The sequence below is a fragment of the Falco punctatus genome (genome assembly GCF_963210335.1).
Source record: "Falco punctatus genome assembly, chromosome: 7".
Classification (NCBI taxonomy): domain Eukaryota; kingdom Metazoa; phylum Chordata; class Aves; order Falconiformes; family Falconidae; genus Falco; species Falco punctatus.
This window is the reverse complement of record NC_137587.1, coordinates 709-72,797: the sequence shown is the minus strand read 5'-3', so window position 1 is coordinate 72,797 and position 72,089 is coordinate 709. Positions and strand designations below refer to the sequence as shown.

The 72,089-nt window shown below is 44.3% G+C and overlaps 1 protein-coding gene across 1 annotated transcript; it reads right to left on the bottom strand.

Annotated features, from left to right (window-relative positions):
- Positions 1-17,730: 17,730 nt before the first annotated feature.
- LOC308066889 (heat shock factor protein 5-like) lies at positions 17,731-48,126 on the bottom strand. Its single transcript, XM_080394816.1, has 6 exons — positions 47,922-48,126; positions 44,790-45,164; positions 41,466-41,563; positions 28,225-28,743; positions 23,412-23,571; positions 17,731-19,151 (listed from the first exon to the last, which is right to left on the bottom strand). The coding sequence occupies exons 1-6, from the start codon at positions 48,040-48,042 to the stop codon at positions 19,084-19,086; spliced, it is 1,341 nt and encodes a 446-aa protein (XP_080250942.1). The 5' UTR covers positions 48,043-48,126; the 3' UTR covers positions 17,731-19,083.
- Positions 48,127-72,089: the final 23,963 nt, after the last annotated feature.

The following is a 72,089-nucleotide window of genomic DNA, read 5'->3' as shown; positions in this document are numbered from 1 at the left end:
GCTGTGCCCATGAGCTTGCCAGCTGAGTGCTAGGTGGTAGCAAGGAGAGCACCAGAGAAAAGCACAGACCCATTGACCCAGCACCACCGTTCTCATCTTCTTCTTGCATGTGAGGCCTGTTAGCCATTGTACTTGTATTTATTCTAACACGGGACATCAGTCAACAGTCACAACACCAGTGGATTACCAGCACTTCTGTCATATGCTTCACGTATAGTGTTAAAGGATAAATTTACACAGACTTGGGTACCACTGGGTTTGCTTTAATCGCCCCTCAGAGCTGGGCCACTGCCCCAGCGAGTGGCAGAGAGCAAAGGGATACAGCACACTTATCAAATCATTAGCCAATGCCCGAGGCTTTTAGAAGTTTCCTTTGGTCTTGTCCATTCTGCAAATCCATCACCTGACCCTGTCCCAGCTGATTCATCTATTTGCTTCCAGTCTCTGCCTCGGTTCCAAGCTCCTCCTCGGATCGTGATCTTCTTTCTGCCTGCTTTAACTCACACACTCCTTCAAGCACACTTAGTCTTTGAGCAATTCCTATTCACATATACTGATTTTTTTTTCTTGAAACATCTGCGTTTCTGCGAGCACCTGTGTGCACAAGTTGATCATCTGTTGTTTCTCTGTTCTCCCAGTGATAACTGGACTGGGTGTTAAACCAGCCTTGGATTAGGGCTATACTGGGGATGAGGCCTGGTTCTGCCACTTAGCTGCTTTAGCACTTTAAATTTCTGAATTCAAAACACATTTTCTTTAACAAGCAATACCAGAACAATGGAGAACAATTAACAATGGTTTGGTCACTGCTGTGACGAAATAATGACAATTATTATTTCTGGTGTAGGTTGCTGTATGTCATATTTATGAAACTAGGATTTGCCGGAAGAAAAATGTTCTATTTCACACCCACAGATGAGCTCCCTGAGATGAGCATCCACGTTTTAACAAGCCTTTACATCAAAGGCTGTAAACGAGCGTCAGTCTGCACAACCAGCTGGGAATCTTGTGTTGTTCCAGGCACATGTTTTTGTCCCATTCAATACCTTGTCTGTGTGATTTGCCTTTTGTCTGTCCTGTGCTTTCCTGCTAAATATTTATAGGCTTCAGTCTTCTGATACTGCTCCAGCTCCCGCATCTAATGCTCCTTATCTCTATCCGCTCCATCAAGGTGTTGCTGAAACAAAGAAGTCCAAGAGTAGCAGGGAGTTGCCTCCCCTTCAGGAGGAAGGGAGGAAAAACAACTTGCCAGATGAAGTGCTGGTCCATTTCACCTGTGCAAACAGGAAAGGAGTGAAGAAACAATGAGAATGTAGGTGAGATGCAAAGACACAGGATTTCCAGATAATATTACTGTATTCTGGTGTGTGTCGTGTCCATGTCTCCCCCCCCCCCCGCCTTTCCCTTTTTTTTTTTTTAATTCAAATCACTATTCTGTTAACTCTTTTGTTTTTAGATCAAGCTTTAACATTCAGATCTGTAACAGCGTGGTTCCAATACGCCCTTGTTTTTGTACCCCATGGACAAAAATGCACTACCATTCTACAGCCACACACTTTTCCCATCTGAGAGGCAAACAAAGCATCATGGCTATTGGAAAAGAGTAGCATAAAGGTAAAAGAGCCTAGGTGATATCAATTTAAGCTAGCTACATTTAGGTTAAAAGAAAACTTCAGGCTAGGAAGAAAAAAAATATTTCACACGTGCATAATAGAATGAGCTTAACTGGAGAACTCTTTAGGGGGACCACTGAACTGAAAACCATTTAAGGAGTGGTCACAACACTTGCTAAAGGGCTCTTTTCCAGAAAAAAAAAAAAGTTGTTGAGCAAGTTTTTCATCCAATGAGTTTAAAATTCAATGGAAATAAGTATTCAATCAGAGTGAACATTAGTCACTGGGCATGCCTTTTTATTTTCATTACGTCATCGCAACAATACATGCAATAGTTATAATTTTTGTGCATTTGCAAACCTGTTTTGATGCTGTTGAGGACACAGTTAACATTCTACATTGGGGTGCAAATTTAGTGATGCTGGGTTTGCGTTTCTTTTGGACACTGTATTCTTCCAGAAGACATTAATTCTTCTCTTCTGTCTCCAGCAATGTGCTGCTGACAGAGTACAGTAACCGACTCAAAAACACCAGAAGTTTTCCCTCAGCTTGTGTCTTGGATGGATTGTTTTGAATCAGTAAGGAGGAGTTCTACTGTACTACCTGTAAGTAGATGTCCTAGGTTTTCTAGCACAGATCTATACAGTTCGTTAAATATTTCTTTTTATATATATATATATATTTCTTATAAAACTTAAACAAGAAGAACGATTTTTAGGGTGTTTGCTGTATAACTATAGTAATGGTCTTTTTCTAGGGGAGACTCGCTATTTGGTCAGCTCAACCAGTCCTTATTTCAGTCAGTTCCAGCCAGCTCAGCGGTCCTTATGCTCACCAAACACAACAAGCAGTAGCAGGACTGCAGGGCTGGAACAGGGGAAGTGCGAGACTTTCCCTTCAACTGTTGTATCGGACAACTAGTTTGCTGTTGCTGCAGCTCAGACACTTTTCCCCTGGGTTGCGGGACACTCACCCACACACAGTAGTATACTATTGTTACCGATTTGTTAATAAGTTAAGATTGATTGACTTTATTTGATTGATTATTTGATTTTATAGAATTATTTTATAGAATAGAAATATAGAAGGATAAAAATATATTTTGAGGAAACTTATAACTGCTCAGTAAAAGCTGCTATGAGACCCTCTGTACATCCCGTACCAAGGCCAGAAGAATGGGCTGGAATTATTGTTGAAACTTCAGTAATAATTTAGGGTTTGAAAGGTTTCTTTGTATCTGACCAGTCTTCTGTATGTAGAAAGTGTATTGAGATGTCAGAATATGAGATTAATGGAAACTGGGGAGAGTTGACTGGAACAGCTTGTGGTTACCTGCCAAGAAACCGTGAACTTTAGTAGCAGGTAATTCCGGCAGGGGGAGATCGCGAGCACCGACTCACATACCACCTACCCAAATCGTACCCCAGACCCATTTCTAGACCTTTCTAAGCTTTACTGCGCAGAATCGGATATAGGAGGAGAGTATGTTAATGATTTACTGGAAATATTATGATTATGTATGAATACTTAATGAATATGTATGAATAAGTTCTATATATGGTGTCTGATTTTGAGACCTGGCGTGCGTTGATCGTGAGAGGACTCGCTCACGCACCCGGCCGTCAATAAAGAAGTGTCTGCTTATCTACATCACATTGGTGTCGATAAGTTCTTCATTCCGAGATTTCGCTAACAGTTTTGGCGACCCAGATGGGACCTCGCTGAAGGAGACCGGAGGAGTCGGGGACCTGATCGGTTCCAGCCGGCACTGAGGATTTCTCGGGGACACCCACCGATCCCCGATCCGTAAGGCTCTTCGCGACATTCCCTGGATTTTTGGTAAGACACTTCTTTTTTTTAATTGTAGTAAGTGGGTCGGAGTCCCACTAAAGTAAGTGAGTAAGTGCACTAGAGGAAGTGGGTAGGAGTCCCACTATAATAAGTGTATGGTAAGGAGTGGGTTGGAGACCCACCAGTGAGTTTGAGTCTCACTGAGTAAGTCTGCCTGTCAGACGCGGCGAAAGCTGCGCAGGGTTGGACTAAAAGGATCCTTGTGGAAGTGGAAGCCTAGGCGTCTGCCCGTAAGACATAAGCGAAAGCTATTGCAGGGTTGGACAAAAGTGGAAACAAGAGAAACTATATGTTATAGTGTTCTCTAAGGTAGTGCCTCTAACAAGAAGTTAGAAGAAGTTTTTGGGGGTTTTTGTTGGTTTTGTGAGTTTGTGTATTAAGAAGAAAATTAAGAGCTATAATATTGTGTTATATGTTTGTTTAAAGTAGCTGTGGGAAAGTGTGAGTGTGGCTGTAAGGGTGAGATGTGTAATTGAGAACGAAAGCGAGTGTGGAGTGTGGATCCGCGGATCGGAGTGACAGAGTTGAATAATTGTGTATTGTATGGTGAGAGATAATATTATGGCATCTAAGTTAACTCGGTTGTTTAAAAGTAAAAGCATGGGTAATCTTGCTGTAAATGACAAAATCCCGAAAAATTCTTTGTTGGGATGTTTATTGGCACATTGAGGAATACAAGGATTGTATTCAGGATGATCTGCAAAAGAGCCAGGTGATTGAGTATTGTAATAATTTGAGTATTGTAATAATTGGTGACCTTTGTATATATTGGATGATCAGGAAAAGTGGCCCACGAATGGGACACTGAATTATAACATTATTCTGCAGTTAATGCTGTATTGTAAAAGAGAAGGGAAATGGAATAAAATGCCAAATGTGGATTTGTTTTTTTTTACTTAAGACAAAGAAAGGATTGGCAGGATGAATGTAAGCTAACTATTAGAGATAATTTGGTAATGGCTATAACTTCTGATAATAAGAAAGTGGAAAAAAATGTTGTTCAAATTGTGAGGTTGGGAGTGGATACAGGAGCGACATTTTTTTTATTAAATACCTGTAAAGGAAAAATTGGAACAAAACCAGGCCATTCCTGCAACCCCTGGATTTGAAATTTGGAAATAAGATAATTACACATGAATTTTTGTGTGTACCAGAATGTCTGATACCCTTCTTAGGAAGAGACTTGTTATCCAAATTAAATGCACAGATTGTTTTTGACAAAGGAGAACTTTTCTTGAAAATACCTGAGTCAAAAACGGGAGAAATCCTGATGATACAAGAAAAAGTAAAGGAACAAGAAATTCCACCGGAGGTGGATTTGGCAGTGATCCCTACTGTATGGGAAACAAATATTCCTGGTAAATGGAAACTAGCAGAACCTGTTAAAATAGATTTGAAGGAAGGCGCAGGAACAGTGAGAATTAAACAATATCCAATCAAACCGGAAGTTAGACAGTAATTGAAGAAATGGAGTGATAAATTTTTGGAGTATAAAATTTTGGAAGAACGTGAATCTGAGTATAATACTCCCATTTTACCAGTCAGAAAACCTTCGGGTGAATATAGACTGGTACAAGACTTGAGAGCAGTATATCAAATAGTTAAGGGTATTTATCCTGTAGTAGCAAACCCTTATACACTGTTAACAGCATTGAGGGAGACTTATCAGTGGTTTACAGTGCTTGATTTAAAAGGTGCTTTCTTTTGTATACCTTTGGAAAAGGAAAGCAGAAAACTGTTTGCTTTTGAATGGGAAAATCCTCAAACTGGGCGAAAGATGCAGCTGACATGGGCTAGATTACCCCAAGGATTTAAAAACAGTCCAGCTATTTTTGGAAATCAGTTAGCAAAGGAATTTGAAATCCGGAAACAGGACAAATCAAGACCTGGGCATTTACTTTTACAATATGTGGATGATATATTGATTGCTACAGAAGAAAGATTTATTTGTATACAGGTGACTATTGACCTTTTGAATTTCCTGGGACTAAATGGGTACAAGGTATCCAGGAAGAAAGCCCAGATAGCCTGCCAGACTGTGATATATCTGGGCTTTGAGATTTCAAAAGGACAACGACAATTAGGAAAAGATCGCACAGAAGCTATTTGTGGTATACCTGAGCCGAGAAATATTCATGAGCTCAGAGCGTTTTTGGGAATGACTCGGTGTTGTCGCCTTTGGATCATGAACTATGGGCTAATACCTAAACCGCTGTATGAGGCCCAGAAGAACTCTCTCTTTATATGGGGCCCACAACAACAAAAGGCTTTTGTAGAATTGAAACGTGCCTTAATGTCTGCACCTGCCTTGGGACTGCCGGATCTAACCAAAGATTTCCAGCTGTTTGTTCATGAAAGGCAACACCTTGCACTGGGCTTGTTAACCCAGAGGACAGGAAGCTGGAAACGACCAGTCAGATATTTCTCTAAACAACTGGACACAGTGAGTAAAGGGTGGCCAAACTGCCTTCGAGCAGTGACAGCAACAGTGATGCTCATACAAGAAGCTCGGAAGTTAACTTTGGGAAGAACAATAACAGTCTATGTCCCACACATGGTGATAACTGTCCTAGAACAGAAGGGGGGACATTGGCTGTCTCCCAGCTGAATGATGAAATACCAGGTGGTATTGACTGAATAAGATGATGTGATTCTAAAGACAACTAACCTGGTAAATCCTGCAGTGTTTTTAAGTTCCATACAGGAAGAAGGACGACTGGAACATGATTGCTTGGCCACCATCAAGTATGTTTATTCCAGTCGTGAAGATCTGAAGGATGTGACATTGGAGCGACCAGACTGGGAATTGTATACTGATGGAAGCAGCTTTATGGAACAAGAAGTCCGATACGCCGGATATGCGGTAACAACAGAGACTACAGTTATAGAAGCAGGAGCATCGGCGAGTACCACATCAGCCCAAAAGGCAGAACTCATCGCTTTAATTCGAGCCTTAGAACTAAGCAAAGACAAGAGAGTAAATATCTGGACTGATTCAAAATATGCCTTTGGGGTAGTGCATGTCCATGGAGCTTTGTGGAAAGAGAGGGGGTTATTGTCCTCTCAGGGATCAAACATTAAACATCAAACAGAAATTTTACGATTATTGCAAGCAGTTCAAAAGCCAGATCAAGTAGCAATCATGCACTGTAAGGCACACCAGATTGGGAATACAAAAATAATAGCTGGGAATAATTTAGCTGATAGAACAGAAAAAAAGAAAAAAAAAAAGAAAAAAAGGTAGCAAAGAAACAAGCATTGCAAATGGCAATAATTCCTTCTAAAACAGTAACCCTTCCTAGGGAAAAACTGAGATATTCAGAGGAAGATGACAAATCGGGTCAGTTATTAAGTGCTAAGAAAAACTTAGCTGGATGGTGGATAACTCCTAATGGACAAGTAGTAATTCCACCTCTTGTGATGAGAGAGATAATTCAAACAAGACATCAAGAATGTCACTGGGGAGCAGAAGCCTTAGTAACATCTTTACGAAAACAAATAATATCAGTTAAGATGTTGGGAATAGCTAAAATGGTAACTCAAAGTGTGAAGTATGTTTGAAAAATAATCCAGTGATTAAGAAAAAGGTTCAAATGGGTAGACTGAAATCTGGTACAGAACCTGGAGATTATTGGCAAGTAGATTTTTCAGAGCTACCTAGACAAAATGGGTACCGGTACATCCTGGTAGGGGTTGATACTTTTACAGGATGGCCAGAAGCCCTTCCCTGTCGCACCACACAAGCAAAAAGAGGTTGTGAAGTGGTTATTACAAGAAATAATTCCGAGATTTGGAGTTCCTATTGGAATTTCCTCTGACAGAGGTCCACACTTTGTTGCTGAAGTAGTCCAAAGTGTTAGCAAAGCATTGGGTATTAATTGGGATTTGCATGCGTCTTGGAGACCACAATTTAGTGGAAAAGTGGAGAGGATGAATCAAACTTTGAAACGACAAATAAGTAAAATTTGTCAAGAAACCAGTCTAAAGTGGCCTCAGGAACTTCCATTGGCATCATTACGAATCAGGGTACAGCCAAAGAGTGGAACCTCAGTCAGTCCTTATGAATTATTATATGGAAAACCATATGAGTCTCCAGAACCAAATCTAAACATACATGTAAAAGGAAAACAAGATGTGTATTACTATTTGCTTTCTCTAAGGAAAACTTTGGCTGCGATTTGGAGTGTAGTAATTTGGAATAGACCTTTACCCCTGGAAAATTCAGTGCATGATTTCTAGCCGGGAGACTATGTCTATGTGAAGACCTGGGCCTCCGAACCTTTGCAGGAGCGCTGGAGAGGACCTTTCCAGATACTGCTAACCACTTTTACAGCTATCAAGATAGCAGAATCAGATGCTTGGATACATTATACTCGAGTGAAGAAAGCATCTACTCCATGGAAGATTGTCAATCGTGACTCAAAGACTTAAAAATTGACTTTGAAACATGTCTAATTTTTATATTGGATTTTATTTTGGTCGGTAGTGTTGGTGGGATCATGGGCCGGCTTGGTGGACAGGAACAAAAGACAAATAGAAACAGAACAAGTAATTGACATTCCCAAACAAACGGCTGAGGAAAATTTGATGGTAGGATTGATTAAAGAATTTGCCAATTTACAAAATGTCACGCAGATCACTGCTTGTTTGCCAATACCGAGGGCAGTAGGTGAATCTATTCCATGGGGAATTTTAACTATGAATCTGACTAATCTGGAACATAAAAATGAAACCACCTATTGTGAACAAAGGCCAGTGGCTCGATGGTATGAACAAGTAAAGGTTATTAGAAAACAGTGGAAGTTGCCAGGTAAAGAAACAGATTGTAAAAAAAAAAAAAAAAAAACAACCAAACTATTGAATTATGATTTTATAACAGGATCCCGACCTAGTGCCATAGCTTGAGTTCTTCTTCCTGGGGGTCCAAATCTCCAGGTAGGAAGGTGTTCTTATGATGAACAACTTAAAACCAATGTGAGCAGAAGTATCATGGAATGGAAGTGTAACAAAACTGGCCAAGGTACCCAATTAGTAGAACAATGGGACTCTATGTGGTCTATGTCCATATTTTCTCATTTTCAGTATATGGCAAGAACTTCTTGGTGTTTTACCTGGGATGGAAAAGTTTTTTCAGTATTACCCTGGGTCAACGATAGGTCAACTTCATCGGGAGAGAAGGAAAATAAAGCAGTGCCATGGTGGAAATGTGAAAAAGTGTATGATTGCAGTAATGCAGACTTAGTAATCCAAAGAATTCCTCTGTAGGCCACTGTTTTAAAATATGGTTGTTTTTGTCGAGGTCTTAAGAACACTCTCAATTTAACCAGCACTTTTATAGTTAGGAAAGGAACTTCGTTTAGTTGTAGTAAAACTACTATTTGAAGTCCAGGATATTTAGTTCGGGCATTAAGAGATGGAACCTGGACCACTCATCTACCATTAGATGGTAAGGTGAAACAAATTACTTTAGGCATGCCAACATTGTGTCTGATTTGGAAGAAATCACCATTTAGAGGATCCCTAGAGAATATAGAACTGAAACGAATAAAGAGATCTGAGACAAATGATGATATTTGGAATGAACCATTTATAGGAGTGAAAACTGGTTGGGCACTTGAATCACTTTTAAATCCTACAGCTTCATACAGAAACAGAGCATGGCTCTATCAGTTAACTGGTTGAGTGGAAAAATTAGCAAACATTACTAAAAAGGGGTTTAAGGAATTGAACATACAATTACAGGCGACCTCTAGAATGACTTTACAAAACAGAATGGCATTAGATATGCTCCTACTTAAAGAACATGGAGTATGTGGATATCTCAAGGATAAACTGGACCACTGTTGTATCCACATTCCAAATGTCACTCAGGATGTGGAACATGATCTAGACCTATTAGGAAAAATTGAAAAAGAAACTGAAACAATTCAAAAGGATATGTCAGAAGATTGGCTTGGAAAAATTTTTAACAAATTAGGATGGAACTTGAGTGTTGACGGCGAGGGAAGTCAAGTGGGCAAACTCAATGTGAGTGATAAAGCAAGCTTCGATTTATTACGGTGCGATGATGTCTCATATACAGTTCCAGTTAATTATGCCTACTAGTCATCTGCTGATTGGCTAAGCTCTAAAGGGTTACATTTTCATACGTCCTCCTACTTGCGGTTTCTGCGGTTAGCTAGCTACATATTTTTTTTCTCTCTTGTCTACGCGAATTCCTCAAAGTTATTTACAGCATTAGGCACAAGGTCAGTGTGTTTTTCTCAGCTTCCTTATCAGCATGCCTCAGCACAGCTGCAAGGCCTGCTTCAGCTAACTTACGCTAACTTTGTTTCACAAAGATCTTTAAGGGAGTCATGGCCGTGATCACACAGCCATTCTGCAACACTTGAGCTCTTGGATACAATCCATAATCAAAACTTTGTTTTTGTTACTGATTGTCTTTTTGATGATCATGCTAGTATATGCATGTTTGAAGAAGCAGTTTACCAGTAGGATTGCAGTCAATCGTATGATTATGAGAGAAGTACCTACTAGTCCACCAAGGTATAGCCCACCACCAAAATATGTTGAAACAAATGATATGTAAATACTGTGAAAGTATTGAAATAATGATTTTCAACACTTTCAAAGGGGGGAAATGTTATCGATTTGTTAATAAGTTAAGATTGATTGACTTTATTTGATTGATTATTTGATTTTATAGAATTATTTTATAGAATAGAAATATAGAAGGATAAAAATATATTTTGAGGAAACTTATAACTGCTCAGTAAAAGCTGCTATGAGACCCTCTGTACATCCCGTACCAAGGCCAGAAGAATGGGCTGGAATTATTGTTGAAACTTCGGTAATAATTTAGGGTTTGAAAGGTTTCTTTGTATCTGACCAGTCTTCTGTATGTAGAAAGTGTATTGAGATGTCAGAATATGAGATTAATGGAAATTGGGAAGAGTTGACTGGAACAGCTTGTGGTTACCTGCCAAGAAACCGTGAACTTTAGTAGCAGGTAATTCTGGCAGGAGGAGATTGCGACCACCGACTCACATACCACCTACCCAAATCGTACCCCAGACCCATTTCTAGACCTTTCTAAGCTTTACTGCGCAGAATCGGATATAGGAGGAGAGTATGTTAATGATTTACTGGAAAATATTAGGATTATGCATGAATACTTAATGAATATGTATGAATAAGTTCTATATATGGTGTCTGATTTTGAGACCTGGCGTGCGTTGATCGTGAGAGGACTCGCTCATGCACCCGGCCGTCAATAAAGAAGCGTCTGCTTATCTACATCACATTGGTGTCGATAAGTTCTTCATTCTGAGATTTCGGTAACACTATGACTCCACCACTTGCTTCGAGAACGACTTCATAGTCGCTAGCTAGCCAAAACCCGGCTTACGCAGCATTTTGGCTGCGGACAAGTGCAAAGGCAGCGGTTCCGCATCTCGCCCCAGAAAGCGGGCAGCACAGCTCCTGTGGTGCGCTCCGCACGGCTACCGGGGCAAAGTGAGAAGCACCAGCACGAGAAGAAGCACCAGCCGCCCGTTCGAGCTGCGGCGGGCGGGGGCTGGGCTGCCGTTCCGCGCCGGGCCGGGGCTCGGTGCCGCCGCGGGCTCCCCTCAGCCTGCCGGCCCCGGGGCTCTGCGGGGGCCGCCCGTGGGGTGCGGGCTGTGCCCACAGCGGCTGCCTGGGGGGGCTCGGTCCCGAGGCGAAGCTGCTGGCCGAGAGCAGCTGCCGCTCGGTGTCACAGCCCCCCGGCCCGCCGCTGACTCCGCCCTGCAAGGCGCTGCACTCGCTTACAGACGCGCTGCCGAGAGCAACCGAGCTGCCCCTCCGACCGGCTGGCACAGCGGAAAGCAAATCCTCGCCGGAGGGTACCCGCTGCCGGGGGGCGGGGGGCGGGTGGGGGGAGGGAGGGAGGCAGGAGGAGGAAAGACCCCGCTCCCTTGTCCCACCTTTCGCCCCTGCCGCGTACTCTGCACCCCTTCACTCCGGTAACGGCTGACTTTCCCGTCACGGGGAGCGGCTGTCAACACAAGAGCTCGTGATGGCTTAGTGGTGCAAGGGGAAACCTAGTGGGAGCTTCTCCTAAGCCACATATTTACACCGCTCGTTTTTCCCTACTCAAAAAGGGCAGTCTTGCAAAGTCTCTTCTCTTTTGTAAAAAAATAATTTAAAGGTGCTGTTACTAACAGCTGCTTCCAAATGCAAACAGAGCAAATGCACCCGTTTCCCACAGCGAAACAGAGCGCACCATACGCAAAGGACTGAAATGCTTGAGGCACGTGGGTGCTTTTGCATACGGAGGCAATGAGTATGAGTGCCCGGGCTGCGAGTGGGCAAAGGGCAGAGCGCAGGGAACCCCGCAGCCGCAGCGGGCACTCCCGGGGTCCGGTGGTGTAAACTGGGCTGAGACCCGGCCCAGGGCTCGCCCGGCCAGTGCTCAGCACAGGGCTGGTGGGGACCTGCTGCCACCTGGCGACCAAAAGTGGGTACTGTACCCGCCCGGGACCTAGACGCCTGGGACCAGGACCCCCGCGACTCGGGACCGCGACCGGGACACCGGGACCGGGACCTCCGTGGCCCGGGACCGCGAACGGGACCCCCGCGGCTCGGGACCGGGACCGGGATTCTCGCAGCTCAGGACTGGGACCTGGACCACTGGGACCCGTGACCCCCGCAGCTCGGGACCAAACTGGGCCCCGGAACCCCGCAGCTCGGGACCGGGACCCCGGGGACCAGGACCCTAGCGGTTCGAGACCGGGACCGGCACCCCCGGGACCTTGACCCCCGCGGCTAAAGACCGGCACCGGGACCTCCGGGGCCGGGACCCCCGCAGCTTGGGACTGGGACCGAGACTGGGACCCCCGCGGCTCAAACGGGGACCAGGACTGGGACGGCCGGAACCGGGACCCCCGCGGCTTGGATCAGGGACCAGGACTGGGACCCCCTGCGGCTCAGGACCCTCTGTGTCTCGCAGCGAGACCAAGACCTGGAGCCCTGGGACCATGACCCCTGCGGCTGACGACTCGAACCGGGACCGAAACCCCCGTGGCCGGGACCCCTGCGGCTTGTGACCTGGACCAGGACCCCCGGAACCGTGACCCACGCGGCTCGGGACTGGGTCCGGGACCAGCACCCCCGCGGCTCAGGCTGGTTCCAAAACCAGGACCACCGGGACCCCCGCGGCTCGGATCGGGACGGGGACCGGGACAGCCGGGTCTGGCGCCCCCGCGGCTCGGGACCTGGACCGAGATGTCTGGGCCGGGGACCCCCGCGGCTCGGACCGGGACGGGGACCGGGACAGCTGGGACAGGCACCCCTGTAGGTCAGGCCGGGCCTGAAACCAGGACCGCCGGGACCGGGATGACCGGGACCAGGACCCCCGCGGCTTGGGACAAGGACGGGACCCCCGCGGCTCGGACCGGGACAGGGACCAGGACCGCCGGGACCGGCGCCCCCACGGCTCGGGACCACGACTGGGACGAGGCTCTCTGAGGTCGGGACCAGGACCGGGACCCCCGCAGCTCGGGACTGGAACTGGGACCGGGACACCCATGGCTCGGGATTTGGACGACCGGGACCGGGACCCCCGCAGCTCGGATCAGGACCGCGACCCCCAGGACCGGGACCCCTGTGGCTCGGGACCGGGAGTGGGACAAGGACCCCCGGGCTCGGACCGGGACTCACCAGACTAGGGCTCGAGACCTAGACTGGGACTGGGAAACCCAGGATAGTGACCCCTGCGGCTCGGACCGGGCCGGGACTGGGAACCACGGGGCTCGGACCGGGACCGGGACCTCGGGACCGGGACCCCCGCGGCTTTGTTAAATGAATTGTAAAGGCAAACCAGCTCGTTTTGGCATGACTTGTGGAAATGCATCCGTATCCTGTGCTGACGTGCTATTTTGTTTTGCTGCAAACCACACAAGTCTGCATCTCGAGAGGACAAGGTATTAGTCATCACCGGTGTCCTTACACAGCCTCTTTACAGCCTCACCGCCTGGACTGCAGGCGTGCTCTTGCCTTTTCCAGGCATCCGAGTGATGGGGTTTGCCTCAATATTGCCTCCACAATGTTTTATTTTTCCTCAGTATTTTCAGATGACTCCTAATATAGTTTCACATACGAAGCACTTTACTCACTTGCGTAGATCATTCAAAACAAAAAAACCCCACCCACCCACCATGAATAGTGTATCTACGTATTTTGCCACAGTGCAGGTATGTTTTTTAATTATAATTTCCAATTCAGTACCAGGGTTAGTTTAAATAATTTAATTCTTCTTCTAAGTGCTTTACCGAAACACGTAACAAATTCTCCCTCTATGAATGCTCTGCAAGTGCACGCTATGAGCTTGGCAACTTGATCGCTTGCTCAAAGTGATGATATATTGAGCTGCTTTTGCTTCACAAAAGTATTTTGCTGAGTTGTCAATCCATGTTTCAGTCTTAATATTTTAACTTTTCTCACTTGTCCGACCAAAGAATCATATTTATCTTTATGTTGAGTTTCGTAGTGTTGACGCAAATTGTATTCCTTGAACGCAGACACTGAATTCTGGCATATCAGACAAACAGCTCGCTCTTTGTACTCCGTGAAAAAATAATCCGAAGTCCACTTTTCTTGGAATACCCCGCACTCGGAGTCCATTTTTCTTTTTTTTTGACATGATGGTGTGCGTGCGCTTCCCACTGGTGCTGGCTTGCTTGTCCTGCCCGGGAGCTGGAGGGAGGGAGGGAGGGAGAGATGGGGCAGCCGCCCCCCTCCTCAGCCCGGCCGCGCAGTCCGGACAGGGTGGCCAGAAGGGACTGAAGGGACTTTGCCGCGCCGGGGCTCTGGCGACTCGCCCGAGTTGGCTGGGCCTCGCAGTGCAGAGGCTGCCGGCTGAGCCTGCCCGGCAGAGGAGATGCCCGCGCCTCTCGCCCGCCGCGCACCGCAGAGGAGGAGGGGGAGGAGGGGGAGGAGGAGGTGGGGGAAAGGAAAAAGCTCCTTTCTTGAAAGTGGAATGGCAGAAGGTGCCATCGTGTTTTAACATATGTGGACAAAATTATTCTTTAGAGAGCCTCAGTTTACTTTTAATGACTCGAGAACCCAAAGCCAGAGTATGCGGTGCATTTGTAGTTTATCAGTTGAGTTTTTACTCCCAGATTCGTTTGGAGCACAAGGCTAAAGTGCATCTGATACCATCAGCACATGCCATTTAGCCCACAGCAATCATCCAGAAGCATCAAGTAACCTCTCTGTTATTTTCTGGCCGTAAAAGTGCTCATCCACAATGCAAAGCCAAACAGCTTAGCTTGAAACAAGAAAAAGCCGAGAGAGGGTTTACACAGCCGTCACCTAAAGGTTCCCAGCTGAGAGGCACGTCTACAAGTGCTTTCGTTTCTCAAGCCTCAACTAAACTCCTGGCTCACTCTGGTGTGATCTGAAGAGCCCAAGACTGAGCGCTCAGCCATGGTGCTGGAGCAACGCCCACTGGTTTCCCGCTGCTGCCCCGACAGCCACTGCAGCATGAGCAAGGCAAGGTGGTGCTGAGTGTCTGTGAGGAGCTCTCTCCCTAACATAGTCCCAAGGTCTTCTCAAGGTGGCTGTGCAGACAGAGAGTAGTAACGAGGAGCGGCTGGCATACAGTGCCCGTCTGCCTCTGCAGTCAGCTAAATGGTTAATTGCATCCTTGGTGCTGTTTTACACAATTCACTATTGTGCCTGGAGGCTCCTGCATCTCTGCTGTACATCTCCACTGAGGACCCAGAGATGGAGACCTGAACTTCTGCTTTGCCTAACAGCTAAATTATACTTTGTATAGAAAACTGATCACGTGGTACCTTTGGTGTCAAGTTGTATAGATCTGTGACCCAATGAATTCAGAGTTGCTCTCCAAAAGCTCTGAAGTCTACCAGTCTTAGGGTTACAGAGTCCCTACAGGGATGCACACACTCCAGCTGGGTTCTGCGCTCTCTCCTGAACTATGAGCTAGGAGGAGGAGGAACTGAGCGTAGGGCTTCTCGTTTCTTCCCCTTCCATGCAGCACAAGGCACTCCAGAAGCAGCCATGGCGTCACAGAGCCTCCTGGCCAAAAGACTTCGATCTTGAGGGCAAAGGCTGAAGAGTGCATGAAAGTGAGAGAGACACCGGGGCAAGCACGTGTCCCACCTTGCAACATCACTTGTTGGCATCTTCTCATCTGATCCCAGGCTGCAAAGGGTTGCAGCTCCACTTGTGAATTACTGGGTACCCTTACAGCGGTATTATCAAGTAAGGAACAACGTTAGAGTAGCAAAAAGACATGGCTCTGCCCTCGGCTGGGGAGGCACACTGGGACAGCCTCCAGCACCAGACCATTTTTAGCAAAAGCAATCACAAATACAATTAACTTCTTAGCTGACTTGTCTACAAAGAGGGAAAGGCTCCATACGATAAGCAGCACTCACTATTACTCTGCTGCAGAATTTAGTTCTTCCAGAGGTAATACACTCTGTTTTGCCAGCATCTAACAGCAAACCATATAACGTGAAGATGCGGAGTTAAGGTACCTGTAAATGCACTGGTTTTGTTTCCCGGCTTTTGTGCTTCCCAGGGCTGTCCTTTGTTGTGCAGCTCTGATATTTTCCAATTTTTTTATATTTGGATATAGTAATTGCTAACACAGAGCCTAAGGCTAGCAATCATAACATCTATTTACAACACGCACACTGGCTGTGTGCACCTATTCCACCAGCCTCCCGTTTGCTTCAAACATGTCAGTCTCCCTGAGGACGCGTTCAATGAGAAACCACCCCCCTACCTGCAAAGCCCTGCTTTACTTGCTGCCAAGCCTCCTGCATCCCCCTGGGCAGATTACTTTTGGAAGGCTGGCCAGGGAATATTTACCAGCTATTGAATCAACAAAGTTCAGCCACATGCCAACGTTTCATGCCGTTACCTAAACGGTGGCAGAACTCTCAGAACTCCATCAAAACAGAACTGGTTTGCACTTTGGTATTAAAAGTTATGTCCAGGCCTGAACACCTCGTTGAGAGCTGGGCCACACAGCAGGCTCCTCTGGGCAAAGATTTCTTTTCTAAGCAGCCATTACGCAAGTACCAACCTGTGAAAAAAATCTGAAAGTCAAAGAGAGAGAACCTTGATTTGACATAGTGCTCTTGCTGCATGTTCCGTAGAAGGGAAGTCACCCACATCTTTAGATCTAACGGAAAGCAGGAAAGAAGCACCAAGTGCAAGGTTCTGCACGTGGGCTGGGGCAACACCAAGCACAAGCGCAGGCTGGGCAGAGAACAGATGGAGAGCAGCCCTGAGGAGAAGGACTGTGGGGTGTTGGTGGATGAGAAGCTCAACTTGGCCCAGCAACGTGTGCTTGCGGCCCGGGAAGCCCAGGGCCGGGGCGGGTGGAAACTGGGCTGTAAATCCTGGGCCAAAGTTATTTCCTGCAGCTTAAGAAAACTGCGTGGGTCTGGTGATGTCTGGTCGTTGTTTTTAAACACCCCCCCCCAGTCGGTATTTCTAATAACAAAGGGTTAGAAGCCAGCAGGCAGCCCCGCGGCGCGCAGGCAGCAGGCAGGCAGGTGCGAGCGGAGCCCAGAGCCCCCAGCAGCATCAAGGGCAGCACCCACCGCCGCAGGCAGCGCAGCCGAGCGGAGCAGAGCAGAGTGTCTGCAGCAGTGTGAGCCCCGCGCACCGCCCCCCCGCGGGGCACCCCCCCCTCGCTGCCGCGGCCGCCCCGCAGGAACTGGGACATGGTGCAAAGGAAGAGCGGCCGCCCGCTTGGGAACCGCTCCGCCGGGCAGCGGCCGCTGGGTGATACACGTGTCAGCAAGAACCGCTGGAACAGGAAGCAGCTGTTTCTTCCAGCTGTGACACGCTCACCCTTGGTCGTCGAGAACACGGAGAGAACACCGATGCGACACCCGTTGCCGTGCCAAAGCTCCATTTATTGCAACACCACTACACGTCTGACAAGGGAAGCCAGCCAGCAGCTGCTGCACGTCTGTCACCGCCAGAAAGCACCCCCGCTTCCAAGGTGCGTCCACCAGCAGACGGAGATCTAGGAAGAAAAGGGAACGCTGAGTACACAGCAGGGCTCGGGTATGTTTCCCTTGGCAGCGTACAGAGCAACCGCATTTCTGTCGGGCACTACAAAATACGCTTCCAACGGCAGACGAGAACCTGATCACCTGAGGCCGACCCTGCCTGGGCAGGGGCACAACAGGGCACACACGGGAAACCACATCCCGCCCTGCTCCCGGTAACAAGACTGTCGGTAAAAACATCTTTATTACAGAAGGTGCTACTTATTTACAATACCTTATTACAAAACATCTTATTACAAAAGTTATTTTTAAAAAAGTAGTATCTTGTTACAAACCACCTTATTACAGAAGTTACTACTGGTTAAGAAAGATCTCATTACAGAAGCTGTAAGGAAAGGTTTCGCCTCAGTTCATCTTACTGCCCGGTGCTCCCGTAGCACATCCTGGCCACAGCTGGGAGCTACACAAGCCGAGGCGGTCCTGACAGCTTCTCTGCTCCCTTCTCGTGCGTTTTGCTCAGGGCTGGCTCGTATGAACACGCATGAAGCCATTACATGGATGGTTCAGGTGCTCTTCCACATGGATCTCCTGAACACCACAAGTAGAGGATGTGTCCCCTTTATCCTTCAAACAGTATTTTAACATGAACACAAATGTATAGCTATTAAAAACTTAAGATCTGCTATCAACATAAGTACTCTAAAAATTAAAAAAATATTTTCAAGACATAATTAGAACAGAGTACTAGAATAATAAATAAGTTATCATTACAGATACCATTAGCATCAAAAGGAAATTATTAAACCAGAAGAATTCCCCAGGAACGTAAAAGATCAGCAGCTGTGACATACATACACTTGCCGGTGAAACAGAGAGCTGGTTCAGGAAGGAAGAAGGTTTCCTGGTTAATCACTTAGAAAATTAGCTCATCTTTCCTTTAGCTGCTCTCCTGAAATCTCAGACCCATTCAGACCCAGAACCTTGCGACTTTCCAATGCTTTTGTTTCATACACGATCCCCAGTAAAGGGCCACGGTACGACTGCAAGCAAAGACAGCGAGAGCACCAACCACCACCTATGCCGAGCATACTGTAGCTCCCAACAACGTTAAATAGATAAATAAGTGAAACAGATTCCTAACAGAGCACTAAAACCCATTTGCTTCCCAGTAAGGATGTCTCGAGAAAGTGTTTAAGGGTTCCTGTAAAGTTCAGACTTTCCAAATCTAAAGAATACAAACAGCTAAGGAATTACTTCATATTAATTACTCTGACCACTCGGTGCTTTATAACTTGACGGGTAGAAAATGTAATGAAAGAGGCCTACTAAACAATACCCTACCAAGTTAAAAAGAAAGCAAAAAATGGAGTGGTGTGGGGCTGGTTTTGTTGTTGGTTTTTTGTTGTTTTGTTTTGGGCTTTTTTGTGTGTGGTCTTTGGTGTTTTGTTGGAGGTTTTTTGGTGTTTTTTTTAAACACAGCTGAAATGATCCAAAGTGGTTGTTGTGGGCAAAGCTCCACTGCTGCTGGAGTCTGACAGGGGAATCCAGCTGGCAGCTGCTGCACATTTGTCACCCACTTCTCACTCTCTTACTTCGTCCTCCAGAAAGCACCCCCGCTTCCGAGGTACATCCACTGGCAGACGGAGATCTATAGGAAGAAAAGGGAATACTGAGCACGTATCAGTGCTTGGATATGTTTCCCTTGGCAGCATACAGAGCAATTTCATTTCTATCAGGTACTATAAAATATGCTTTCAATGTCAGACTATAACCTGATCACCTGAGGCCTACTGTTTAAAGAAACAGGAATTCTTCCAATTTTTCAAAAATTTAAATATAAAAACCCAAAGCAGATTATAAGAAAAGTGCTCCCATTCTTCAGTATGTATTATTTAGAAATGCCTTTGCCACCATGGATACCAAAAGCCAAACATTAATTACTATAAGCCCCTGGCAGTATCTACAGAAAGGCCTGACCTGCTTGTGCCATATCCCTTTGTTTACCCAGAAAAGGCACAATTGCCTCAAAGCACCCCACAGCCAGCGCCAGGATCCCAGAAAAAACTCGTGGCCTCACAGAGAGGACAGACAAGAGGCTCCTTTTTTGACAGTTACCTCGATCCACAGCAAAACAGAGATACTTCCCACGTATGGCCAGATCTTGCAGGTCAAGAAAGCGAACAAGTACCCCGATAAAGTCACAACAGCGCTACCACTGCAAACATCACCCACAAGAAATTTAACCTCTAAACAAACACATTCACATCTTCCAGCCTCTGTTCGTTCTCTGTACTACGGAGTTCCTGCCCAATAGGCACCACTTTTGCACTTTCTGACACCTGCCTCCTGCCAAAGCAGACTGTTGGGAACACATCTTGAAAACGCATAGGGATGGAGAAATGAGGGGGCTTGTAACAATGCACCTCTAAATTATGGCAAGTTAAGACACAGGGTATGACACCCACTCATCCCAAAGAGCAGACTGCCAGGACAGGCAATTTGAAATGCCTTCAATGAACATATAATGACGTCAAGGTAATGGCAACTGAGCTGGAGCAAGCAGCTGCTGCTCGGACTCCCGAGAGCAACTTCGCTTTGGGCTTCACACAGATGTTCAAGAGTTCAGGGCCAGGCCTGTCCCCACATTAACTCTTAACACCTTTGTAGGAAGAGATCTCACTGTGACCGGATAGGAAAACTAAATGAACATTAACAATATTTTTGGCTGGAAGGTGCAGGAAACAGTTCAAGGGAACAGATGACAGCATGGGAGACCTTGCCTGAGTGAAGATTTGCCCGTAGCAATTGCACCTAGATATCTATTTACCTTGGAGGGAATGAGAGAGAACACACAGTGACACAACTGCAGCGGCATGGGAGTGGGTGGTAAATGTTTAGGGCACCTTGCAGCATAAAAAAGAAAAAAAGTCAGAGACAGTCATCAGATTATTTGCAGGACTAGACGACTCACAGAAAAGATATGGTCAGCCATCGAGAAAGAAAGTTTTTTTCCTTAATGTCTCAGCATCAGCTTAAATGCTTCAATCCAGAAGTAACAAATTCCCCCTGCTCCATTCTGAGATGCCTATTTCCAGAAAGACGGGCTGCAAACAAAAATTCCTCCCATCAGAATCTGGTCCTTCTCCCGTGCTCTTTTAGAAGAGGAAGCACAAGCCACAGATATTAGGTCCAGTACAGCTGTGCTCACTAGCTGAGTGTACCTGTGGAGCACAATGCAGAGGAGATGGGGAAGGAGACTCAAAGTATTTACAGAGTTCCTCTCAATCCTTTGTGAAGTCCAAAAGGACTCCTGTTGCAAGTGTGTATGCTGCCAACAAAAGCGGACAGATTTATTTCAAAACTCCCATTTTAACAGACGAGCTCAGCTAGAAAGTAGTGGGAAAAGCAGATGCATCATCAGCACCTTCAAATCTATGTCCTAAGAGCGAGCTTGGGGCTGAAAAAAAGCAGTCCCTGAGAGGTGAACTATTCCTTGCACCTCTGTGTGATAAACACGGCAGGAGCTAGAGCACCATACCCATCGCCTCTCAAGAAAAAGAGTGGGAAGGGAACAGATGACACAGCCCGTAATCATTTGCAATGATGTATCTTAGCGCCGAGTTAAGTTCTGCACCCTTTGTAGCAGACTTTGGCTCCTGGGAGGACTCAGAAGTAGTTGAAGAGGAGGGTTCTTCACCCGCTGTGTAGTTAATCTGCATTAATGACATTAACTTACAAAAACCACAGTGGATGCTAAATGTTTGCACAGCTTCAAAAAGGGACTCTAAAAATCAACTGAAGGTTACTGAGGCCTTTTCTGCTTAATGGTACAGAAATGCCGAAGACACTGTTGGAGACAGGACAATGAACGAGAGACACCCTTCATCTAGATTCTGCTGGGCAGAATGGTCTTAAAACTGATAAACTAGAATTTAGCTGAGAAGGCTGGTTAAATACATTGGTTTTCCATTTGAAGGAAGCAGATAACCCATCTCGGTGATTTATGGTGCTGCAGAGATGGGCTGGCAGCTATGGAGGGAAACCCTGGGGACGGTGTTTTAGTGAAAAGACGCTCGCCTTTTCTTGCTACAGAACAGCTGTGAAATGCAAAGAAGTCCAGTCCAGCTCTTTGGAGGGAAGCAATGCCTTCTCCACAAAGGCGGGGGTTTGATTCTTGGTGCGTTTTTACAGATTAACACCTTGGGCTGGGCTCAGAGCTGCTCCCAGTCACTGAAATGTACCACATTATATTGGCTCTCACAGAGTGGTATCTAGAACTTGGTGTCACCGCGTAACAAAGAAAAGTGATGTTAAAGAAAAGTGACATTAACATAGAAAAAACCAGCCTACTGAAATAGATGGAAGAAGAGCCTTTTTCACAGCAGGGTATATGTATCAAAGTGCAGGCTCAGAAAACTTGCAAAGGAGTGCCCAAAGGAAAACAGGAAAACAGAGAGGACTCCCATCACACTCAGAGGGCAAGTTGCCAAGAAACACCTGGAAATCATCGTGATGCATTTTAGCATAGAGAGATTAAAAAAGAAGTTGTTTCCAAAGTCTCACAGAGGACAGGAGGTGCTGACAGACAAAGGTGTAGTCAGAGCAGCAGAAGTCAGCTTGCACTTGAGCCTGCCTGCTTCAGGCTTACAGCTGACATGCAGCCGACAGGCTACGCCAGCTTGGAGGCTTCTATCACGCACCCAACTGACTTTGGGCTAGCTTGAGCCTGATCACGTTTGGCTCCGCTGTGCTGTCTATCTCTACCCTTAACACGCACACCAAGCCTCAAAGGTACAACCGTGGAGATGCAGGCCTGGATGACCGTCACATTTCCCAGAGAGCAGACTATGCCAATTGTTGCTAATTAGCATTAGCATAACAGTGTTTCATCCCTGTGGAACAATCCCATGGGAATGCTTTCCAACATGTTCCTGTACATAACTTTACAACTGGCACGTTAAGCAAATGTTTTGCTTCAGATATGAAAGCTGAGAAGTTTGCTAGTTATCTGTGATACCAGGAAGTAATTGAACAAGAACTCTCGATTATATGTTTTAAACAAAAATTGCCTTTTTTCAAGGTGGCATCCCACCTTTTTTCTCAGCTTCCTGACAGAAAGACTTTATTCCTTACTTAAATGTTTGAAACTGATGGGCATTATGAGCTGAACTATTAACTAGCATCATGATCTGGAATCTAGAAACTACCCTTTGAAGTGAGCAACAGCTCTTCAAACTCTACCATCGGCTCTTTGATGAACAGCTGTGAGGGAAACAGCTTCTTAGAGACTTGCAAGCTGAACCAAATTCCCCTCTAGAATGGATCCCAAGTACTTTTTGTGTCCTCTTATGTCTCTCTAATCTGTGGACATTTAGGTTTTCCCTTCAGTTACTAGATTTGTGAAGTTTTTTTTAGCCTCAGATACTCTGCGGCTTGTTTTTCTCACGTGCTTCAGGACACTACCAGACTGGTACAATGTATTCAGTGATCTGAGACAAAGAGTTCAGACTTCTACACTAGCTTCATCAGTTCGGTGGTTTTTGCCCCTGGAACTTCCATAGTTACCTCATTACTCAGTGTTTCCTTCACAGCACTGTCGCCCTCCAGCCAACACATCTATGGACTTAATCTCAATATTGTGACATCCAGGTTTCTGGCACAACTCCCAGAACTTCAAGTTTTATTTACTTATGTAATTTATACCCTTTCCCACATCATAAGTGTCTCTATTGAAGTGTGTTGGTAAGTACACTAAGAGGTTGTACAAGTTTAGTATTTTAACTGAAGGAACAATGAGGTACTTACACGGCAGACAACAAGTAAATTCTTCTACTCTCCCCTTTCTGTAATAGTTAGTTTCAGAGCAGCTGTCACCGTAATCTCTGAGAAAACGTAGAATCTTTCTTACCGAGAGAGTTGCCTGTGTCTGAACTGCGTCTTTTCCGGGAGAAAGATTTTGCAGATGAATCTGTCTGTCCTACAGATTCGTTCACAGGCTCAGCTCCTGAAGTGAATTGTCTCTCTTCTGTCTCCGATGTCCTGGATTCACTTTTAACACTAGTATTCTCCTTAAAAAAACACAACACAACAACAAAAGAAATAAAACCAAAGATCACTCAATGTTATCTTATAATAAAACTAATATAAAACCAATAAAACAAAATAAAAGCTATTCTTCTCCACTCCAAAAGGGCATCTAACAGGTGGTGAACACTGCCTAGACAGTTGACATAGTAAGTGTTTTTAACTCAGAATTAAGGTTGCTAAATTGAAACAACCTCTTACAAAACATCTTATTAAGCAAAATATGAGATCAGAAAACTAGAATACACAAAGTTAGGGTACATGTCCCCACAGTCTGAACTTTTCCCTCAGTTATTAAACTAGCTACAAGAAATACAGGTGCACTCATTCTTACCAGCACGTGTAATAATAATGACAGATCTAGCTCAAACAACTTGACAGAGCTGTGTGATGCAGAACTACATGTGAACCACACATTTCTGGTTGGGAATCTCACCCCACCCCATCCAGTCATTAAGACATTAAGTTATAACGTGTTGCTTGCTTTTTAGAGCCCTCTGCTGCTGCTCTACATGTATTTTGCAGGCAACCATTTGGCAAACTGGTACATTTCCATGATCATGTGGCAAAAACCTGTAGCTTAAAAAAAAAAAAAGGCCCGAACAACCAAGTTCTGTTTCTATTTCACTGAGGCAGTACAGGCCCAAAGTTAAGCACCTGGAATCTACCTTTAGACAGAAAAATTTTCACAGTATCACCTGTTCTAGAATAGTCATCTCTTCTGCAAATATCTTATCCATCAATAACCTAAAGATGAATGACTGCTCAGAGCCTGCAATGTTTCCTTCTATTAAGGGGAAAAAAAGCTTTTGAAAACCATTATGTGTGAGTTTACAGAAGACAAGAGGTCACACTTGGTAATAAGATAGTCTTTCCAAAAATCACGCTCACCACCTTGAGTCTGTCATTACTCAATGTTGAGTATATAACAGGCTATGTGTATACGTATCAATAGAAACACACATACATTGCTTGACAAAGTTGTATAATAACATTCAAAAAGGCCTGTGCAAATACAGTAATGGAGTACTCCAGGGAGAACTAGTTCCCTCCCCCACACCTCCTGCACTTGCTGGATACCCATTTGACTCTTTTTTTCCTCTTTGAAATGTGCTGTCTGGATGTATTGCTTTAGTACTGTTAACAAGGCCACGTGAAAAACACGTGGCTAGCAGTGCCTTTTGTCTGATGTCTGAACCACAACCCCTTCCCAGGCACAAAAACAAAGAAGGAAGGCAGGCTGTAGGTCACTACCTTCACCAGCTAGAATCCAAGTCTCACGAGTGATGATGACTTCTCTATTCCTGGTGACATTTACATAATAGCAAGTTCTAGAAAAATTAGTGAGCAGCCTTCATCAAGTAGTGAGAGAAGGGAAGATTTCTCAGGTAAGCATTCTAAACTGGATATTCCACCGGACAACTGCTCTAGAAACAATTCTGCAAACTTCATTATTTAAAAAGAAGAGAATAATGAAAAGCAATACCAGGCAGGGGATGTAGAAACCAAATTGCAGTGTTTGATAAAGAAAAAACAAATAACATGCATATTGGGATCACCATTATTAAGAAACTGTTACTAGCCTACGTGGTGAAAGTAGTCTAGACACTCTAACTAGCAGTTCTGCAAAGGACCTGGGGATGCTGCAGTGCCCAGTAAGGCTAACGACACCTTGGGCTACACCGGGACGAGCGTGGCCAGCAAACTGAGGAAATGTCATTCCCCCTCACTGGTGAACCTGTACTTCCAATGCTGTGTCCAATTTTAACCCTCACAGCTGCGTGTGTGGAAACTGAAGAGCAGTCATACTGCACAGCACCCCTTTCAGATTTCTTTTTATCACTGTGTTTATAGAATCTTACACACCAACTCTTCAGTAATCTAATGTAATAGGTAATAATACCATTTTCATCCTAACAGCATCAGCCTAGCCCACACAAGTCTGGTTCCCAAGCTATCCCTTTTTTTTATTGTTTGGTCTTTTAAGCGAGCATGTTTCTGACCATGGATTCACCGCACCTGTGGACAGACCCTCCACTCAGGTCTAATACTTCTGCAACTTCAGAGTCCGAAGCATTGTTTGGCAGAGAATCAAGCAAAGCTACCAAAGCTGACAGACGTGAAAGTTTTCACTTCAGTTACTGAAAAACGCCAAAACTGCTGCATCTCACTACTTACACGACTTACAAGACACTGACTGGACTATACCTATACCCAGCTGGAACCATGATGGGAAGCTGAGGCACTAAAATTAGCAACTCGCATGAATGGGGTTTGCTGGATTAACCTTCCCCAAAGAAAGCAAGCGTTTCAGCCTTCACATAGGTATGCTGCCAAGGAGACTGAACGAAATCGGAGGCAAATTCCTCTTGATCAAGCATTACAGAAATGTTCTATTTCCACTTTAAGAAGAAAATAAAACATTTCTTAGGAGTAGGAGTGGAATAAGAGATGCCCATTGAAGGCCAAAGCCTCTAAAAGTCTAGGACAGAAATTGACTGAGGCTGAGAGGACAACGCTGGATCTCAACTGTTGAATGTACTAACTCTTTTCGTGTAAAGAGCTGCTCTTTAATTTGCTGTCTTTTAGGAAATCGGGAAAGCAGAATAAAGCAGGTTTCTACTAAACTGTTACTTCTATGAGGAAGACAGTTCAAGGCTCAGTGCTGGTCACAAAAGTAATTAAATGCTGGGAAATACTGTGAACGGAACAGAAAACAGAACAGTACCAGCTTGGTCAAAAGGTCCCATATGCTAAAACCGACAGTTTCAAGGGCTGACTTCAGTCCACAGAGCAGAAACCCAAGATGAAGTACACAGTATCATGGCAAGTCCTCGGGCTGAAAGTAGCTGGAATGTGTAAGCAGGAATGCCCTGCTCTGTTTGCGCTCCTTGTTCTTGCTCTTCCCTACACATCAGGTTACAGCTGTTGTTTTGAGACTTGACGCTGGGCAAGACAAACCTTTGATCTGACCCAGCAGACCTGTTCTGATGCTCTTGTATGAACGGTGGAGGAATTTGCTCCCCCTCTGCTTGTATAGAGAGGAATAGAGCGGTCTTCTGTGCACGTCCACTATTCTGTCATAAGCTTGCTCTAAAACACATGGTACCAACAGGCACTGAAAGCCTGAGTGCTTCCAGATTCAGGGATGAGGAAGAAAACTGTGCTGGAGCCTGATGTGAGGAGTACAGGCACAGAAGCCTCCTCTGGAGAGTTCTGCACCTGCCATGACTCTGGACAAGCAGGTTGCTAAGTTAACCTTCCCTCTCCCGAGTTTGGGAGGAGGAGACTAGTTGAAGAGTAGTTCTAACAGAAACAGGGAATCTGTCAAACAAAACGCTGAACATTCCCTGAATAGCTTTTCAATTGCTCAAAAAATGAGGCCAGTTATTTAACCAGGATTCTCACAAATATACAAAACCTCCCTCCCAAACAACTACGTGGTTCGTGTGCTTAATTCCCCCAGTTCTTGACAAGGAAGTTTGGGTCACGGACTCCAAAGGCCTTCAACAAGGGACAACCTATCATTCTAAAAATGCAGTTCAAAAATTCTCAAAACTGACAACATTTAAAATGCGGTCAACACTTAATATAATGAGTGGGCACCAATTAAGGAGTACTGCCAACTCTATGCACTAGCACAGGGATGTGCTCTTCCCTACACAGTACGGAGCAGAACAGTCTAGTCTAGGCTTGAGCTATGCAGAGGCTTGATCAGAATACACATCCCTTTCTAGAAAGATACCCAAGAGGAAGAGGACTAATCTTTATAACGCTGAAAGCAACAATGGGAGGTTTGCGCCAGCTGATGATTCCCAATCTAGAAACTTCAGTGAAGGCGTCAAGCTACCGACAGAACAATAAAACAGTAGCTTCAATGCACACACAGAAATGAGATTGAGTGCCTACATGCAAGGTAGGTCTCATGCAGCAGAAACAATCTCCTGAGCTTACCTTGTTTTCAAAACAAAACAAAACAAAAAAAGCAGAGCATGCATTTGCTGCCTTAACAGAGTAACATCTAGAATGCCCCTCACCCCTCATGAGACTTACAATTTTACATACCGGTCAGACCAGGTACAGGTAGACCGAAGTACAATTACAACTTGTTGTACACCACGAAGTATAAACCAATGAAGATGCTTTATACCAGTCAAATGTCAATAAACTATACTTTCCACAGAAAACAGAACTTAACAACTATTTATCAGAAACAATCTAACCGTTTATCTAAATTTAAGCAAAAATCTGCCTCCAGCGGCAATTCTCAAAATACTCTTCTTTGTTGGAGATTAAAGATGGTATGTTACAACCTAAAAAAGCATCCACTTCATCACCACGAATACACCTGCACTACGCATGTTTCCCATGCAAATGAGCACCCTAACTTGGCCAACAGGCTGACACATGTCATGCTCATTAACATGGGAAACATGGGATACTTTTTCATTTCGTCTTCTTTTTTATATCTTGCTTTACCAAGCAAACCCTTCACTGTCCATTAAAAGCTTAATTAAAGAAGCCTTCAGCTCTTAAGCAGGCAAGAATATTGAAAAGCTATCGGTCCAGACCCTAGCATTACTATCAAATATAGTTACCTCAAGAAAGATGTTGGTTTACCTCTCCTTACCCCTTACCTGCTCTGGACTGAACAATTCTTCCTCAAAAAACATGAGGGAGAACTCAGCTGGGCGGTGATTTGGTTCTTTGCTCTGTTTTTCATCTGCTTCCTGTGTGGTCAGAAGTTCTTGTAGTATTTTAGCAGCAGCAGCAGTTTCTATAGACAGAGTGGTATCGGCAGCACAAAGAATGTCAGAAGGCTGTAACGGAGACAAACCCAGTGCTCCATCTGCTTCCACCAGAAATGATGTGTCTGAAGTTACAGGAGTGAGACATTCCAGCTGGCTTTCCTCAGTTGAAGAAGGTGTGTAACTATTAACAGGCAGTGCCTGATTTCCATTAAACTCCAGGATCGAATACTGGCTCTCTGCAGGTGCCACTCCCACCTTTTCAGCTTTGCATGATGAACGCACCTCAGCGGCAACCTGAAACGTGGCTTCAAGACTGACTTCTGCCTTCCTGTTTTCTTCAGATATATTACATAGCCGGTCAGACGGCATCAGTTCAGCTTCGTAAGATGACTGCATTGGAGGATTCTGGAAAAAACAAAATGCAGTGAACTTTTGTATCAAAAAATTACCGTGACAGGATGTGTATTGATTCTGTTTATCCATTTATCCAAAAGCTTGAAAGATTGTCCGTTATTCTCAGTTAAAATAGCAAGTTTAACCAGAAGAAAAAAGAAAAAAGCTACTGCTTTGTCTTGGTTTTCATTAACCACCTTACTCTTGGCACGTTTCCTTTCTTCTATTCATGGTCTATCCTGGAGAGAAGGTTACTTACTAGGAGCTGGTGTATGCCTGCAGATGCATTGTCTGCACACCCTTTGCACCACAGGTGTTAAATATACCCAAGCACTCAAATCAGAGACTTCTGATCTTAGTAGGACCTGTGGGGGTACACTAGAACCACCCTCTTCACGTGCCACATACGTAATAGAAAATGAGAGAGAAAATCCACCTGCCTTCAGTTCCTTCTAAAACTCAAGCATTCCTGTTGCTGTTATATAAAAAAATCAGTATAAACCGCAACATTTTTAAGCAAAAGAAAAAGGTCCATATGCTGTAAATGTGCATATGGACAACACAACTTGAGGAACTCACCGCTTCTTAACCAATAATACCATTTTCCTCCTCAAGTGATTGTCCATAGGCACATCTACACAAGGGGTGCCCCCCAGGGATGCCCCAGTCCCAGGATGAGTGGGAGTTCAAATACCGGTGAAAGGAAATACTGCAAAACTGCCCTGCCTGTCACAGCCTCACATCTGGACTCTCCGGTCATGACAGTGTCCCACAAAGGCACAACTCAAAGTCTGCATCGATCTGCATAAAAACCCGACAGAATTTCAGGTCAGAAACACTCCTTGTAGAACCTACAGAGACTCTGCCTTTGCCATCACAGATCAGGTCTGAACACTACTAAAATTTTTCACTGTAATGACATCACAGGACGACAGGACACAATCAGCAATCCAGTGATGATTTTTTTAGTAGCATTCATATATATCGAGTAACCTTTAAAACAGAATGAAGACAATGAAAGAGTTTTTCCAAAGCAGCAAGTCCTACCCAAGTGAAATGATAGATGACATTTTAACAGCCAGTGTCTGTACTGCTACTTCTTCTGGAGGTGACTCAGTCAAAGGACACTAGAAGGGTCATTTCTTCTGACAAATACAAGTCATACAATGATGTTGAACAGAAACTCAGGTCTATTTAAAATACAGCCTTCTTTTGGAAGGGATCCAGTATGAAGGAGTAGTCCTTAGTGCCTGACTATCCTTAGACCTTTTAGCTGAGCTCATGGTTAATGAAAAGCTACTTCCAGAGACGAGTAAATTAGAGAACAGGAAGCTACAGGATCACCTACTAGGAAAGCCGTATCAGATCAAATGCCAGTGAAGGACTTGGTCTCTCCCTGATGGAGATACCACAAAGAGATAAGATCCTGTCTCCTGGGTGTGTGAAGGCAAGTCCTAGTGTGGATTCGTGTAGATGTGCCAGTTTGCAGATAGCCACAAACTGTGGAGGGTGGGGGGAAACAGAGGGGAAAATAAAACCTGGAATTTGAGGAATTTAGGTTGTTAAGCAAAATCTTTTCATTAAAGGCTAAGCCACCTTTATGTTTTTATGAGATAGGTTCAAACATTATTACTCTCATTTGATTTTTTTTTCAGTTCTATTTTTTTAAAATGTTAATAAGGTGTTTCATTTCTGTTGCATTGCTTGTTTAGTGCCATAAGTAGTCAGGATTCTAAGTAAGATCTGGGTTACCAAACCGTCCAGGAATAAGATCATCCCTGCCAAAAACCAATGAACCAACCCACCCATACTGAATCTTTTTCTGCCTCTTCTTAGGGGACCTCAGCTTGAAGCTGTTACAGCACATATTGTCCTCTTGGATGCACTACAGGATCTCGTGTGTATTTCCAACAGGAGAAAGGGGCCACGCAAAGGTACAATTTAAATCCTTTTAGTTCACCTGGAGAAGGATGGGGGCAGGCAGCAACGAAAACAAGGAAAACCGATAAAAGATTGAGAAGTCAGGGCCTGAAAGACTAATAGCTTGCTGGTCATTCAAGCTCAAGAGGAAAAATGGTCTGACTTAGCAGAAGTGGTGAAAGAGAAGATGGGCATTTCACTTACAAGATTAGCATAGTGTGTGCAGGAATTAAAGCACAACCACACCTTTTCAGGGACCGCTAGGACTACACAAATCTGGCTTGAGTGCTTGGGCAATCGGAATTAGTTCAGACTTGATTTCTTTTTGAAATAACATGGCTGATTATCATTCCTTATTACAAATAAAAGCAAACTACTTAGGACTGCTTTTAAGGTCAGAAAGTTCTTCTTTTTTCTTGCATGTTTATTTCTTCCCGTTACCTCTCGCTTCAGTTCCACAAGGAAATACCGACAGCTTAATAACCATGGTAATAGCAATAATCAAACAGCAGGGCTGCCATTAAAAAAAAAAACAAAACGAGGTGGGGGCAGGAAAAAAAAAATGAAAAAAATCGCTGAAATCCAATATGTAGCCTCGGTTCACATCTATGATAAAGCAGCGGGGAAGTATTGAGCTAATGGTTGTGAGCTGCCAGCACTGCTGTTGCAGAAGATAGCAGGAGGTCTCTCAAAAGACTCATTCCTACCGAAGGATACTGATTCATCACACTAATCCAAACCCCACTTAAGAGAACTCAAATGAAAAATGGGTAAGAAGTTGTACCTGAGCTCCCTGTTTTGTAACCAACCGTGATGAGAGTGTTATCGATTTGTTAATAAGTTAAGATTGATTGATTATATTAGATTGATTAATTGATTTTATAAAATCATTTAATAAATTAAAATATAGAAGAATAAGAAAAATTTTTATAGGAAACTTATAGTTGCACAGTAAAAGCTGCTATGAGATCTTTAGTACGTCTTGTACCAAGGCTAGAAGGGGGGCCTGGAACTATTGTGAAAACTCAGGTAATAACTCTAGGGTTGAAAGGTTCCTTTGTACTTAACCAGTCTTCTGTATGCAGAGGTGTATTGAAATGTCAGAGTATGAGATGAATGGGAACTGGGGAGAGTCGACTGGAACAGCTTGTAGGTGCCTGCCAAGAAACTGTGAACTTTTACCGGAAGGTAATTCCGGCAGGGGAGATCGCGACCACCGACTCATATACCACCTACCCAAATCGTACCCTAGACCCATTTCTAGACCTTTCTAAGCTTTACTGCGCAGAATCGGATATAGGAGGAGAGGATGTAAATGATTTACGGGAAATGTTATGATTATGCATGAATAACTAATGAATATGTATGAATAAGTTCTATATATGGAATCTGAGTTTGGGACCTGGTGTGCGTTGATCGTGAGAGGACTCGCTCACGCACCCGGCCGTCAATAAAGAAGTGTCTGCTTATCTACATCACATTGGTGTCGATAAGTTCTTCATTCCGAGATTTCGCTAACAGTTTTGGCGACCCAGATGGGACCTCGCTGAAGGAGACCGGAGGAGTCGGGGACCTGATCGGTTCCAGCCGGCACCGAGGATTTCTCGGGGACACCCATCGATCCCCGATCCGTAAGGCTCTTCGCGACATTCCTTGGATTTTTTTTTGGGTAAGACACTTCTTCTTTTTAATTGTAGTAAGTAAGTGCACTAGAGGAAGTGGGCAGGAGTCCCACTATAATAAGTGTATGGGAAAGAGTGGGATGGAGTCCCACCAGTGGGTTGGAGTGCCACTGAGTAAGTCTGCCTGTCAGACGCAGTGAAAGACCTGCGCAGGGTAGGACTAGGAGTCTGCCCGTAAGACATAAGCGAAAGCTATTGCAGGGTTGGACAAAAGTGTAGACAAGAGAAACTATATGCTATAGTGTTCTCTAAGGTAGTGCCTCTAACAAGAAGTTAGAAGTTTTAGTGCTTTTTGTTGTTTTGTGAGTCTGTGTATTAAGAAGAAAATTAAGAGGTATAATATTGTGTTATATGTTTGTTTAAAGTAGCTGTGGGAAAGTGTGAGTGTGGCTGTAAGGGTGAGACGTATAATTGAGAACGAAAGCAAGTGTGGAGTGTGGATCCGCGGATCGGAGTGACAGAGTTGAATAATTGTGTATTGTACTGTGAGTAATTACACCATGGCAACTAAGTTAACTCGGTCGTTTAAAAGTAAAAGCATGGGTAATCTTGCTGTAAATGACAAAATCCCGAAAAATTCTTTCTTGGGATGTTTATTGGCACATTGGGGAAATTTACAGGATGATCTGCAAAAGAGCCAGGTGATTGAGTATTGTAATAATTTGAGTATTGTAATAATTGGTGACCTTTGTATATATTGGATGATCAGGAAAAGTGGCCCACGAATGGGACACTGAATTATAACACTATTCTGCAGTTAATGCTGTATTGTAAAAGAGAAGGGAAATGGAATAAAATGCCAAATGTGGATTTGTTTTTTTACTTAAGACAAAGAAAGGATTGGCAGGATGAATGTAAGCTAACTATTAGAGATAATTTGGTAATGGCTATAACTTCTGATAATAAGAAAGTGTAAAAAAAATGTTGTTTAAATTGTGAGGTTGGGAGTGGATACAGGAGCGACATTTTTTTTATTAAATACCTGTAAAGGAAAAACTGGAACAAAAACAGGCCATTCCTGCAACCCCTGGATTTGAAATTTGGAAATAAGATAATTACACATGAATTTTTGTGTGTACCAGAATGTCTGATACCCTTCTTAGGAAGAGACTTGTTATCCAAATTAAATGCACAGATTGTTTTTGACAAAGGAGAACTTTTCTTGAAAATACCTGAGTCAAAAACGGGAGAAATCCTGATGATACAAAAAAAGGTAAAGGAACAAGAAATTCCACCGGAGGTGGATTTGGCAGTGATCCCTACTGTATGGGAAACAAATATTCCTGGTAAATCGAAACTAGCAGAACCAGTTAAAATAGATTTGAAGGAAGGTGCAGGAACAGTGAGAATTAAACAATATCTAATCAAATCAGAAGTGAGACAGGAATTGAAGAAATTGATTGATAAATTTTTGGAGTATAAAATTTTGGAAGAATGTGAATCTGAGTATAATACTCCCATTTTACCAGCCAGAAAACCCTCGGGTGAATATAGGCTGGTACAAGACTTGAGAGCAGTATATCAAATAGTTAAGGATATTTATCCTGTAGTAGCAAACCCTTATACACTGTTAACAGCGTTAAGGGAGACTTATCAGTGGTTTACAGTGCTTGAATTAAAAGATGCTTTCTTTCGTATACCTTTGGAAAAGGAAAGCAGAAAACTGTTTGCTTTTGAATGGGAAAATCCTCAAATCAAAAGATGCAGCTGACATGGACTAGATTACCCCAAGGATTTAAAAACAGTCCAACTATTTTTGGAAATCATTTAGCTAAGGAATTTGAAATCCGGAAACAGGACAAACCAAGACCTGGGCATTTATTTTTACAATATGTGGATGATATATTGATTGCTACAGAAGAAAGATTTATTTGTATACAGGTGACTATTGACCTTTTGAATTTCCTGGGACTAAATGGGTATAAGGTATCCAGGAAGAAAGCCCAGATAGCCTGCCAGACTGTGATATATCTCGGCTTTGAGATTTCAAAAGGACAACGACAATTAGGAAAAGATCGCACAGAAGCTATTTGTGGTATACCTGAGCCGAGAAATATTCATGAACTCAGAGCGTTTTTGGGAATGACTCGGTGTTGTTGCCTTTGGATCATGAACTATGGGCTAATACCTAAACCGCTGTACGAGGCCCAGAAGAACTCTCTCTTTATATGGGGCCCACAACAACAAAAGGCTTTTGTAGAGTTGAAACGTGCCTTAATGTCTGCACCTGCCTTGGGACTGCCAGATCTAACCGAAGATTTCCAGCCGTTTGTACATGAAAGACAACACCTTGCACTGGGCGTGTTAACCCAGAGGATAGGAAGCTGGAAACGACCAGTCAGATATTTCTCTAAACAACTGGACACAGTGAGTAGAGGGTGGCCAAACTGCCTTCGAGCAGTGACAGCAACAGTGATGCTCATACAAGAAGCTCGGAAATTGACTTTGGGAAGAACAATAACAGTCTATGTCCCACACATGGTGATAACTGTTTTAGAACAGAAGGGGGGACATTGGCTGTCTCCCAGCTGAATGATGAAATACCAGGTGGTATTGACTGAACAAGAAGATGTGATTCTAAAGACAACTAACCTGGTAAATCCTGCAGTGTTTTTAAGTTCCATACAGGAAGAAGGACGACTGGAACATGATTGCTTGGCCACCATCAAGTACGTTTATTCCAGTCGTGAAGATCTGAAGGATGTGACATTGGAGCGACCAGACTGGGAATTGTATACTGATGGAAGCAGCTTTATGGAACAAGAAGTCCGATACGCCGGATATGCGGTAACAACAGAGACTACAGTTATAGAAGCAGGAGCATCGGCGAGTACCACATCAGCCCAAAAGGCAGAACTCATCGCTTTAATTCGAGCCTTAGAACTAAGCAAAGACAAGAGAGTAAATATCTGGACTGATTCAAAATATGCCTTTGGGGTAGTGCATGTCCATGGAGCTTTGTGGAAAGAGAGGGGGTTATTGTCCTCTCAGGGATCAAACATTAAACATCAAACAGAAATTTTACGATTATTGCAAGCAGTTCAAAAGCCAGATCAAGTAGCAATCATGCACTGTAAGGCACACCAGATTGGGAATACAAAAATAATAGCTGGGAATAATTTAGCTGATAGAACAGAAAAAAAGAAAAAAAAAAAGAAAAAAAGGTAGCAAAGAAACAAGCATTGCAAATGGCAATAATTCCTTCTAAAACAGTAACCCTTCCTAGGGAAAAACTGAGATATTCAGAGGAAGATGACAAATTGGGTCAGTTATTAAGTGCTAAGAAAAACTTAGCTGGATGGTGGATAACTCCTAATGGACAAGTAGTAATTCCACCTCTTGGGATGAGAGAGATAATTCAAACAAGACATCAAGAATGTCACTGGGGAGCAGAAGCCTTAGTAACATCTTTACGAAAACAAATAATATCAGTTAAGATGTTGGGAATAGCTAAAATGGTAACTCAAAGTGTGAAGTATGTTTGAAAAATAATCCAGTGATTAAGAAAAAGGTTCAAATGGGTAGACTGAAATCTGGTACAGAACCTGGAGATTATTGGCAAGTAGATTTTTCAGAGCTACCTAGACAAAATGGGTACCGGTACATCCTGGTAGGGGTTGATACTTTTACAGGATGGCCAGAAGCCCTTCCCTGTCGCACCACACAAGCAAAAAGAGGTGAAGTGGTTATTACAAGAAATAATTCCGAGATTTGGAGTTCCTATTGGAATTTCCTCTGACAGAGGTCCACACTTTGTTGCTGAAGTAGTCCAAAGTGTTAGCAAAGCATTGGGTATTAATTGGGATTTGCATGCGTCTTGGAGACCACAATTTAGTGGAAAAGTGGAGAGGATGAATCAAACTTTGAAACGACAAATAAGTAAAATTTGTCAAGAAACCAGTCTAAAGTGGCCTCAGGCACTTCCATTGGCATTATTATGAATCAGGGTACAGCCAAAGAGTGGAACCTCAGTCAGTCCTTACGAATTATTATATGGAAAACCATATGAGTCTGTAGAACCAAATCTAAACATACATGTAAAAGGAAAACAAGATGTGTATAACTATTTGTTTTTTTTCCAAGGAAAACTTTGGCTGTGATTTGAAGTGTAGTAATTTGAAATATACCTTTATCCCTGGAAAATTCAGTGCATGATTTCCAACTAGGAGACTATGTCTATGTGAAGACTCGGACCTCTGAACCATTGCAGGAGCACTGGAGAGGACCTTTCCAGATACTGCTAACCACTTTTACAGCTATCAAAATTGCAGAATCCGATGCTTGGATACATTATACTTGAGTGAAGAAAGCACCGTGAAGAAAGCATCTACTCCGTGGAAGATTGCTAATCGTGACCCAGAGACTTAAAAATTGACTTTGAAACATGTCTAATTTTTTTATCAGGTTATGATTGGTTTTTGGATTTTCTTTTGGTTGGTAATGTTGGTGGGATCATGGGCTGGCTTGGTGGACAGGAACAAAAGACAAATAGAAACAGAACAAGTGATTGAAATTCCCAAACAAATGGCTGAGGAAAATTTGTTGGTAGGATTGACTAAAGAATTTGCCAATTTACAAAATGTCACGCAGATCACTGCTTGTTTGCCAATACTGAGGGCAGTAGGTGAATCTATTCCATGGGGAATTTTAACTATGAATTTGACTAACCTGGAACATAAAAATGAAACCAATTATTGTGAACAGAGGCCAGTGACTCAATGGTATGAGCAAGTGAAAGTCACTAGAAAACAGTGGAAAACTCCAGGTAGTCTGGCGGATTGTGAAATATTGTTAAATCATGTTTTTACCAAAATAGGGAGATTTAAGACTGTGGGATGATGTTCTTATGATGAACAACTTAAAACCAATGTGAGCAGAAGTATCATGAAATGGAAGTGTAACAGAACTGGCCAAGGTACCCAATTAGTAGAACAATGGGACTCTATATGGTCTATGTCCATATTTTCCCATTTTCAGTATATAGCAAGAACTTTTTGGTGTTTTACCTGGGATGGAAAAGTTTTTTTTTTCAGTATTACCCTGGGTCAATGATAGGTCACCTTCATCAGGAGAGAAGGAAAATAAAGCAGTGCCATGGTGGAAATGTGAAAAAGTGTATGATTGCAGTAATGCAGACTTAGTAATCCAAAGAATTCCTCTGTAGGCCACTGTTTTAAAATATGGTTGTTTTTGTCGAGGTCTTAAGAACACTCTCAATTTAACCAGCACTTTTATAGTTAGGAAAGGAACTTCGTTTAGTTGTAGTAAAACTACTATTTGAAGTCCAGGACATTTAGTTTGGCCATTAAGTCATGGAACCTGGACCACACATTTACCATTAGATGGTAAGGTGAAACAAATTACCTTAGGCATGCCAACATTGTGTCCAATTTGAAAGAAATCACCATTTAAAGGATCCTTAGAGAATTTAGAATCTAAACGAATAAAGAGATTTGAGATAAATGATGATATTTGGAATGAACCATTTATAGGAGTGAAAACTGGTTGGGCACTTGAATCACTTTTAAATCCTACAGCTTCATATAGAAACAGAGCATGGCTCTATCAGTTAGCTGATCAAGTGGAAAAATTAATAAACGTTAACAAAAAGGGGTTTAAGGTATTGAATATATAATTACAGGCAACCTCCAGAATGACTTTACAAATAGAATGGCACTAGATATGCTCCTACTTAAAGAACATGGAGTATGTGGATATCTCAAGGATAAACTGGACCACTGTTGTATCCACATTCCAAATGTCACTCAGGATGTGGAACATGATCTAGACCTATTGGGAAAAATTGAAAAAGAAACTGAAACAATTCAAAAGGATATGTCAGAAGATTGGCTTGGGAAAATTTTTAACAAACTGGGATGGAATTTGAGCTCTTGGATACAATCTATAATTAAAACTTTGTTTCTGTTACTAGTTGTCTTTTGATGAGCATGCTAGTATAAGCATGTCTGAAGAAATAGTTTACCAATAGAATTGCAGTGAATCGTATGATTATGAAGAGAAGTACCAACTATTTCACCAAGATATGATCCATCACCAAAATATGTTTAAACAAAAGATATATGAATAATGTGAAAGTATTGAAATAATGATTTTCAACACTTTCAAAGGGGGGAAATGTTATCGATTTGTTAATAAGTTAAGATTGATTGATTATATTAGATTGATTAATTGATTTTATAAAATCATTTAATAAATTAAAATATAGAAGAATAAGAAAAATTTTTATAGGAAACTTATAGTTGCACAGTAAAAGCTGCTATGAGATCTTTAGTACGTCTTGTACCAAGGCTAGAAGGGGGGCCTGGAACTATTGTGAAAACTCAGGTAATAACTCTAGGGTTGAAAGGTTCCTTTGTACTTAACCAGTCTTCTGTATGCAGAGGTGTATTGAAATGTCAGAGTATGAGATGAATGGGAACTGGGGAGAGTCGACTGGAACAGCTTGTAGGTGCCTGCCAAGAAACTGTGAACTTTTACCGGAAGGTAATTCCGGCAGGGGGAGATCGCGACCACCGACTCACATACCACCTACCCAAATCGTACCCTAGACCCATTTCTAGACCTTTCTAAGCTTTACTGCGCGGAATCGGATATAGGAGGAGAGGATGTAAATGATTTACGGGAAATGTTATGATTATGCATGAATAACTAATGAATATGTATGAATAAGTTCTATACATGGAATCTGAGTTTGGGACCTGGCGTGCGTTGATCGCGAGAGGACTCGCTCACGCACCCGGCCGTCAATAAAGAAGTGTCTGCTTATCTACATCACATTGGTGTCGATAAGTTCTTCATTCCGAGATTTCGGTAACAAGAGTGTAATACAAACCTCTGAAACCCCGATTTCAGAAACCTGGTGAGATACACCACCATCAGCCACCATGTCTGGGTATAACCACCTATGTCCCCTTGCCATTCCATGCAGTAATTCTCTGTAGCTTTTTCTGGAGAGCAAACTGCAGCCAACCAACCAGTTAGTTACGGGCCTGGTCTGCCCGTGTTCCAGTCAGGGTCACCTAACACTTTCAGCAGCTCAGGTGTGTACTGTACAAGCCCAGCAGCTGGCCTCCAAGACCCAGAAACTCCACCTGTCTTAAATCTCTCCTAAACTTAAAAGTGATGCTCTCTGCAAGACCCAGTAAGGAACAGCACAAGGTTTAGGCTTCCTTGTCCAAGAGTGCCCGCTTTTCCTTCTGAGACCACAAAGCACCGTCTGGATCCAACAGAAACGGGGCTGGTAACCAGCTTGCTGACTACTAGCGTGCCGATACGGTTCGCTGTCTTCGGGACTGGTCCAGCAGTTTCGTATAGGCTTTGCCACTCCTACCTAGCAGCACACAGCGGGACCAAACAGCCTAAAGCGCCCCGCAAACCACGCTTCAACAGCATCGCACTGAATTCCTGCAACTGGTGGAAGGTATTGAGTGGAACGATAGGAAATATACCACGCAATAGTTCTATTTTTTGTGAAGAACAATAAAAATGCTTAGTCAGCCAGGGCTGATGAATTTTAACACTTTTGAGGATTTGTGCAAGTGATTACTGATGGATGATCAATACACCAGCAGGGCAGGATGCTCAATACTGCAGCTTGCCACATCCCCCAGCAGAAGTCTGGGGAAGTATATGCCCCAGAACACACAAAAGGCAAACTGATTATTCCCCACAGCTCAGCAAGAACCGCAGGCAAACTGCTGTCTTCTGTACCACCTGCACAGCCTGTCACCACGTTCCAGGAGAAATGACCTATGCTACGCGAAGACTCAGAAATCTCAAGAAGTCCCGTTGATCCACGCGGTACGATAGCTGTGTTACCCTGCTCAGAGACAGCCGGTTACTGACCTGGTGGAACTGATACAGGGCACTGCTCACCTTTGGCCTTCTCACGCAGAGGATCGCCTTCCCGCAGTCTGCCCAGATGCTCGGCAGCTTTTTGCTGGGGGTTTCCAGGAAACAAAGCAACCACTAGCAAGTGGCCTAAAGCTCTTCTAACTCCACACACTGCCCATGGACTTGCTTCTCCAAACAACTGATTTTTACTAGACCCTTTGGACACTGTATATTATCCTTCAATCTAGCCACAACACCACCTTTGACAACTCCTTTGGAATGATTTACTATCCCATGGATCTCGGCCTTCCGAGATAAGCTATTTAATTGTGACTGCCCATCGCTCAGATGGATCCTCATGTCCTGGATGAAAAAAGCAGCTCACAATCAAAGTGAGAGGACAAAGATGCACTGTGCGAAAAACAAATACTACAATATCGACGGCATGACTGGCTGTTGGCTATTTATAGCCTTACACTAACGTGTTATCCTGGCCATAACCTGCCCATCTTGGATAAGCTTATTTTTTAAAAGAAGTCACGAATAAAAGAGAAAGGTTGATATTTGCAAGACAGGAAACTGGATGATCAAGGTTGGGTAGGTCAACCCTTTTTCAACACGCATAAGCATAACTTGCTTCGCTTGTCCTCTGTGAGGGGAAAAAAGTATATGCGTTATGCTGTAATAAAAAAGGAAGCTCTTGCATTTTTACTTCAGATCTTCTGATATCTGATAAGCCAGGCCCTCCAAATAAGGTGCAGTTTCCACTAGAATTACATAACGCATTTTACAGGAAGCACTGGAGTTATCTTTAATAAGAGATCTCCGAGGTGGGGCCCATTCCAAAAAGTCACCTTAGTTTTTCTCGTTCATCAAATCAAACTCAGGACTGCAGGAAACTATCTGAGACAAAGAAGTGGAGCTGCTTCTCAGTATTTTCATAATATTAAAGAATCTCTTTTTGTCCAGGCAAGAACATTCTTCAAATACAAATGCAGGCTCATTAACTAAAAGTGATTCTGGTGAAGTCAAGCAAAAAACCACTCCACTGATGAGGACACCCACTATGCTGCTACCCTGAAACCTAACCTGAATTACAAAACTACCCGTTTAACATTCAGTGGTTCTTTGAAATAGGTATTTGTAAACCACATCACTTTCACTTTATCAAGCAGATCCATTTTCAAATTTATATCCTTAATTTCACAAGTGTATAAACCTGCAGTTCATTCATACAGTCTCCTTCGCTTTCACCTCCTTTCAGTAGGCTACGCTCACCTGGACAAAGCTGTCGTGGGTGCACGCTGAAGCAGTAGGACCAGCACAGCCAGCCAGAGGATCTGTGTGGGCTGCTGCTGAACAACTCTGCGGCGTGGCTGCAAGAATTCAAACACAGCTATCAGACTGCCAGAACCTGTGTCTGGTGTGCAGAGCTCTATTGCTTACTTTGATTAAACATTTCAATAATCACACAGTAAACGAAATTCCAGAAATTTATTGTTACCTCCCAAGTCATTTTAAGACCAATTTCTTAATCTTAAAAATATTTAAGATATGTATAAATACATTAAAAATATATATTGTAAAATTGGTAACACACACACATACATACATGCAGAAACTTCATAATCAGAGTCTTTTGTGTCTTAGTATCACCTCTCTGATTTGGCTGCTTGAGTTTCTTGTCACAATACACCACAGAAAGCGTATTCACATAGCTGAGCCTAGGTGTTCATACACACTTGTAACCATGTGAATTTTAAGACTTACAAAGAAAATGAATTATCTTAACCAAGAGTGTATCATTCCGAAGAATATCATGACTACTCCTAAACTACCACTCACCAGAAAGGTCTTCTTATGTAAATGAACCCTACAGGCACAGATGCATTCAAAAGGCGCGACTGGACTTGCACTGTCAGGTGGCACCAATAACTAATATTTCTCACATGGTCTCCATGACTGATTTTTCATTATTAGACACTCTCGGATAATAAAGCTTCAACGCATTTCTTTGACGCGATTCTACTACTGTCAAAGGTTTTGCAGATAGTTGAAAGTAACCAGAACTAAATCCTTAAACTAATTATGGTCTAAGGCTAGTGGGGAAAAAAAAGACTTAGATGAGCATATTTTATGTTACTGACTTTTCAATAAGAATCATAATGAAAAACCAGGGAAATCTTTTGGTCACGGAAGTTAACAAACAAGTTTGAATACACACAAAAAGAAATCTTTTGACAAAGTTCTACTTTGATTCCATTTAATGGGACTTCAAAAGTGAAATGAATAGAGTCAAGAATAAGATTGAACATACATTCTTTAGTTCTCTCACTTACTAAATACGTATCTTAAGGTTAACTATCACTTTCCAAACAAACTAATCTTGCTGCTATGCTCTCATGATGAAGGAAACCAGACTTTTTCATGTGGACATTTGAAAAAACACACTTTCAGCATTCTGTATGTTATAATATATAGAAGAAAGGATAGCGGAGAGATTAAGAGATACACAGGCACAGAAGTAAAACCACTGAGACAGTCCTAGAGTGACAGTGAAAATTAAAAGATTGATCATACTCCAGTGAAATGTCACTTACACTCTCAGAAACGCTAATTAATTCACTGGAGGTTTCAAACGCCTCAGATTCCCTAAGTTTTTGTATTTTAGTTTTGATTACACCTTGCAAAATTTGGTATGTTTTCACTGCATTCTCACACCCACCTCCCACCCCAGAAGATTCTACCTGAGCAACATAGCCAAGTTGTCCTTTAAACTTAAAGCAAAAGGAGCGTCATCCAGTGAGAGAGATCTCCATATTCATGTCTAAATCTACGCTGGTCTCCCTCAGCTCCCCTGCAGGCAGTACTTCAAAACAGGCACTTCCAGGACACCAGTAATCTTACCCCAAGACAAACTAAACCGAGCTACGTGAAATCGCACCCGAGACGCCCCTTTCCTTCCCTTGACTACAGGAGAGGGCTGGGGCCTTAGCTGAGACAGAGACAACTACAATTCATCATGATGAGTTTCAGCCTATGCTCTGTACCGATAGAAACGCAAAGCGGGGACCACCTCCCACCTTAATGAAGCAAGTATACTGGATGAGGCTTGGAGCTACCTGGTCTAATAGAAGATGTCCCTGCCCACGGCAGGCGGGTGGGGACTTGCTGATCTTTAAGGTCCCTTCCAACCCAAACCATTCTGTGATTCTCAGGACACCTGCTCCTGGGAGAAGACTTAATAGTTAGCAGCTGGTAAGGCAGGCTGCACACTCTGGCCACCACAGTAATCTCTGCATAAGGAGCACGTGGCAGGAGTTGCCTGTCTCTTAAACATTTAAGTGTGTCTACAAGGAATGCCCAGCTCCTCAGAACCCTTCCTTGACAAAAATGATGTTACGGAAACTAGTGATTATTGTCTGAAATGTTCTCAGCAGAGGTCTCAGAAGAGATGCACAAAAGATGTAATGATTTCACTGTGTAGGATTTCTAAACAGGGATAGATAGCTGTCTTTGTGAAGGGGCGGCTTCCAAAGGAGGAGCAGGCAGAAGGAAAGAGTAACAACTGAGCTTTAGTTTGTTCAAGGCAAGAGTCACTGTTCTGAATTTCAGAAGTTTTAGGGAAATTAAAAAAAACACCACAAACCCACAACAAATACACCACCACTCCCCAGAAAATACCCTATCATGTGATTTTTCCCATTCAAGGTAAGGGCAAGGAAAAGAACAGTAATTTGCTTCAACTCCTCTTCTGAAGAATAAAAACACTTAAGTGAGACTGATTTATTTTGTAATTGAGTGATTAAGTGAGACTGACAATTGTGGCAGAAATAATTTAGAAAAAAGAAAGGAGCCAAGACTTTTGTACTTTCTAGTCTTCAGTGCATCAAAAAATACAACATAAAGAAGCTAAGCAAGAAAAAAAATTCAGATACAAAAATAGTATGAGCAGAATGAAATATTCTACACCAGGAGTCCTCAAACTACGGCCCACGGGCCGGATATGGCCCCCCAGGGTCCTCAGTCCAGCCCCCCGTATTTACAGAACCCCCACACCACCACCACCCCCGCCGGGGGTTGGAGGGGGAAACCAAGCAGGCGCAGATGACTTCCTGCCATCTAATCCGCACGCCGGCCCCCTGTTTAAAAAGTTTGAGGACCCCTGTTCTGCACAATACTTTTGACTGATCTTTGAGTTTAAAACCTTAACCTGGAAAAACATGAGACCAAGGCCTAGGATACTACTTCTTAACAAGGTCTCAGTGCTTTAATATCATTGTCCAAGTTTTGCTTAATTAAAAAAACAAAAATGAAAGTTAGCCTCACACCGACTAGTTTTGGACAAATGTTCTTCTCCTCGCCCTTTCACCTCAACAGAAAGGCTATCCAGAAAATCACCAGGGGACACACAAAATCTGGAGGAAGGACACGAATACCAAACAGAAACTCCTTTTGCTTTAGGTCCATCTTCCTTTTAGACTTGACACTTTCTAATTCTCACTTGAGATATACACATGGTGGAGTATTGTAGAAAAATATTTGAAAGTCTCACTTTAAAATCTATTTTTGAAAAGCAAATACAGAAATTTTTTTTCATACCTGTTGGATAGCAGGCTTGTGAGTACGGCACTGAAGATGCAGAGCTGCTGCAATTTGCAATGGATGTGGCAACACTTCGAGTCCCTTGCTGAAGTGGCAGAAGAGAAGCCACAGGCTGGAGCGTGTACGTGGCTCCCGTTGGAAGTGTCTGGAGTACAGGAAAGGCAGCCCCTTTATCTGGAAAAGCTGGGGAAGCCCCTTGCCCTGGCAGCAACCCAAGTGGTCCCTGCTGGATCCAAGTGGAAGGGACTGGAGTCGCATCTAATCTTTGTGCTGGTAAAGTGCTGGGGGCTTGGCACGAGGTTGCCATGTAGGAGTAAGGAGAGAAAACACCTTGACCGTAAAGTTGATGAAACTGTCCTACAGTCAGCAGTCCTGCAGTGGGTACAAAATAAAGCGAAACAAGTGTTAAGGAAAGGAGTTTTCACAGGCAAAGAAAGGCAATATGAGGAGCCAAGGCTCTACAACATGATTTGGGAAGACGACCTTTGCTCCAGCATACTTAATCCAGAAAGGAGACTGTACTCTTAGACCCGAGCATGCAGTAACTGCTGTGTGGCACACGAGCGAAGCGCCAACACAGAGGTGTCTGCGTAGCATTCAATCTCCTTAAACTGGCAGTAACGAGTTACCTATATTTAGAAATGTGCTATAAATCAAAATGTGTAGTAACTTACTAAACCAAACAAAAGCAATTTTGAAAGTACGGTGTGTTAAATCAGACAATACATTCTAAAAAAGGGACATCATAAAGCAAGATTTGACCAAACTCCACTACTGACAGCTCACAAACAGCTAAGGGAAGGGCAATGTCAAAATCCTCCAAAGGACTTTGCAAGTACTTTATGACAAGTCATTTATTTGGTCAAGAAAAAAATTTCAAAGCCAATTTTTTTCGCAGTCAGCTCAACTAGTTCAGTGCAGACTAAAATATCCCAGACTTTGCCATTTTGTTATTTCCTAGATAGTCCTTTTATTCTTCTCTATTATTTTATAGTTTCCTCTCTCAGACAGTTACTGTTTCATGAAATGGTATTTGCTTTTATACCATGACAGCTCAATTTCTGTTTTAGTGACTTTGTGGAAACACTGACAGTAACACCGCAAACGCCTGTGCTCATTGATTTCTGCAAGAACTACTGCATTTGTGACTCCCCTGCAGGATTGCATTTAGCCATGAGAATTACGAGTTTCAGGACGGTTCACGTCAATAGGGTTTATCTAGAAGCCAGGCTTTCTCAGACCTGTAGTTTCCAATTCTCACTCAAAAGGACTTTTTTTAAAAATAGCCTCACATTTACCTCTTGCACTCCTCTGATGAAAACTAATTCAAGAAATCACTAACATACAGACATTATTCTGCAAGTTCACATTTAATCATTAAGAATCACTAAATAAATACCAGCTGACCCTGAAGATTTGCTAAGACTTAATGTATAGGACCGTTTATTTCCTGTTCAGTACTTTCACCATTTATAAACAGAGAAGGAGCAGGGGTATGAAAATTCTTTTGTTTATATTTTACCTTTGGATAGGGACATGAAGATTATCTAGTTCTAACACGTAAACAAGACACCACGGGATGCCAAGTTACCAACCTCCAGTTGCTGTCCAGGAATTGCTCCTGAATGTTTAACAGAGCGTTACACCCTGCAAGACACTGGGAACAGACGTGCCCCTGAACAGTCAGTACAGAGCGCACAGTGCATTGTCAGCCTGTCAGAACTTGACTGCATAGAAACCCCAATGTTTTCCTTGTTCTGTCTTTCTAGAAAATGAGACTCCTAGAGCAAAAACTCTGAAACTGCAGCCATAAAAACAGAGGACAAAAAATGAAAGAGTCATCTCTTTCTCATAATTTCCTTTACCAATGGTCTGCATTACATCAGACAAACCACATGTCACTGAAGTCTGCAATGACTCACCTTAGCCTTAACAAGGTTAACATCAAATCATTAATTTAAATGCTTCCTAGCCTCCCTACTGAAATAAGTTCCATTCCTTCTCAGATGCTTCATTTTGTCTTCTTGGTATTGCACGTGCAGTTCCACACACATCATGGAAAACACCACTTGAATTAGATACCTACCCTGACACAGTAACCAAGAGTATGGGGATACCCTACTCTGCTCTAAACGCCAGCCGGTGCTGCAGAGAGCAGTACCTTCAACTGCTTCTCCCCTTCTCCTGGTCGCACAGTCCTGCCGCTTCTCCTACACCGCGCCTTACAGCTCTGCACCCATGGGGTGCATCACCCGGGTCCAAGAGCCAGCCACAAATAGGCTATTAAAGTCTTCTCCGATCACTGCGCTGAACCAACACGTTGCTGTATCAGCGGCAAGGAAGATGACAGTTAACATGCCACCAAGGGAATGGGAAGCCGGAGTGCTCTTCTGGCAGCAGCCCAAGAGCACTGCAAAGCAAGATATTCACATCTTCCTTACACAGCGCCAACTACAAAGCTTTAGGGCCAATACAAATTTTGTGGAATAATCCTGAGGGCTCACACTTGTCTTGGGAAAACTCAGATCCTCTCAAAGAGGGTTAGAAAGAAAGAAAACACGTTCTAGGGCTTTTCAGCAGTATTATTTTCTAATTAGCTCTCACCTACTCATTCAATCCCTTTTAAAAACTACGTAGCTTGTGAATTCTTTTTCAGGAGACAACTGACAAAAATCTTACTACCAGGTCTTGTCTCCTTTGCACAAAACTAACAGGATGCTCTAGTTACCACTTCACATGACTCACTGTTTCACACACATTTAATGACAGCTTATTAAGCATCCCTACTGATGGGCATCCTTACTGACGGGCAAGAAGCAGTAACGTGCATCTGGTAGAGCTGTGCCAGCTCCAGAGATCGAGCAAGGGTGTTCTTAGTGTAGTACGCAACAGAGACTGTACTGTAGTCTACAGGCAGCCTGAAATACATGTGAACCATGCTACTCATGCTTACTGGCAGCAGATCTACCTGCATAAACAACAACAGCTTCCCTACACCAGGTGAACTGAGATGCCACCGGCAAGGACAGGTAACCCTTCTCCCTCAGGAGAGCATTGATTTTCAAATCCCATGCCACCCAGCGCTTCTCAAAAACCCACCAAGACCCCACATGGCCCACTCCGACTCACCAGGCCTGTTGGCATTGCTGAGCGTCGAGGGCGGAGGCAGCAGCTGCCCGTTCAGCGGCGTGCCGAGCAAGCGCTGGAAGCGGTTGGGTGGGCGGCTGGTCACAGCCAGGCCCGCTGCCATCTTCGCCCTGTTGCCTTTCGTCAGGCGCTTCAGGTGGACGAGGAGGTCGGGGCGGCCGCGGCAAAAGCGGGGGCTGCGGAAGTGATGCAGGGCCCGGTGCAGTTGCCACCGTTGCCTTGTCCACCCTCTGGGCCCGGCCCAGGCCCGGGCCCCACCACACTGCTCCCCGGCAACATCCCCACCTTGCGGAAGCCATAGAGACTGAGCTGCCGGATGAAGCTGCTGAAACCGGCGGCTGCCGCTGCCCCGTCGCCACCCGGCTGCGCGGCGACGGCCGGCCCGGCGCCCAGCAGCTCGCACCCAAAGAGCGGCTGGTTGATGAGCAGCCCCTGGCCGGAGGCACCCAGCGAACGGAGCGGCAGCGCGGGCTGCCGACCAGCCGCCACAGTCTGGCGGGGAAGGTGTCGGCACTGACGGGGACGGGCTGCTGCGACGCGTCCGTGTCGGTAGGTGGCACCAACGCCGCGCTCAACCGCCGCCCGCGCGGCCTCCGCTTCCCCCGCCACGCGCCGAACGGCACGTGCCCCGCCTGCGAGGCGCTGCCCGCCGCGCGCGGCCCCCGGCCCTCAGCCCCGCCGCGGCGCTGGTCCGCGCAGCGCCCCGGTCCCCCGGCACGGCACGGCCGCAGCCCGGCCCCCCCTCAGCCCCGCCATCCCCTCGGCCCGGCCCCCCCTCGGCCCCGCCATCCCCCTCGGCCCCGCCATCCCCCTCGGCCCCGCCATCCCCTCAGCTCCCCCTGTCCATTCAGCTCCCCAAGTCCCTCAGCCCCCCCATCCCCCTCCGCCCCGCCGGCCCCTCAGCTCCGCTGCCACCAGCATCTCCCGTAGCTTCTGTGAGCGACCGGGCGGCTGAGGCCCGGGGCTGAAAGCTGCCGCTCGGGGCGGCCCCGCTGCCAGCCCAGAGCCGTCCCGGGGGCAGCCTGGACCTCCTTGAACCACGGCGCGGGTGGGCGCCGGGCCGTGGAAAGCGGCTGCAGAGGGGGGAACACACGCTCCGCGGCCCCGCACCCCGCCATGGCTGCCCGGCGCCCCGGGACGGCGCGCGGGAAAGGGGGCGGGGCCGCAGGGCCACGTGACACAACAGCGAATCCCAGGGAGGGGCGGGGCGGGGGCGGGTTCTGCTGAGCAGCCGGACCTGCCCGGGCCGCCGCGGCTGCCGCGGGGTGCGGGCGGCGGGGACGGAGGGGGCGGAGTGGGTGCGGGCGGCGGGGGCTGGGGAGCTGCTCCATGTGCCGGGGGCACCCCGGGCTGGTGCGTACCCCGCCGGGAGGAATGCAGCCGGCAGAGCAGGTGTTGCAAAGTGTCGGCTTGAAAACCACTGGCAGTTCACAAAAGGAAAAGCAAATTTATAAAGAGTGCAGAGGAACACGGAACAAATCGGGAATTGTCACGTTTGCCCTAAACCCACCCCAGACCTGTGCAGCTCTGATCCCCACGCCAGAACAGATCAGGTGGAGTTAAAATGGGGCAGAGAAAATCAGCAGCGAGGATAAGAACTAGCTTCAGCGGAAGGAAATGCTGAAGAAGGAATCTTCAGAGGGGCAGTTATTGCATAAAAAGATAGGTAGTAAAGTTGTAGTTAGTGTAAAGGAGGCAAGCACGACTAATGGAGGATTTCAAATAGGAGAAATCAAATCAGGTACTTAATCACAGGGAAACCGGGGAACTAATTGCCACAGGATGTTTTGGGTACCATAATGTTACTTGGCTAAGGGAGGGTGTGGGGGGGTGCGTGTGTGTGAAGAAAAGAGAGGAAAAAAGAAGATTAGCTACATTCACAAAGACTAGAACTCTTAAAGCGGCACCTTTGTCACTGCGAGTGCTTGCACTGTGCGCTGGCACAGCTCTGAGGCGGTGCCTGAGCTGCACTGGTGCAGATCTGCCCTCTCCTCAGCCTTGTGCTGTCAGCTGTGACTGCAGGCAGACTGCAGGAACCAGCAGAACCATCCTTACCGCTGCAGAACAGGAATCTGCTATGAACCAACAGGCAAAGAAGAGCAGGGAGCCAGGGAAGGAAGAGCGCGGTGATCTCTCTCTGCTTGCATCTTGCCCACAGGTCACCAGCAGTGGCAGAAGAAAATGACATTCCTCTGTCTTGGCTGCCCTCAAAGCAAGACAGTGAGAAGACTGAGCACCTGTGTGTTTTGTGAGCTCAAATATATTATCTTGACCTCAAATATATTATCTTGGAGTTGTCATAAGATTTCTTAGCAAGAAGGTACAAAACCAAACCTCTTCTTTAACTAAAGCCGTCCTTATTGCTTTGGTTTACAGCACAGCCCCTAACCACCAAGGCAAGTAGAAGCGCAGTAACTTCCAGAAAGGGGGCAAAATTGAATAAACTGATGGGAAACTGTTCCTATTTTTAAACTGAAAGTAATATCCCTCTGCTCTTCTGCATAGCTGAAGTGAGGAAAATGATGTTTGGGTGGGGTTGCTAACAGAGTTTCACACTTCAAATTAAACCAGAAGCAGAAATTTTGTCAATGTTGTCATCAAAGCTGAAATCCAGCACCACAGAGGATGCTGCTTTACCCAAGGAATTAATGGCCTACAATTCTAGTAAGCTCATGCTGTCATCTTCTCAAGAGGCTTTGCATTTTTTCCCCCTCTGTAATAATTTATTCAGAATTACGTTGCTCAGTGTAAACAGCCAAAACTTAAGTAAAGCAAATCTGAAAAATCCAGAAAAATGTCCACAAAGAAATGCTTCTCGGCATTCTTGAGGTTGTCTTTTGCATTACTTCAGTGAAATGAATTTGGGTTTCTTTCTCCCTGTGCAGCAAGAGTGCCAGAAGACCATGACTACCTGATGGTGGGACAGGTGAGGTTTTTAGTGTATCATCCGTAAATCAGGGCAGAGCCAGCAATACGTCGTCCATAACTGAAATGCAGAGCATGATTCCCTAAAACTAACACACAGAAACATCGGTCCCTTTCGTACCACTGGCCATTCTTGACTTCAGCCACAAGACTGGGTTCATTTGCCACTTCTTGGTCAGTGGGTTAAATTTGGTCCTGAGGGCTTTAATTGTTACTTTACTGTCAAAGATTGTTATTAGCCAAAGGTGATGGGAGCTGCAAGAATAAATAGCTTATTACTAATTTGTGTCATTGACATATGGACTCAGTGCTTTCCTTCTTTTTCACCCATGTGAACTCAAATTGCTGTTAGCCCACACACCCCTATTTGCCATGTACCATGGCAGTTACTCTCTGGTGTCTGCCTCTCTCACAGCTGTGCCTTTCTCTGCAGCTAGCTTTCTTCCTCCTTCCCTGCTGCGGGACACCAGCGATGTGTCCATCTTACAGACGAGAAGGTGGGCCTTTGTCAGAAATTCATAATCCTCTTCTGCCAGTGCTTAACCTCCATTCCAACCCTTTGTAATAACCTCCTAGTTTTCTACATTTCCCTTGCTTATACATATATATATAGTACAAAAACCCCCTACCAACTTAACGATGTAGATTACACATTTTGCAAACTGATTCTGCAGAGCTGAACAAAAATGTTATTGTTAGCTTGTCTGCTGTATGTCAGGGCAAGGACAGCTGCATTTCCATGCAGTGTGCTGACCCTGACTACCATCCAAGGACATACCACTGTTAGTAAAGGCAGCACTTAATCCCTGGAAGGTTTTACCAGGTTAAGTGGAGGATTTTTCATCACTTGGAAAATGTAAATCAATGTGTGCTTTTGTTCAGCTACCAGTTAGTTGAGGAAGTGACCAGTTTACGTTATCAAGCCTGTAATTTGCAGAAGGCCAGACATGCTACGTACAGTCACCCTTCCTGGGCTGAAAATGTCCACCTCTAAATGCATAAGAGGAATGTACATATATAATACAAAGCTGGAAAATAACTGTTCTTACCATGATTATATGCATGTTAGATTTGTGAGTGGTAAGAAGTGTTGCTGTAATTATTTTCAGTTTTGTTAGGAAGATAACAAAGAACCGTTGAGAAACATTCCCTAGAGAATTAACATTTTGGAAGAAAAGTGATTTTTCTTACATTTTTTTTCTAGCTAAAGAAATAATTAGCTAGTACAGAAGGATGGGTATTATTTTCTTATTGAATGTATAGCAATACAAATCTTTGAGCTCCAGACCTCTTGTAACGCAGCTAAGACAGAGCCTCATACTACTACATTTTAATTTGTTCTGGATCAACGTAAGTAAACATTGAGTATTTCTATCCATTTCATCTTAGTTAGGAAGGAAAGAAGGACCTAGATGCTTTGCTAATAAGTCAGATAAGATTAAACTCAAAACTGTTTTCAGATCTGACAAATTTTGGCAAATAATCTCTATTTTTAATTAGGGATGGGATTAGGTCCGGAAGCACAAGCACAGTACAAGACAACCAACTTTCCTACTCAGCTGACTCATCTGAAGCTATGGAACATGACAATTTTAGAACAGAAGCCTAAGAACATATCATCAGCCCATTTTTCTCAGTTCTGTTTTAAGTGATCTTTGAGAAGCATAGTTAACCTCTGTTTCATGTGTTAATACCGTATTAAATTGCCTTATTGCTTTGTGATGCAGAGAAACTTTGATGTTGATTTCTCTGATTCGTTTCAAGAATGTTTTTTTCTTGTAAGCTTGAAAAAAGAATATTCCACTGAAATAAGTTGATTGCAAGGAGTTTCAGTAATTGAATCCCTAGATAGTCGTCTTTATGCTGGGAGGTTTTGTCCCACTTCTAATGGATTTTCAATGCTGAAACAGTTTCATTTAAAACTGTTGCCATAAAACATGTTAGAATTTTCTAATTTTGTTGCAGGATTTTTTTTCCCCCAAAACCTTTTTAAAAGCTGAGGTTGAAGATAATAGTATTACACTAAGAAATACTGTAAAATATATTCTGAGAAATTAGAAAGATGTCTACAAGATAGACCTGTTAAGACTATCATGCTGTCAGTCTGTTGCGGCGTGTTCACCAGTACTAAAACGACTGCATTTAAATACTATTATAAGTTACTGGGGTGTTTTTTCAGTGGGAAGAAAAATCCTTTGTGACCAAAATGTAAACCAAAGACCTATCTTCCACAAAGTTCAAAAGTCTGTGGCTATCCAACTGCACAGCAGTTCTGTTATCAGAGCAGCTTACCTAAACTCACCACCTGTTAAAGGAGGATGATGAACTTCTTGCTTCCTTAATTGCACCCTCTATAAAACCGGTTTCATTTCACTCCCTGCTGTTCCCTGGTGTGGGGTCAGCAGGATGCAGACAGCACCCTTCTGTGCTGTGAATTGGGGTCTGATGGGTGAGCAGTCTGTGGGGGTAGGGTGGGGGGGCAGGAAGGGTACCGAGGTGACACCCCCCAAGCCCAGGGCACACTCGCTCCAAGGACAGGCAGCCCCCCTAAGTCAGCATTTGAGAACCAGAAGATGCTGGTGAGGGCTCCCAGCACAGGGCTCTACTCCATTGTCTGTGGAGGAAAGAGGGTTGATGACTTTGATGTTTATCAAGACGAGTGCTCTATAAATTCATGCTCCCAAAAATTCATGTACTACTATCGTGATTTTGGGGTGCAGAGCGCAGGAATTTAGTTGGTGGTCCTAATCCACCAAGCTAATGCAGCTTCATAAGATCCTATCTGTCAGCTGAGCTACGGTAGCAACGGGTGTGCTCTGGTCAGCCTGAGTTGCAAAGCAATTTGGCTAGATAAGCATCTTCTGATACAAAAAGTTTTAAGGGTAGGACAAGCCTTACATGACTGTTTCTTGTAATTATTCATTCACACAGATCATCTTTTTTGACATACTTTGGAAAAATTTTGAAGTGTTCCCAAGATGTAGGACAAGTGGCTGGATCGTAAGAGCATAGATATTTCAGATCCAGGTGGGTAAATATCTGAACTACCTCAGGCAAGATAAACCCAAAGTTTTGTTCCTCACAAACCAATCACAGAAATGAAAAATTACCGTTCTTGTAATAAGACAATATGTAAAATGACAAACAAAATATGACAATAGGGAAGTCAGTGGCTTTGTTACATACTCTCATAATCTGGCCCTTAAAAGCTATCTCCTGGCTACATCATTGTTGCAGTGAAATTCATTGTTCTCTTTACACATCTTTGAAACTCTCATGTATCAATGACTATAAGATCAGAGTATGATCATCTTCAAGGAAGAGTTGGTAGCTCACTCTTCACCAGGGTTGTAGAATGACCAAATCTGGACTTCTGCACACATTGTCAGGAATTTTGTCTGATTTTCTATTTTGAGGGATGTGGGGTGGGGGTGTGTGTGTGTCGCACAGAATGTGCTCTTAAGTTCCTGTATTCAGTTAGTGCTGTGATCGTGCTCAGGAAGGTCCTCCACTGAAGTCAGGGCAGGTACAACAAAATGAGAATTCTGGATTTGGCTTCATTGTCCAAATTCACAGTGTCTGGGAGATGAATAAGCCAGGCTGATACTTACAATGATGCGTAGCCATTCTCAGACAGTTTAGCATAATACGTTATTCCAAAAATCTTTTGAACATGCCAGCATTTGGACATTCATAAGGTTTTTAACAAAGAACTCTCTAAATGCATTTAAAACCATTTTAAGCCTTGTATCACTAACAAGCAGACCGGAAGAATTAAGTTGCTGTGACTTTGCATTAGTGGCCATGACAGCATACATTCAGTTCTGACATTTACTGTTATTCCCATGACACCCATAAATACTGCAGACAGCTAGCTGGCTGATCACACATTGCTTGGCTTAGCTGCTTCTGTAATTTAGGGGGGGTTAAGTTAGCATTTGAAAAATAGAAACTTTTTTACATTTCATATTTATTACTTTGCAATCTTCAAAAGGAAAATCACCCCACACACACCATGTTCTGATCCATCCAGTGAAAAGTTCCTCAAGGACCAATAATTCCTATTGTTGTTAGTCAGTTCTCTAATATTACAGATTAATGTGGAATATCTTTTTCTGACTCCTGTTTGTGGCCTTGCCCATATGATTTCCTTCACGATATTTTGGGATGTATCATTTAATCATTCAAGGTCATCACAGACATTTTGCCTCCTGCAGCAGTGAATCCCACAGTTTACTTACACATGTTAAATATATTTCCCAATAATTGTAAAACATGCCGCTTCTTTCCTTTTCTTTCTCTCCATTCGCACTGCCAAATGTTACAGTAAAAGGAACTCTAAAGCTTATTTTTCCTGCTACCATTTCAGCTAGTCCCTGTGTCTTAAAATCTTTGCTTTAGCAAAGCATTTCAAATACAACAGTAGCATTGAAGAATATAAAGATGTCATATGTTTGATTTTCCTCTGCTCATTTAAAAAATGTGTTATCTGTATTTTCTGTAATTTCTGGTGGAGGCTGGGCAGAAATCGATATTGCTATTTATGTTTGCTCCTAGGGAGAGGTTCTGCCTACTCAGAGCACAGTAATTGTGCTCAGTAATTGAAGTATGGGATTATTTTAGGCTAATGTGTGTTTACTTGCTCCAAGTTAAATTTCATCACTGCTACTTCTATTTCCATGTGAAATATTTCTTAATCCTCCATAATTTTTCACCATCTCTGCTGAAGCACTTCTCCAATAGTATTACTGACTGCCCTGTTTCTGTCTTCTTCCTTCCGCACATCAAATGTCTGGGATTTTTTGGTGTTATCTTAGAAGTTTAATTTGTATCTAATGCGGATTTGGACCATTATATCAGATACTGAGCCAGAGTCGTGTGGCTTTTGTGATGAGCAGTCCTGTCTCACCAACCTGCAGGTTCTAGGAGCTGACAAGCATATTGATAGGGGCTTGACTGCTGGTTTTCCAGAAGGCTTTTGGCAAGGTCCTTCACCAAAGGCTCTTAAGAAAATTCAGACATTACAAGGAGGAAGGCAGTTGCATGGTTAAATAACTGGGTAAAAGACAGGGAACAGAAGATAAGGGTGAACGTTCAGTAAATGGTCAGAAGGCTGTTTTTCACCTTCATGAGCAACTTAGGAGTAGGTATCAATGACAGATGAGGTATCAATCTTTACAAATAATATGAAGTTATTCAGGATGGAGCAACTGTCAAGGACTGCAGAAGCTGCTAACAAAACTGAGTAACTGTTTAAATGTATTTTGCACCCAGTTATTAAATGTGTTGCTTTATTTGCCTCATCTCATAAAGACAGAGTGGGAAAAAGCTCATAGGAGAACAGCAAAGATCACGGGTATGGAGTATCTTCCATGTGAAGGAAGACTGTGCAGACCAGGACTCTTCAGCCCAGAAAAGCTCCAATATGTGACAGAGGCATATAAAACCATAAATAGCCAGAGAAGTTTATTGTTTATTTTCTTTCCCTGTGGGACAATTAGGGTTCAGCCAATGAAGCTCGCAGGAAGCAAGTTCACACTGAACAAAACAGGGTGAATCTTTATACCATATGTAGTTAAACTGGTGGGAAGCCTTGCTGTAGGATGCTATGAATGATGGCCTTTTATACGATCTCAAGAGGACACTGTGTAAAAGCCTGGACAGGAAATCCTGTCGAGCTATTAAATGCAAAGATTTTCCTGAATCCCTCTGGAGAGGTCCATAAGCTGCACATTCGTGGCAAGAGTGCATACCAGGAGGTGTCACTGGAGGCTTTGCATCCCCAGGCACCTGCTGGTGGCCACGACTGGCAACAGGACACAGGGTTAGACACCGTGCAGCCATTTCTTATGGTCTGCTCCCCTCAGGACACTTGGAACAGCTTCTCTTCTTAAGCGACAACAGATGTTGTGCCTAACGGATGATATCCCGGATGATATTGAGGCCAAGAAAGTTCAGGCTGAGACACAGGTTTTAAACACGTAAGGTCATTTCTGTTTGGAAGCCTTAGTCCAGCCGCAGCACGCTCCTGCTCTTTGAAAGCTTTGGAAGCAACTAAGATTTCCCTGGGGCTGCTGAGCTCAGCAGAACGGGAACGGTTTGCTCCCGCGGACTGTCCTTTCTTTTGCTAGCTGCATGCTTCCCAAATCCCTCCCTGCTAATGAGGGCCACAGAGAGGCCACCAGGACCCTTCTACTTGTGAAGGAGAAGTTGAGTAATTGCTGGCTGCATGTGCCCCTCTCTCCGTACCCTTCCCAGCAGGTGCACTGGCTCTTCCCTTGCTACGCAGCCCCTCCTCGCTTCCCCAGTTGCTGCATTGCTGCCCCTACCAGATCTTGGCAGCTCTCCTGATGTTGTAAACTGAAGGAGGGTGGCTATCCTCATTTCCCACTCTTGCTATTAATCCTACTCCTCTGTCCTTGTTGAGATACTATTTCCACCTTCGCCCTGCTGATCTCCCACCTTCCAGGGCCGATGTCGCCCATGCAGCCGCCCCTGCCAGGCACCGCTGCCTGCACCTGCCTGTGGCTCCTGCTGCTCTCCGCAGACCTCACCTTGCCCCCTGCGGAACAATGGGTCTTGCTGGGCGGCTTTGCCTCTTTGCTCTGTTTTCTTCTGCCTGAGCTCTAACCGGGGAATTGTTCCTTGCTTTGTGCTTAAGGTTAAGAAGCTGAACTAGTTCCCCAGGTGTTCCTTATTGAAAATGTCCCAAACCCAAAAGTAGTTAAGTATTTATATGCCCCTTGTTACTCCTGAAAGCAAAAGGAAAACACACTTTCCCTACCATTGTCCCTGTTCGACATTTGCCATAGCAAAATTTACAGAGGAGTTTGGTGTATGGCCCATTTGTGCATTATATTTTTAATTTGGAAACACAAGAAACCCAAAGCCTCATTGCCATGAAAAAGTAATGCTCAAATCTGTAAGAATATAAACTGTACTTTATAAAACAAGTTCTGCTTTTCTCTCACAGCTCCCATCTCAGGTTGCTTTCACTTGGTCCTTAGTGATAAAATGGCACCATAAACTTGTTTTATGTCCTGCTCTGTAGTAAAGCACAGTGTAGTAGGTGGCAGACACAAGAAATTTATATTCTTAGTCACTTCACTGTGAAAGGTATTGATCACAAATGAGCGGTAGCCTCAACATGTCAAATTTACAAACAACAGAGAAAATGGAGATGGACCAAAGTAAAGGTATGAAGAAAAGTTCAGTCTTTACCAGCCCCTGATGACTGGTGGTGTGATTTGCCTCTGAATGGTGGAAGGGAGTCAGAGAGGGTCTTAGACTTTCTCTTGTGCTATCCTCCTGCAGATGGCTGGGCTCGGGGCTGGTGGGTGTGCACGTGTTCTTCACAGAACTCTGCAAGGGAATGCTGAGATGTGGTGCTAGAAAACATGAAGCTCGGTGCACGGCAAATGCTGTGTCTGCAGCTCACTGCTTGCAAGTCCTGATGCAGACGGAAGTGGAAGGGTGAATGATGCATCTGATACTGCAACTGTGGCTGGCTGTGGCTTTGGAAAGAGCAGAAAACTAGTCATGCAGGAAGTGTGCCTGAAGCTTTGATCTCCCTATAAAATTATCACTTTTCTCCACTATTGAAATAGACGTACCACATATGCATTAAGCCAAATGGAAGAGAGCATTAGTTTTTGGACTGTCACTGTCTTTAAGCACCAGCAAGAAAAGAGGAGTTTGTTTTCCTGCTTCAGATACTACAGATTCTGTGGGATGTTGACATTTTCTGTGAACTTACTCAAGAGAAGGGCAAGTTAATGAGGCAAACATTGTTTGCCTTAAGTGTCTGTTTCTCCTGTGTGTCCGGGGGCTGTGACACAGTCCTGCAGACTAAAATGCAACCCCCAACAAACACTAATGATAAAAAAGGAAAGCAAACAGAAAAATACCTTACCGTCTCAGAGATTTGCTTTTCCTTGCTCTTTCTTCTTACTTCCTCGGTGTTTTCCACATGAAATCCCGTGGCTTGACTGTCACACCATGGGCAAACAAGCAGGGCCAGTCTTTCACGTTGCTGCACTCAGCATGGTCCCCAAAGCTATTTTGATGAGAGTTGTGGGTGGGTGAGAGGGGTGGGCTGAGCTTGGGTGGCCGCTCTGGCTTCCAGATGAAGCTGGATCTCCCTGGTACAAGAGGCAGTCGGTGGCTGCAGAGCCTGGACAACTGACAGACCACCCTGAGCCCCTAACCAGAGAGCTCCAGCCATGGGAGGGATAATAACAGACACCCAGTTGCCTCCCTCTGGAAAACTAAAGGAAGAGGAAAGGCTAGTGCAAAGTTGCTGGAGGTCATAATCCAAGAGCTCTGGGGCATCCTGCTGTCAGTGGGAAGAATTAGTGGCTGCAGAAAAAAAGGATAAATGCAGAGGTCAAGAGTGATGTGGAGAGCTACACACACAGAGGGGAGAGGAGGGAGGGCAGACAGCCTGGAACGTGCCTGGGTCGTAGATGAGCATGAACCAGGTTCTGGTTCGGCCTTGTGGACATCAAGAAAATGATGTGGCCCTGTTGTATCCTGCACAGCGTGTTGTCGGTTCTGTGCGTCGCCTGTGCTGCACCTCTCTGGCCCTGGCTGAGTTAGGGCACAGGCAGAGACCCCCTCTCCTGTCTGGCACGCCACATCCAGCACAGCCCGGACACAGCCGGCCTGCTTCTGGTTCTGCAGAAGCTCGTCTCTTGCCTGTGTGAGACCCTCTTGGGAAAGCTGGCCACCAGAAAAGGCAGTTTCCTAACCTGGGGAAGAAGCTGGTAGAGCAGGGCCCTGCAGGTAACTTCAGTCAGCTTTGCATAGTCCTACTCAGCTTCTCCTCCAGCCCAGCATGAGGATGCACAGCAAGGTAAAGAGAGAGAACACAGAGCTCAGAACAGATAGGATGGGCTACCTATGTAGCTGTTTGTGCCTTAATGGCATTTGTCACCGTGCAGGTGGCTGGAGAACCCAGATAGTGTGTAAGGCACCTTCTGACCTTCTTTAGTGCTGTGCATGTCAGCTCAGCCACATGCACACAGTCATGCTTGCAGAGGTGGCAGGTTGACATCCAACACAGAAGTACTGTGTAGTATCATTCTGTGCAAAGCCCATGGGTGAAATACTGGTATTTTGCCATTCCGGTATGTATCTTAGTGACATAGTTCTGCACAGTTGCAAACAGAAGTATAAAATGGGTTTCTTTCTACCTTTTCCTTTTTTTTTTTTTTTCCCTAAAGGTGTGAAGAAAGAAGTACAAAAAGATTGGGATGCTAACAGGCCTGTTGTCTCATCCCCTAAGAGATCAGCGGTAACAACCACCAGGCTCCATTCACCAGGTAATTATGAACCAAAACCCACTGCTCAGGGAAGATTTAAACTTGTTGACTTTGCATCTCTTGTCAACACACTAAGTGGAGACCTGCTATTAAGTGAGGACTGATTGTGTCCAAGGTTCATTAAGCCGGCTCTGAGTACAGCAGGCTTTATCATACCAACGCATGAGCTGAACAGACTTTTGTTTTCTTTGTTACAACCGCGAAGTCATCTCTCCATCAAAACAAAGAGTTGTTGCTATTACATCTTTAAGGTCACGGGAACATTTATGTTTATCATTACAATTTTCTTCTCTAACAAGAGAACAGATAGGTATAGTGAAATAAAAGACACCTCAGATACCTGGAATGAGAGAATACTGTATATTGCCTGGGATCTACTCTTACTGTTTGCAGAGGCGCTGAATTTCCTGGGCTGTTTCTGTGCAAGACTGGAAAAGGGGTTATCTATAGAAATAACCTTCAGAGTGCTATTGGGGCATTGTCAGCTTAGCCCTCAACATTGCGTACAAACACATGGGTTTAGCATTTCTGAAGAATACCTTTGCTTATTTACTAAAATGAAGGGAATTTCTTTCTATTTATGTTTCCTACGTGTACATCAACAGATGTATAAGGTACCTAAAGGCTTTTCTAAGGCTGGCCTTTGGCTGATAACGCTTCTGAAATGCGTGGGCATGGTCCCAATGATTTCTTTGTGCTTGCAGTTTATCTCCTGTTCTGTTGCCTCATTTTTTACTCTACTTAAATACTTCAAATGTCATCTCTACAGCTATATGATGCTTGAGTTGTTACTATTATGGGGGGCAGAACCCCATGTTTCTTCATTTGATGGTAAAGTAAAAAAAATGTAGAACAGCTCTTTGGCCTCTAGAACATTCATCAAGAGTCTCTTCATGTTTACTAAACTCAAACTCTTCTTCCTCCTTCACGCCCAACAAAATCCAGAAAATGGGAGGTTAAATTTAATCTTCCCAGGCACCGACAGGATTCAGAATTCTCCTCACGAAGCTACTAGGGTAAAAACATGAACTTACCACTGTCTTCTGAATCATACAATTTTTAGGCTGTTTTGCAACTGGTGAGATCACCAAGAGCGATCCAAAGAAAAATTTGTTGTGCAGAGTGCCTGACCAGCAGCTCACCAGCATTTATAACCGTGGGACTCCAGTTTAAGCACCAGAACTGACTGTGGTGGTAGCAGCATGTTACAGAACAGCTGATTTGCTTCCACTAGAACTGGAAAGCAAAATGAAACATAGGCGTATTGGTACTGCGTGTTTCTGTTGTCCTAAGGAGGCCTGCATTTCCACAGGTCACTTAATGGTTTTCAAGGCTGAAATTTTTGGCATATCCAATTCGTAAGTCCTCAAATGTTGCTTCATTGTCATGACAGGTTGAGTAAGTGCCCTCTCTCCCACTGCACAGACTGATTTAGGATTTCTTAAGCTTGGTTGTCTGAAATTATGACAACCTAAAATTGTTTATCACTGTAAGGATCAAATAGGAAGGTAAACCTCATCTTTATCTTTTGAGAGTAGCCTTTAGCATTCTATGAAATGACAACAGCAATAACAGAAATAACAAACAGACAATGTTTTCACCTATTTAAAAATTCCAAAAAACAATCAAAGCAGCCATTAAACAGGACAAGGCGTGAGTGTAGCTGGGGCTAAGGGGCAGTAGCACAGCCTTTCCTCCATCAGGATCACAAACTTGTGAGGCATTTACTCTTTGTGATAGGAGAGCAGGTGTCCTCCAGGTAACTGCCACACCTACATGTGGCCATGAAACAGGCTGTAAAACTTTAGAGTGCTGTCTTTAGGTTGTGTTCCCTCTGTTACTGGCCTCCTCACGTACAATTCTTTTAAATCAGTGCTGGTCTTTGACTGTCATGCGAATTTTTTTTAGCCTTGAATCTGATCTTTAGACTTTTGGTCAGTCCTCCTGCAGACTTGCAAGGAGTTTTGAGATGCAGAGTCTCATAGAGATATCTATTTTATCTATTGATGCAATCCCATTCCTGAAATATGTGTATAGGAAGAGGTGTACATAGATGCAGGTGCTCTGCATCCACTCCATTTTAGGATGGTGCCATCTGTTTCTGACATCTGTCACTCTACAAATTGCTTGTTATCAGTCCTCTGAAAGTAATTTTCTCATTTTCCTTATGAAAATGTCCAAAATTGGACAGTTAAAGGGCAAATAAATTGCATTCCCCATCTAAATCCTCATGGACTGTGTTAATTGTGAGTATATACTTGTCATGTCTCCTAGTTCAAACACAAGTAGATAAAAAAGACCTGGGAGTTTTGAAGTGGATCAAAGGGGTTTGGTGATTATTTCAGCATACACGAGGTCTCCTCCCTGGTCCCACCATCAGCAAAAAGGACATTCAGGATCAGGGCCAGCATCATTAATACATACCCTGTTTTGTGCAGAGCAACAGAAGGGAGACACGAATGGCAGAGTAAGCTTAGTAAGCTGCTTTTCAGACCCAAACGAACTGAGAAGTTCAGATTCATCCCTGAGGAGAATAGCACAATTTCATTTGCAAGGACAGCTTATAACACTGACGAGGACAACACAGAGATGTGTGCTTCAAGTGTTCCAGTGAACAGGAAAGCTAGAAAGATATAAGGCAAAGCAACCTGATGGGCTTCTGTTTTCATTGAAACTGGACTGATTTCAAGAGCTTCCCTTTACACTTCTCCCTATGCCTTTTGTTGTAACATCACCACGCTGCCTCAACAGCCCAAGATTTTTACACTAGGAAGACAGATATTTGTGGCCGTTGCTCCTATGAATCTCTTATTTTGTGATAATACCTACTGCCTACTGCCCAGCTAAGAGCCCCTTTACATGAATGGAAGAATCTGTAAGAAAATAGCATTCCTGAACAAAAAGGCGTACAGGCTTTAACTGACACGAAAATGGATAGAGGGCAATGGCTGTGCTGGTTGAACTCTCTTAATGACAGAAAGTCCTCTCTCTCTCTCATCCGGTATTGTAGTATTTAGGACTTGCAACATCGTAAAGTTAGTTTTGACATGTTGGGAAACCTGGTATTCCTCCTTACAAATGCCAGTCATGGGCACAAATTGTGTCAAAGGCTGTTTTGCACTCGTGGCTCTCTGCAGTTGCAGCACGAGATACTTGGGGTCATGAGGGAGCATCTCTGGAGCTAGTTCCCTGTAAGCTTAGCCTGGAGCCAGGACACAGTCCAGCAAATTGGAAGACATGCTCCCAGTGGCTCCACGCAAGTCAGGGATCTAAAAAAGCTGGAATATGCTCCTGGTGTATTGTTCTGGAAAAGCTATGCTGCTTCCCTGCCTGATGTAGTAAAATTGCCCTAAGGGTCTGTTTGCACACCCAGGCCACAGTCTGAAAAATCTAAAATATCTAAAGCACATCTAACAAAATTACCTCTGGAACAATGCTCGGCTTCGTAAATTGGTTCTAACTCATACCATTAGATGCATCTCTGTGGAAAGATTCTTCTGGGTTTTGGGAAAGGGGTAGGTAGCATCCACAGTGGAAGACTGTCCCCTGTTACCTTCATTGCTGACAACTAGTTGGAGACATTGTTCCTGTGTTGTTTTGCAGGAACTGCGTGCTACAAGACTGTAAGACCACAAGATACTGGTTTGTTTTTTTTCTTCCTTTTCTTTTTTCCCAGATTCTTCCGTACCCAACCCTTGCTGCCAGCACAGCAGTGTTTGTTTTTCGTCTATCCAGACCAATGTCCTCCATTCCTAGTAACGCATGGGAACCAGGTGTCTGGCTGTTTTCTGCCTCTTTCTTACTGACTTGAGCTCCTCGGCTAAAAGCTTGATACTAGTGGGAGGAGCTCAAGAAGTGAACCAGGAATTCCTGGCCAGTATTCAGGAATGAGCTAGAAAGCAACAACTGAGGAGACACAAGGGTAGCAACAAGAATCATTAAATCAAAGGTGTTGCCCCAGCCTGATGTTTGCAGAGAGTTCTCAGGAAGCTAAGAAGATAAAGACAAAACAGATGGTCCAAGCAGTGGCTTGAGCAACCTGGCACTACCAGAACACTGCCCTTTCTTGCTTCGTCCTCCCGAGTATCTCCAGAGAAAGGAGTAGCTGACCCAGGCAGGATATGAACTTAAATTAGGATAAAAGCCTCACTTCCCCGAAGTGGCTTATCGTGAGCGAGCTTTAGTTCCTGAGCCATTCACGTGAATATGACACCGTGTTTGAGCTGATATCCTGAACACAAGCTACACCAGTGGTTCCACATCTTTATACAGGATCAGACTTGCTTCAAGCCAACCTGGAGCACGTCAGAGGAGCCAGAGTCGGTCGGGGCCCATTTCTGCGGGCAAACCGTACAGCGCTGCTGCTGTGACCGACGGTGCAGAGAGAGCAGCCATGCAGGGTCAGCGGTGTAACAGTCAGCACCGTGTGGCACCTGGTGGCATTTCTGTACAGATCTGTTTTGTGCTGCCACTTTAGAAGTGTTACAAAGGGCAGAGCAAGGGGGACTGGCAAGGTAGACTGCAGTATTGCTGAGAAAAAGAAGTCACGAATCCCAATAGCAAGCAACCCATGCTGTGTTTGCATTCAGGGAAGGACAACTCCAGTCCCACATTGTCCTATTTGGAGGCAAAAGGAAATCTACAAAGGCCATCTGGGACCTCTGTCAAGTCACCAGACTTGGGGTTGAGGTGGCCAAAGAAATCATGTGTAGAGTGTAGACATCATCCTATTGTTTCCCACATCCACAACAGGATAAGCTGAATCTCAGTCCGGACGTGCCCATTTCTCTCACTGTTATCCAAGGGGGTCCAGCATCACGCATCAAGATGCAGACCTCTGTTGTTGATGTCTAGCATAGGTGAGAGGGAACCTTCCTCTAACAACCTCAGTTCTCAGTAAGACGTTCTTAGGAGAGCTCTCCCCGGCTCATAGCAGACCTTCAGGCTCAGAGCCTGCGGTGAGATGACTGTTAGAAAGGTTTGAGCTTTGGCCCCTACAGAAACATATTGCGCTGTGCTCTTGCTTTTTTTGAAAGTCATTACAGATCCGTGTGAATGCTACAGACCTTTTTTTCTTTTATAGGGCTGAGTCCCAAGGGCCTTAGAAACACAGGAAGGTCATATCCATACATATAAAGGGGCCCTGATGGTCTTTTCTTCTCTCCTTTGTAGGACATCCCAAGCAAAGGCCAACCACCCCAAAGAGGGGATTCTCCCCCAAACCGGGAGAGAGTCGAGATGCTGAAAAGCCGTTCATTCAGAGACTGAAGGAAGAGTGTGATGAGCAGTCCCAGCAATTAAGCAATATTCAAGGTGACCTTAAAAGGGCCAGCTGTGGCTTTGATGTCTTTGCTATAACAACACAGCACTTTTTCAGGCAGGTAGGTGCGATGAGTATTTTCTACCATTGGAAAGATACTTTGCCTTTACACCAGCCACTTGCCCAGATTTATTCCACAGTTGTTGAGACTTTGCTCTTGGGAGAAAAGCATGTAATTTCTTTGCAACAGTTATTATGATGAGGGAATCGTAATTTGATGCCATGTATTTGAAAATCAAGGTTCAGGAACTTGGAAGAGGAGGAATTGTGACTGAAGTATTTCTCATGGAGGGGTTTCAGGATGTTTTTAGGAGTAAAGCAGATGCACAAACTTAGAAGTACAAGTCCCTGACTGCTACAGCTGGAATGGAAAGTATAGGTGAGATCTTGATACTTGTGACCAAATGCAAAAACAATCCATGCATTTAGTCAACCAAAGGTGTTGGATGAAGGAAGAGATTTGCTTTCTCACAGTGCTTACCTACTCCTGCTGTTCACCACAGATCAGTCAGTGTCCCTGTTACAGAGGTGCCAGCTCCTGAAGACGTTAGAATAACATTATCTCAGCATTTAGATTACATTCAGCAGGTATAGAGAACATTAAAGGAAATGTTGCCACTAATTAGAGAAGCTTATTTATTCACTAAACCTGAGACAAAATGAGCAAATTTTAAGACAACCCTGAAGGACTTGTAGGTAGTGCTTGTTTCAAAAGCCATTTACTGATCTGGGAAATCTAGCTGGGCTCTGAGGTCCAGACCTGGTTCACCTGATGCCCACTTATTTTGTACCGTCCCGGGTTAACCTGGTGTTCCAAGTACTTTGTAAAACAGGCAGACAGTCACCAGCAGTAGGACCCAAGGTCTGGAGAATATCCCTGGTTGCCTGTTTGGCTACTTCTGGAAGAGGCAAGAGTAAACTTTCAGTGTTAACTAGGATGAAAGAAACCAACAAAACCCAAAGCACAGATTCAAACAGTCTTTACAACTTCTGAAATACTTGGTTCAGTTATTTTTTTTTATATTAGCGGGAAAGGTTACCTTTGAACAAATAACCACAGTTCACACTTTTCCCTAAGCAGGAGCTGGTCTTGCTAGGGGGAGCTTCAGTGAACTTAAAAAAAGGGAAATTTTTTAATATGTACTGAATATTTTAAATACCTTCTCAAGGGGTTTTCCCCATCCATTTTTCTATAGTCTTGACACTTTTGGGCTTGATGGGCATTTATAAAGGGCTTTTTTTTTTTTCCTTTTGTTTTTTTTTTTTTCATTCGAGCTGACTGTGGAGTGTCCTTGATTAAAGCAGAGGGAAACAAAAAAGGGAAGGGCAGTGTATGCTGAGCTTTGTCTGTGTGTTGTCCACTGGGGAGAGATTTTTCATCTCACGCCTCATTCACAACTTGCTGAAGGAATTCTGGAAGCTTGGGCATACCTCCTGTGTCTCCTCTGGATATGTTTTCAGTGAGAACGGCTGCTGCAGCTGAGCTTTCAGATGACTCTCATCCAGTTGGCGCATGTTAGATCTGTCCTGAGAATGCCTACTGAACTGAACACCTCAGGGGACTTTATTTAACAGAGTCCTCTCCAAGTCCTGCCGGGCGTAGCTGTGCCTCGTGTTTCCAGCTCCCCTGCACCATCAGGCCGGCTGGGGGTTTGCAGTGATACCCGGGGCTCTTGCAGGTGAAAAAGAATATACTTCTGGAATTTAAGCACCTTCAGGCTTGGGCAGGATTAGGTGTAGATTTTTTCCAGATCCACCGCTGGGCTCGTTTACCTGTGTTCAGCCTGAGCGTCAGTTTCTTCTGGGCTTGTCTGGTCGCCCTGGAGATATATACGTGCACATCATCATTCAGTGCAGTGCCAGACACCTGTATCTTGCCGCTCGCTGCTGGGAGCCATGTAACACGGACCCCTCCCAGGCAAAGAGACCCCCGGCTTCCCCGGGTGGTGAGCTGCACAGTCAGCGTGAGCCCAACAGTTACCCATTAGTCACTTAGGTGTGGTACCTACATTAGGAGTATGGTTGCTTTAGGCTCCATCTTTAGGGAATGGAGGCAGGTGAGCACTTCCAGGAGACCGTTTTCAGCACCAAAGATCTGAATTTCTGCTTGAGGTACTTGCCTGTACTGTGGCCTCCAGGGATGCCTAAAGCTGCTGCGCTTTTAAATTCAATGCTGAAGTTGAGAGCCTACATGTGATGGGATGATCTGGGAGCATTCAAGCAATCGTGTAACTGGGCAGTCTGTTCTCCTGCAACATAGACACAGGCTTCCAGGTTTTGGAGTCATTCAAAAATACAATCTGTAGACATTTTCTGAGATGGCATTATTGTTTGAAAGCTTGAGCAAAATTGCATTGGCTGGCTTTGAGTTAGGGCAGCATGAAAAAAGGAACTTTCCCCGTTATAAAAATAATACTCATGTTTGTTCCCGAGAAGCCTTCAGGCAGAATGTTGAGGTCTGAGTAGAACTGCAGTTTGGCAAGGGAATAATACTCATTCAGGAAAAAGGTGGGGCCTTATTCCAGAGAAGTTTGAGCTTGAGTTGTCCAACTGGCAGTTCTGCTCTGCTTAGCAGAGGACCCAACCCTACTTTGGTGCTAGGGAGCCTCTTTGGGCTGATAACCAGCCATAGCCTAATTTTACTGTGTGTGTCTCTCTCTCCTTACACCACATCAAAATAATGCCCAAAACATAGGCTTTTATCTGAACTGGAGTTGAATTCTGTTGGAAAATGTGCTCCAGGCAGTGAGGACTGGGCTGAGTCTTAAAAGCAACCCAAGGGCCAGTGTTTTGCACACAGGTGGGAGCCTCCCTGTGCCCGTGGCTCTCTTGTCTTGCTCACACCGTTTCTGTTCTCTCTCCAAAGCTGGGGAAAGCACCAATGCAAGTGGTCCAACAGACGTGTTTAGCTGAAGAAAGAGCGTGTCAATACGTAGTAAACAGTGTTGGCCCACACCCAGGGTTTCTTTGAGTGCTTTCTAATTGTAAGCACCTGCTGTAGCAACCTTAAGGCGGCATGACCATTTTCTTCGGGTTTCGTTGGATTTGTTCAATTGCTGTTCCAGACCACTGCTGAACATCATCCTGAAATCATCTCTTTTTCTCAGTTGTAATAGGCAAGGGTCATTAAATAGGCATCAAGGAGTTCACAGCATGTAGTGGTACTTAGCACAGACCCATTGAATGCAGCTAAACCAATTTTCTGCCTTGGTGAAGAGCCTAGGCAGTCAAAGCAAGCGATGGCTGAGGCAGCGGACAAAAAAAAAATTGAAGCAGTGGCTCTGACTTACACGTTTAGCTAATTATGAAAAGTAATGATTGCAGTGCATGTGGACAGCATGGCTTTTAATTATTATTTAATTAGCAGATGGATTAGTGAAGACCCTCAGATATGCACACATGACTCCTATTGACTTTGGGAACCACTTTAAACTTCTCCTGAAGAGGAGCAGATGGAGTTTGCCCCTAACGTCGGATGTTCATCATGTCGATACAACCCTTGTGCTGTGAGGCACCAAACTGCACCAAGGCCCTGGACACTGAACTGATGCCTTTCTGCCAGTCCCGCATGCCCAAGCAGCTGGACTGTTGGAGCCCCGCTCATAAGTTCTGCCCCTGAAATTTCAAATGAGGACTCCAGAGCTGCAGGGCACGTGAGGGGAAGGGATCGTTTCTGAGCTGCAGACCCCAAGGGTGGGAGGAGGTAAGGGAAGGTGCTGTGCTGTGGGAGTCTGTCCCACACTCTGCTGGGGCATGGAGGGGTTTCCAGACTTGCGGCACAGCCTTGTGCTGCACTTTCCATCACAGGGGAAAAACTGCTCTGGACGGGTCCTGGCACGTGGGCGCAAGCAGATCAGCTGGGAATGGAGGAACCACACAGATGCGCTGGACGAGAGCAGGTGCAGGAGGGGGCCTGGGAAGCAGGACCACAAGTAACAATCAGTTAGTTGAAAGGAATGTGCTCGAGCTTGTGGGTCACAAGCCCTGGTGAAAGGGACATGAGAAATTTCTGAAGGGTATAGAAACAAGGACTAATCATCAAGTTGAGACTATACAAGGAATAAGGCGGTCGGTTTGTCAGCTTGCTCAAAGACGTGGTGCAAGAGCTGCAGACATTGTTGTCTTTATTGCTGAATTGCTAAATAGCTAGTGTGAGATCCTCGCAGGAGTTGCCACATAGTTATTGAATAAGCAAGTTTTTGAACCGATCAGAATTAGATGTAACAATTGCTTGTGTGTATATAATCATGATATTCGGCTAATTAAAGTGACATTTGCTTGCATCAAGCTGCGTCCGTCCCGTCTCTCAGTTGCAGCAAGCAGGGACAGCACTGCAGTACCTGACAGCATCCCAACAGTTTGTGTCTACCAACACTGGGAAAGACCTGTCACCAGTAACCCGTGTGTGTGTTTGTCTCCACACCGGAGTGTGAGTTACTTTTGGGTGGGTATACAAGGCACATCTTCCAGACAAAGTAAACACACATAGCGGTGCCCTGGAAAATCTGGGATGGACAAGAGAAACCTTTTCCCCCATTCAAATAACTGAGAGATGTGTGTGCTTTTGTGTATTCTTCAAAGCAAGGTTTCTGCCTGTGAAGTGCCATGTCACTACCTTGTTCAAATGCTAATGACCTCTTGTGTAAGAGGCAGAACTGGTTGCACTAGTTCCAAGTCACTTGGGCTTCCCACCATTGCCTCCTAAACCGTAATTTGGGATAACATTTCAAGTGCTCATCTCAGGCTGGGCTGACAATGGTTTATTTCCACAGCTGCCTCTGAGAGTTAGTTTAGGAGAAAGATATGTATTGTTTGTGCCTGGTGGTGGCACAGTGGTAAGAAGCCAGCACTCATCAGAAAGACTGACCTTCTGGCTTTCAGGGGTACTACTTTCCCAGCATTTGCAAAATATATTAGAATTTAGCCCAAGAATAGCTCTTAGGAAAGTGCCGCTCTGTTTCTCCCTCATCATTATTACAGCTGGGCCCGATTTCCTGTACGGAGCAAGTTCGGTCTTTTCTTTGCTCCTCCTGGAGACCAGAGCAGTGAGAACAACTCAATCTTTTCATTGTGTATCCTGGAAGAAATCCATTTTGGATTCACCAAGCCCTGACAGTTTTGGGATATGAATCAAAAACATTTTATTGCAAGACAAACAAAACACTTTGTTTGCTTGGGAGCAAAAAATTAGAAAGAAACTTTGTCATCATTTAGGGCTTTCTAAACTGCTTTTCAAGTAGAAACGCACAAGATTTGGTGCTGGGGACAACTAGTTATGGTAAAACAGTGCAGTAAGAATTGAGAGGTGCTCCTTTCCTTGCAAGCATTGCAGTGAAGGCTCTATAATGCAGCTGCTCTGGGACTCAGGGACACTCATTCATGCTCGATCTGCCCAAGGAATGGGTCAGGGTTTGTAAACTGAAGGAAGGTGCCTTCTGCGGGTCGCCTGCTTATTTGCTGTGGGTGCTAGATGACAGGCAGTGAGAAGATAAGGTGCTGTAGAATAGAAACCTTAAAACAGCTGAATACCTTTCCCCTCCTCATGCTCTTGAATGATGAATGATGCACCACTTATCTATAGGATGATGTACTTATGTTTATCTAAAAGTTGGGAAACACGCAAGGACCCTTATTGCTAACATGAGGGATGTACTAATTGCGAAGTCCTTGGATTTGTCATCTTTAAAAAGGCTATCTGGTCCTAAGTTCCTGTTGTTTATGAAAGGTGGCAAAGACAAGGACTTAAATCATGGTCACTAGTTTAGTGAGATGTGTAAATGAGTTCCTGGCATTGTAATGAATATGTGAACGATTTCCTGGAAAGTTAATGAATAGGTCTGAGTTGCTTCTATAAAGATGGGACTGAAGAATCCCCTCGGTGTGCATGACTTTGGTGGAGGGATCCCCCATGCACCCAGCGCTGGTGAATAAGGATAACCTCCTCCGCTCACTCGAATATTGGTGACTGACTCTTTAAATCAATTTGGCGACCCGGATGGGACCTCCTCTGCTCGGCTGCGGGACCCATTGAGAGCGAGCGGGGACTCCCTAGGGTACCCCCGGGGATTTTCCCGGAGGGGCTCCTTGTCTCATCTGGATCACCGCAGGAGCAGACAAGGACTCCATCTTGCGGAGCAAAGGTACTATCTTTATTCAAATATTATATTAATTGTAAATATTATATTTTGAACAGTACTGTTTCGATATTTCTGTTCTGGGACCGGTCCATCTGTAAAGCTGTCCGTAAGACATAAGATCATTGTATGCTTATGCAGGATGGCGTATGCCGGGTAGCTAGCACCGCAGGTATGCATCTGATTCTGTTCTGGTATTCGTTCCGGTATTAAGGTAATATCGGAACTCTGATTCTGTTCTGGTATTTGTTCTGATATTGAGGTAATATCGGAACTCTAATGCTGTTTTGGTTGGAAGACTGACACGTTTGATGATTTGAAGTCAATCTGTGTATATAGGATTAATAATTATAGGGTTACTAATAATAATTGTTATACTCATTTTATGCTGGAAATGTGAGAACATTTCTGTATTAGGTATATTATGAATGTTGACATGTGGTTATTG

What these genes read in the sequence shown, in the direction of transcription:
- LOC308066889 (XM_080394816.1), bottom strand. Translation starts at nt 48,042, where the DNA reads ATGGCAGCGGGCCTGGCTGTGACCAGCCGCCCACCCAACCGCTTCCAG. An exon ending in CAGCAATGCCAACAGGCCTG is followed by an intron (nt 45,165 to 47,921) that starts GTGAGTCGGAGT and finishes TACCCACTGCAG; the next exon opens with GACTGCTGACTGTAGGACAG. An exon ending in AATTGTTCAGTCCAGAGCAG is followed by an intron (nt 23,572 to 28,224) that starts GTAAGGGGTAAG and finishes TGTTTTTTTAAG; the next exon opens with GAGAATACTAGTGTTAAAAG.